The 57961-nt window shown below is 40.4% G+C and overlaps 1 protein-coding gene across 1 annotated transcript; it reads right to left on the minus strand.

The window, feature by feature from the left end:
- Positions 1 to 16516: 16516 nt before the first annotated feature.
- On the minus strand, positions 16517 to 48992 carry ngfrb (nerve growth factor receptor b). The gene is made up of 6 exons (XM_085360725.1): positions 48674 to 48992; positions 44841 to 44982; positions 37743 to 38099; positions 21484 to 21715; positions 18889 to 19049; positions 16517 to 17019 (listed from the first exon to the last, which is right to left on the minus strand). The coding sequence occupies exons 1-6, from the start codon at positions 48725 to 48727 to the stop codon at positions 16676 to 16678; spliced, it is 1290 nt and encodes a 429-aa protein (XP_085216851.1). The 5' UTR covers positions 48728 to 48992; the 3' UTR covers positions 16517 to 16675.
- Positions 48993 to 57961: the final 8969 nt, after the last annotated feature.

The following is a 57961-nucleotide window of genomic DNA, read 5'->3' on the forward strand; positions in this document are numbered from 1 at the left end:
ATATGGAGGAGAGGATGTCTTAACATTCATTTAAGGCTTTAACAACATTATTTCAATATAATTTTTAATGGACACTGAGAAAGTGTCCATTAAAAAAAAACAAAAAAAAAACATGAATGTAAATGAGAAACGTCTATTCTGTGTTTTCATCTTTCATTCAGAGGTTTAATGCCAAGAACTCTTGAAAGCCAAATCACAATGGAGAATACACCGAGCTACTTTGTGACAAAAGAGACACCACACCGGATTTCTACCATGTCCCAAGACACCAAGCTCATAGAGGTGGTGCGAGACCCCGTCACTCGAGCAATATCGGACTACACTCAGACGTTATCCAAAACGCCGGACCTGCGGAGCTTCCAGGACCTGGCCTTCAGGAATCAGAGCCTGGGAATCGCTGACATGTCCTGGAACGCCATTCGGATTGGCTTGTATGCTTTGCACCTTGAAAACTGGCTCCACTACTTCCTACTTACTACTCAAAAAGTTACATATTATTAAAAGTTAACTACAAGTGAATTCAGATCTATTATTTTGAAGAAAAAAAAGTGTCTATATCTAACGTTAAAATCAAACCAATAAAAGATGAGATAGGGCTGCTTCTTCCCTCACAGTCTTCTCAATGCCTTGTGGCTAACAGATGTGTTTACTATACTATTCTATTTCATCCCATTACCATTTAGATGATGGCTTAAATGTACAAATATACAGCTCTAGAACTTGTAACACAGCATTTGATAAATAGGAGTTCAACACTAGTAACTTTAAACTGGGACTGCTAAAAGGTGTCCAGTGAAAAATGGCCGAAAATTTCCCTGTAGCTCACGTCTGTTGTGCAGTCAAGGGAAAAAGAACATTTTACACAGAACTCTGTGCAGTCTCTTTCCACAGCAGTTAAATGGTAAGGGGCAGCCAGGTGCTGCTAATGAAATGCACTTGATTAAATGATCATCTGCAAGAGTGAGCACCACTGTAAAAGCAGAGGTTGTGGCTGTTTGCTGGTATGGAGGATTCAGGTGTGTGTTAACACAATGCAACAATCTATTCAGAAGTAGACGTGCCAGCAAATTCATCCCAAGGTCAGACTGTGTGTGCTCAGGTACACTGCAAAAATCCCAAACACCAGACACTATAGGCCTTAGTTAGTATGTTAAATGATCAACTTAATAAATTATGTTAAATTAGAAACTTCATAAAGTTAAAGTAGAATTAGAGAAACACGGAACAAGTATGACTTTTCTGGTTGGCAAGAAAAATGAAAAAAGGCCATGTTTGGCCATAATCAACAGTGCCACATTTAACAAAATGGCGTTAACGCCATAACCGCATTAATGCAGCAAATCTACGCGTAGACGCCGTGCAGCCCCACACACGGGGTGATCTGAGTTAACTCGCTAACGGAGATTTGCCGCGTCAATGCAGTTGTGGCGTTAACGTCATTTTAACGAGATTAACGCTGACAGCACTAACCAAAATACAAGCACAGTAGTGGTGGGGGTGATGATTTGGGCTTGTTTTGCAGCCACATGACTTGGACACCTTGTACTCTCTGAGTTGACCATGAACTCCATTGTAGACCATCTGTCAGACAGCTGAAGCATGGCTGACAGCAGTTGTGCAACAGGACAATGATCTTAGACTTTGCATGAATAAATCTCAATGAACTGAGGCAAAATAGTAAAGAAGAGTGGTCCAAAATTCTGCCACAATGATGTGAGAGACTGGCAAGGAGAATAACTTTTCTTTTTAGTTATGGCTGCTCGAGGTGGTTCCACAAACTAATGAATCATGGCGTGGACTTGGTTTTCCACAGGACTCTCTGCAGTCCTGTGAAACTTTCATTTTCATATGACTGTATTTGTTAACTTTGATCCAGTGAACAAAGATTCAAAAACATGTTCTGTTCAAAGACTTTGTTTTGTCATGGACTGAGTTTGTCTATAGTTCTGACAGCTGTGTTTTTCCCAGAGGAATGTTTCAGAATGAATGAGATTTCGGAAACATTCAATGCTAGGTGTCCGCAGGTGTGACAAGATGGGCCCTCAAACATTTTTAGCAACGTTCTGCTATTGTGCAACTGGTTGGAGTTGATGATGTAAGTTAAATCTGAATGAAGAGCTTTCAAACATTGGATACCCCCTAAATCCAGCAGGATTCATTGGGGCGTTCAAAGACCCTTGTTTCCTGTATTTTGGTATTTCAGTCATTCTCATCTTTGTCTCTCTGTGTACATGCTTAACTAAGCTTATAAAATGTCACTCAGGTGTTTACACTTTGACTTCAGGCTTCACCCACAATTCAAAGTTTCTCAGTGTAGACTGCAAACATCACACACAGACAAGCTGCAACATATTCTGCCCCAGGTCAGCACTAAACTGTTGTTGGCCGAATGGGCTCCTGCCTGTCATCTCAGATCATGAACATACCTAAAGAATCTACTGGAAAGAAAACTATATTTGTGAGATTCCTCAATATTTAAGGTTATACTAAGTACTATCTTTGTTTTTTAGACACTGTGTTGTTTCAAAGGATGCATTCAAAACTCATTAGTTACAAATCATTTAGTACAAATGACTGATTTGACATAATTTGAATATTGTGGAATCAACGTCTCTTTTGCTTTTGTTCATATTTTAACTTTTGTTGGTTTTTGTACAGTAGTTTTCTCGATTTGCTAGTTTCTATTAAGGTTAGTATCAATATCTTCATGCGATATAAGCACAGGGATGAAGTACCAAAACCCACAGGCTATTTCTCTTTCTGGGATGTCTAGATAAATGTGAGAAAGGTCTATGTTATACTAGAGATCTGTATTATCTTTTGGAGTACAATAATCTGTTCCTGTGCCTTTTTCCCCCACATCCACAGTGCAATGTTACATCACTCCTTTATTTAGAAACCATATCAATGTGACATCATGACCATCACTCTATACCTGCATTCACCGCAGACACGGCTGGCTTGGAATGAAACTGAAGCTTGTGTATTATATGAAGTGTAGGACATCACTGCTTGTCATTGGCTATTCTGAGGACGAATCAGATTTCACAGAGCTGAATCCAGTTTCCTGTAGTTTCATACCACTTGGTTAGCAGGTTTTGGCCAAAAAGATATAATGTGTGCTAATTTTGTTGCATTCATTTTCTTTCTTACAGATGCAAGAATCACATAGTAATTACCTATCGTTACCTTATAATGACCAACGGGGGGCGATACATGCCGGTACTTCCCATTCTATAGAAGTCTATGGAAAACCTTGGACCTCATGTAATTTCTCCAATTCAATAATTTGCTTTAATGGCCCTGCAGACTGTAATATTTCAGCACGTATGTATGCATGTATGTAACCTTACCTGAAATGTGGGTTATGTTGTTCTGTTGTAATACCTATCTGTGCTCCTTGGTGCTACAATGAAATTAGCTGAAAAAGTTATCATACAAACACAGCCGACTTAAAAAAAAAATAAAAAAATAAAACTTTTTTTCTACTTTTTCTTTTTCTTCTTCCATGTATTTCTGCACATTATCCCTTTTTTATTTTGTCTGGGCTTTTTAGGGTTTTTTTTCCCATCATTTCGTGCAGCATTCTCATTGTGTACTTACATTTAGGTCTCACATTATAAGATGATCGTCCTAATATTGTGATAGTGTCCCAAATGTGTCCCAAGCTATCTTTGGTGGCTGCAAGGCTAACTGTGAACCTCTCTCAAACTGTGCCAACTGAAGCCATGACCAGTTGTTTTATGTTTGTTGTGTTTCTGCATTACAAAACTGTAACAGCCTGAATAAAATCCTGATCAAGTCTTCTTCTTTGTTTGACAGAACAAGAATTTAAGGACCAACAAAAAAGGAAAATCTGGAGTTTTTACAGCTGGAATCAGGACGTTCTCTTTATGCCATAAATACTGCTGAAATATCAACCTTTAAATGTGCTTAAACCCTCACAAGTGTATGACACACAGTTGATACAAGACGTCTTATAGAGAGCTATGCTATCTTTCCTTCTCAAGTTATCTCCTCTAGTGACAGCTATTCAATTCAATTCAATTTTATTTATATAGCGCCAAATCACAACAAAAGTCGCCTCAAGGCGCTTCATAGGTACAGAGAAAAACCCAACAATCATATGACCCCCTATGAGCAAGCACTTTGGCGACAGTGGGAAGGAAAAACTCCCTTTTAACAGGAAGAAACCTCCGGCAGAACCAGGCTCAGGGAGGGGCGGCCATCTGCTGCGACCGGTTGGGGTGAGAGAAAGCTAAACAGCAAAAACTTGAAAACTACTGAAATCTTTACTGGTCAGATCTGCCCTTATGCAAAAAACGTCCATTGTGTGTAACCTGTGACACACGTGCATGTAAGGAATGATGGCACAAAGCTGCAGTAAAATCCCTAAAATGGTTGATGTACTCAGAATCCTTAAGAGCAATAATGGCAGGTAACAATTTCAGCAATATTGTTCAACATAAAGAAAACACTGTGCGTTATCAAACAAAATCTATCTAAACAATCTATAAAAAGGCACTTGAAAAATATTTGGAAAGCTTCCACATGTTCAGACTGGTTTCTGTTCTACAGCACTCACGGTATCTTCATAATATGATTACTTTTAAACAGTGTTAAAAATCTGTGGAATTTTACATTTAGTAGTTGAAAGTATTAAAGTCATTCATCATTGAAATGTGCAGATAGTGTACAGTATTGCCATCAATAAACCAGGGCACCTGCACCTGTAGGTCCAGAGCTCAGGTGCCACGTTGCAATTGTTACTGCGCTGCAGATCGTTTTTCCGTTGTGACATGAAGGCTCTGTTGGTTCAGTGACTCACTTGTCAGAAAGCATTAACAAATGAACCAAAGGGAGGAAACGTACAAAATATTCACATGAATGTCTGATTAGGCTAGTCAGCTCTCTGAACAATGCGCTCTGCCTGTGGCTGATGGTTTTTTGTTACAGCGACCAATAGACAGATTTCCTCTTTCAAACCAGTTTCTAATGGCACAGCTCAGTGTGGCACAAATAAAAACGTTGAGCATATGTGGCCTTACACAAAACGGGATTAAACCCGTAATGTTTTAACTATGTTTTCCACGAATTTACGTGACAAACAAATAAACCCCTTTCAATTCGCCACAAAGCCGCTTCAAGGAATACCTCCCCAGTTAAGAGTTTCTGAAAGACTTTGGATTGTGTTAGTGCTCGTTATTTTGTCACTTTCAGCTGGGCTTTATGATTAAATGAACGTGGAATGACTGTGGACAATTAAAGTTAACGCGTGTTCCCGCTTTTAAGATTTATCACCTGCTTCAAGGCCGCAGACATTTTACAGCCTCTCAGTCAACAAAGTTCTGTTTGACCTCAGAAAAAGTTAACAGGAGCTGATTGTACTTGATGCCTTTTTAATGGATTTCCAAACACAACAAATATTAATATTCAGAGATGGACTTTTCAGTGAGATTGATGAGCAAACTGACAGGAGTAGAGTTCAGAGAAAAGAGAAGGGGTTTCCAGGGAACTCTAAAGAAAGGAGATGCTGTATTGTTTATAGAGAGGAAAGACAGAAAGGAAAGGACTGGAGGAGGAATTGTATAATAGACTGATGTGGAAGGAGGTGAAAAATGGCTCTATTATGGGCCTAATAGAATTTCCCTTGTTCCCAGAGGAAAACAGAATGGACTCTCCCTCCTTCCCACTTTGCCTCTCCATCCCCTCATCCTTCCATTTGCTTGCAACTGAGGCATAATTTCATCACTCCTCACTTAATTGTGTGCGTTGCTGGCAGGGCCTGACTCTCTGTTCCAGCAAACACAGGGCAGATGGGAGAGGAGGAAGAAGAGCAGAATAATAGAACAGAGTGGGAAACCACAGCACTTCATTTTTATAGATAGACAGCTTGTAAAAGCAGTGGGTTACATGGTCCCCTCTGAACAGTCAAGTGTAAACACAGTAGAAGACTGAGTGAGATCCCTAAGAAATGCTGTCTCACACAGGACGGACTTACAGTTAGATTAGATTTAAGTAGTTAAGTAAAACATTAGGTAGAGTTAAAGGGGATGTGAAATGCTACACACATAAAGGCTAATTTGCATCATTTAGCCCTGCTCTCAAAAACAGACATAGCTGTAACTGTCTGTGAAGCTGGACTTAAGAAATAAGTGCTTAAAGTTTAAGCTTGAAAAACATGTTTAGCACCGTCTTCTGTCAGTATGGAACGTGACGTCATGTGGTTGGATGTTTGGTTGCCGCTAACAGACTTACATTAGTTTATGTTAGCTAGCTAGTGACAGAATCAATAACTCAGAGGGAAATAACAACACTAAAACTGAAAAATTTGTTTAAGGGGACCACTTTTGTGCTGCCCCCGGCTTCAAAATTGAGTTTTAGTTAAGACATCGAGAATATACTTTCCACTTTCACTCTCTGTCTCTTTAGCAGTAATTCGCTGTTTGGCTAGCTGCACTCAAACAGGAAAATCCAACTTTTAGCACTTAATGAGGACCGTGAAGGAGAGCCTGCTTGAGTCACCAGGCCAACAAGCTGGATTGCACCAAACCAGCGTTTCCTCACCAGGCTGGGTGTATGGGATGGCAATCACTTGCAAAGCAGATGTTTGCTTAATGCAATCAGAGCTATTTTATGTAATAAAATATTTTCTCTTTTCCCAACAAGCAAACAGCTTACAAGATCACAGGTTACACCACACCAAAAATATAAATATATATATATAAGATATATAATATATATATCTTACTGAACACGATTGGAAATCATAACATCCATCAGCATGTCCACAGGGACCCCCCGCCAAAAGAAAAAAAAAACCTCCCCATGTTACACTCTAATTCACTTATATTTGGTCTTCACTTGTCCTCGCTTCTAATATCAAGTAATCCAGTCAGTGAGATGATGTGAGGAAAAAAAGGTCTCCAAAACATGTCATCCCTTCCTCGGAGCCGCTGTCTTGTCAAATCATCATAAATTGCCAGATCTGCATATATGTATCACAAAGTGACGGCTATATTGTGATTGTGGCTCAAAGAGTTCGCAGTTCGTCTTATAATCGGAAGGTTGCCGGTTCGAGCCCCGGCTCGGACAGTCTCGGTCATTGTGTCCTTGGGCAAGACACTTTACCCTACTGGTGTTGGCCAGAGGGGCCGATGGCGCGATATGGCAGCCTCGCCTCTGTCAGTCTGCCCCAGGGCAGCTGTGGCTACAACTGTAGCTTGCCTCCATCAGTGTGTGAATGTGAGAGTGAATGAATAGTGGCATTGTAAAGCGCTTTGGGTGCCTTGAAAAGCGCTATTTAAATCCAATCCATTATTAATTGTAAAGCGCTTTGAGGTTTCTTGAATAAGTGCTATATACATGCAATCCATTATTATAACCAACCAACCAATCACATGACGTCACGTTCTGACAAAAGATGCCACTAAAGATGCTTTTATAACTTAAACTTTAAGGACTTATTTCTTAAATCCAGCTTCACAGACACATCTGTTTCAGTTTTTGAGAGCAGGGCTCTGTGATGTAATTTAGCCTTTATATGTGTAGCGTTTCATTTCCCCTTTAACCTGCCAGTTTAATAATAAATTTTGTTGCGGTGCACTTTGGTTTATCTTCCTCGTAAAAAACTAAATGTTTTGGTAAGATCAGAGGAAATAAAACGATTCAAAATCATTTGAGCTGTTACGAGTATTGCATCTGAAACCCATCTTGTCCATCCTTTCATGTAATATTTACAAAACACTACACGAGCTCAAACAGACCCAAGTTTACGCCTATTCGTATCTAAAAAAAGAAAGACAAAACCCCACTCCACTTCGATTTCCATGTCAAGACATTAACCTTTGACCTCAGAGTAGATCAGTCACCTCCCTTCTGCTGTTCCACCCAGTACAAGCGTTTTGTTACTTTCAAAGCTGCACCTTGTGTTTGATCTCCTGTTACAGTCGACTGTGACCAAAGAGAACACGTGTGCACTCATCTGGAGAAATCTGCGGAGCCGCTACAGTCAGCCGTTTATCATCACTCGTGTCTTCAGAGTTCCTCAGTGAGATGCTCTTCACTCTGTCATAAAGATGAAAATGCTTTTGACCCTTGGCCTCACCTCAGTAGCTGCTTTTTTTGGGGGGTTTTTCCAGAGAGCACTGCACGAAGATGTAAGAGGCACACGAAGCATAGAGGTTACAAGATTGGGGTCAAGTATTTTCGGCAGTCCAGTATATCTGTGTAAAACCAATGAAACTGATTGTGAATTTTCCAGGCCTTATGGTGTAGTTACTGTATTAACACTCAGACATAATACAAACTGAGAGGCAGCACAGTGAACAGCCATATTCATGCTGAGCAAGTCCCAGAAGCAGCTGGTAGTTAAATATTGCTCACAGTGTTTTATGAAAAGGTTAAGCATTCACTGTGTAAATATGTCTTTTTATTTTACCAACCATATTTTTTAATGAGTGAAACTGTTTCAACAGAAAGTATTAATCGTCGACTTCTATAAACTTTTTTTAATAGCAAGTCATAGTTTTAGTTTATGGTATTAATCATTAACATTTTATTTCAAGTGTATACTTCCCAGCCTATTTCTTGTGTGGATTTTTCTTTTCCTGTTTCTTCCTCTTTCGCTCAATTTGTACTCCTTTCCTTATTTTAAACATTGCATTCTTGGGCATAATTGATTTTATTCCTGTTTTTGTCTGTTTTGCCACCTTTTTTATTTCCTACTGAGGTCGTTTCACCCATAGACAGGATAAAAGATGGATGTCGCCATTGGGTTGGGAAAGTGAAGCTGGGGGTCAGTACCTGTGGTTGCAAAAAGACTTCTGGTCTAATAGAGGCATCGCATGCGCATATTGCTCAAGAGTTGTTTGCCATATGTTTGTATATGTGATGCAAGAACTGGTCTGGAGGAAAAATATGTACTCCCCGACTGGTTGGTGGGTGGTTCCTGGAGGTTGCATGTAGTTTGTATTTTTACTGTTGCTTGGAGAGTAATTGCCAAGTGTTTGTAGACAATAAGTGTCTTTCATCCAAATTATGCACAACCACTGGTGATTTTCTTGCAACCAGACCAATCAGAAGGTTTCCATCAAGTGGTTGGAAAACACATATTTTTCCCGAGTGACCAATGGTAAGGTTTTCTTTCTACTTAAAAGAAGAAATTAATAATGGATTGCATTTATAAAGTGCTTTTCAGGGCCCTCAAAGCGCTTTACAATTCCACTATTCATTCACTCACTGGTGGAGACAAGCTACAGTTGTAGCCACAGCTGCCCGGGGGCAGACTGACAGAAGCGAGGCTGCCATATCGCGCCATCGGCCCTTCTGCCCATCAGCAGTAGGCGGCAGGTGAAGTGTCTTGCCCAAGGTCACAACGACCGAGACTGTCCGAGCCGGGGCTCGAACCGGCAACCTTCCGATTATAAGACGAACTGCCAACTCTTTGAGCCACGTCATCTGAAACTCGATGAAAAGAAAATAAAGTTTTAAAGTAAATTAAATGACTATAATTTATCTTTTTTTCTCTTCTCTATTTTCCATCTTACTGCCACTGAGATGTGGCATATGGTTCTTCAGCTATTACTATTTGTCATGCTTTTATTTATTTTCATTGCAAAGGTTTCAGAGGCTCACATTTCCGGCCTATCCTAAGGGAGTCCTGTTTCCACATTCTCAATTTTTTCCAGAAGTGATTTGGAGAGTAAATAAGCATGTTATTCTGAGAGCAGCCATATAGCTGTCATTAACATGCTATAAATTAGCCCAGTTACCAGTACAGCAAGGAGATATATAGCGTGGAAATCATTACTTTCTTACTGTTCCCTTATAATTGAATTATTAGTACTCTGTGTTTGCTAATTCTTGTAAGTCAGTTATAAGCATGTATTTTTGATTAATCTTTTTAACATATCCCCGAAGAAGGTATAGAAAACAGCTTTGTCATTTAGATTTTTTTTACCCAGGCATAATATAGATTTTTGTTTATTAAATGCTCAGAAACATATGACACAGACATTACTAAATATCACTGATCAACCTTAGTTTGGGAAGGCATTTCTCTTCTTGATCTTTTTCCTTCTATTTTTTTCTCAGCATCTGATTGTGTACTTGATGATATTAAACACAACATGCTTATCCCCTTTCACCACCACATGTCACATTTGTACACATGGTTCTCTTCACACATGGAGCATTCCTTGCTAACGACTCACTGGAGGTTAGCAGCAGTTAGACGGCAATGTGTTTTCCATTTGAACCACGGTTCACTTAGAAACTGATACTGGGTGATGTCTCAGAACCTGCCCATGCCCCTTGTGATCTGAATAAGAAGAAACAGATTAAACTTGAAGGAACAAATACAAAGATTAAAGACTATTACATTCAATGTTGATTGGATAGGAAATATCAGGGAGCAGGTTTGTCTTTTCTGATGTATGTAATATACATAGAATATAAGTAGTGCAGTTTTTTTTACATTTAAATTCTTTGTTATTTATTATATGTCATATTAGATACATCACTGCTGCTTTTCTATGACTCTCTCTGCATTCATGTTTGTAATGATTTCACAACACGCTTTGGTCTAAGAAGTGCCGCCTGATCAGTTTTGTATCATTTTGCTAAATTAACACAAGATTCTTTCCACTGAAGAAATAATCATTTAACATCAATAATCAATCAACATTCAATCAATGGCCTGGCTCCTAATGCCCATAGCATAACATTGGTCTCAGCATGTTTGACAGATGATGTGATATTCGTCAGATCACAAGGTGTTTATTTACTTTTCCATACTTTTCCCTTTCAAATATTCTGATATAAGTTAATCTTGGCTTCATCTGTCCTCCAGACCAATTAGTCCAGCTGAGTTGGTCAGGGCAATCATTCTTTTTAAGAATGTACCACGGTGTTGATTTGTCCATTCGTAAAGTTGACCTAACTCTGATTAAAGTTTTAATCTCTATCATAGGTTTATTTGGGGCTTTCAGCATACTGATGGCCTCCTTCAATTTCACTGATATTTCTTCAGACCCTATAGTGAGAGTTCTAGTGGAAAGCAGTCAAGTTCAACACTTGCAATCGAGTCCAGATCTTTTATCAGATTAATTTGTCATGAAACAACAATGGCCTCATCTCATGAAACTGCTTATCAGTCTATTGTTCACTTACTTTTGTGTGTCTGAAAATGAGTTAAAGCTGAAAGTCTGTGCCTCAATTGCATATTGATTGTTTGATTTGAAATCCACTGTGATGGTGTATAGAGGCAAAACTATCAACTGTATCGTTGTCCAAATACTTTCAGAACTGATTTAATTCGTCACATATACTATGTATAGGATTATTCTTAACAACTCACAATTCTACCTCAAAAAATCCTGTGGCGTTGCAACATCTGTGCATCTCTACACATAACCAGGTGTTCAAACAGCTTTTCATACAGTGCAGAAATGATGCATATGCCCATGTATCATTGTGTATATAGTAACATGTCACTGTAGATTTAGCTGCATTTTTCATTTTGTTCTATTTATTATATCAGATAGCTATCACGCCTGTTCTGTTCTGTTCTGTTATAGTCTATAGAAATCTAATAGATGTTTTCCAACACATACAGTGCATGAATTCCAACAAAAACAATTCATTTTAACCATAAGCTACACTAATCTATCACAATATTTTCACACTTGTAACACTACCACTGAGTTAAGTCCATAGTGGCATAAAGTCAGTGAGAACCAGTGTGCTAGCATGTGTCGTTTAATGCACCATTATTCTGTTGTATCACTCACCAGTAAGTCCAGTTGTGTTGACAGGCTGACGGTTTCTATTATGATAGTACCACGTTACCATTTCTGCACTGACCACACACAACCCTCATAATTCATGCTGTCAGTTTGATGAAGGAACTAGTGTAGACTTTGTTTGCCCCCTTTTTAGTCCCCTCTGAGCACTTATTGCTCACTGTGCTGAAACTGTTAAAGCCTCCAGCAATCAGTCTGTCTCATTTGGCTTGAGTTACATATCAGAAGGACGTGGCACTGGAGAAAAAATGCACAGGCCTTCTCCTTCGGACAAAATGCAAAACAATACATTGCTTTTCCAAGATCTAACCATTCTAAAATCGTTAAGATACATAAATATGAGCACTAAAGTCTAAAAAGTATTACCAAAAGCTTAAAGTACTATACTGTTTGCTCGTGCAAATTTAAAGACAGAGAAAAATAGAAAGTAGACTATGCCACTTAAAAGCATATTTATGAAATTATCAACCCATATGATTAAATAAATACAAAAAATAATAATTGTCCTATATATTCAGATAATTATTTATTTAATTGAGTACATCTAATTTCTAATGTGCATATTTGTGTTTGTGTGTTGTTGGATCAATACAGAAGATGAGTGCCTTTAAAAGCTTTATTATTGGTTTTACTGCTTGTCTGCAGTAGGTTTTTAGCAAATTCACATTAAGTACAGAGCAGTATATGTATTTGTATACAAGGAACAGTGATTTTCAGATGTGTACAGCTCAGTCCTGGTTCTGCTATGAGTCACTATGAGCTACATTACCAGGGATTTACCCTCAAAAGAAAGCCTTTTACGCTCAACCCTCATTTCATGGTTACTTTTAGCCCTCAGAATCAACAAATATTATTCAGGGAAAAGCATCCATATTCAATTGTAGCTTCTGATAGAAGGACACACATACATTTTATTGTGTTTACCATCTTTTGGTACAATGAAGAAAGAGCTTTCAAGGAAGGTCATTCTATTGTGGTGGATATCATTGAGCAAAACTATTAAACTAAAATAATCCCCTTAAGCATCATAAAACCAAAGCAGAGAAGAGGCCCTACAGTTATTCAAGTGCTCTGGTTCCTGCAGTTTCCAAGAAGAAAAAGACTTAATTTACCAGATTAAAGTTTATATTGACAGTTTCGTGTGAAACATTTTGTTATTGGTCAGGAAAGCTTGTAAGGTTTTAGGCAAAGAGCTTTAACTCTCACATTAGCAAATGAGCTGGTGCAAATTTTTAAGACATTCAAGACAAATGAGGCTTAAATCACTCTATCAGCCTAGTTCCCCCCTTGAAAGATGTGCCTTTATGATATATAACCTATGCAGTGCAATAGTATATCACATATACACATGTAATAGTATTTATGAATATTGGTACAACTATCGGTTAGTGGTTAATATAACAGATTATTAACCGATTATATATAACTGATAATTACATATAATCGATTAATGACTTATTTAGGAAGAATGGTTTTTAATTAAATAATCCGTTAAATGTTTTAGGAAGGCAAAATACTCTCATCTTATTACAGCTAGCAGACAGCTGATTTAGCTTAGCAGGCAGCTAGCTTAGCTCACAAGTTTAATCAATAACAAAGAAAAGTACCGTAGATTACCATTAGCCATGTTTATTTTTCTAGACAGTATTTCAACTACATTTTGTTCAATTTGCAGAAAGGCCTAAAGTTAAACAAACAAACATGCAGCTTATGTAAAATTTAAAACCATCAATAGGAATGTGTAGACGCAGACGTGGACGTTTTCCCGCCACTGATGTTTTTTTTCCTTTTGTAGGTATGTGTACAACTATATTGTATATCATGTGACATTGTTTGACTTTGTATTTGTTGCATTTTAATGTGTTCACTGTATGTGGTGGATACTTTGGCTGCCAGTCTAAGAACCAGTGGCTTAGCATGAACTGGAACCGCTAGCTTGTTTTGCATTTCTCTCTTTCTATTTCCATTGAATTGAAAACATGAAAAGTTTGTTTTTAAATGTGTGATAGAAATTGAAGGAGCTTGGCTTGACTGGTCTAGTTCTGTCTAAAGATAATAGCTGAAGCGGTATGGTGCACAACCTCCTGCAACAATGAATCTAGTTATTTTTAGGTTTTCCCAGAGGCAATACTTGTTCCTGTCTTTGTAGCTTCATTTATTACATTCCATATAGTAACACCCATTGTATCGCTCATGGCATCTAATTCTTAGCAAGAAAGGGGATAAAAATGTTATATCATTGTTTCGTTTTAGTATTGTTTCTTTAGTGTCCCTAAAATCTAATCTTTTGAATGATATTGCAGCTTATTATTTTAATTATGCTTTAACCTAAGGGTTACTTGGCTGGGTGTCTAACTGGAGCATTAGAATCTGTTTAATCCTGAACTATATGAAATGTAGATTGAATTTAGTCTTTTTCTTTATGTTAGTAGAACTGAATAATTTGTTAACTGCCTTAATGAGGCGTGGCTGTTCTTTTGTTCCTTTTGTCAACAGCCCTAGAATTGTAATATAGTCCTGTTCACATACAAGTATTATACAGTGGCCACTTCCAGGCTTTAACTAAGATAAAATGTAGAAAAAGACAAATTATTTACAATTGAAATCAATAAAAAATAATATTTACAAGTTACAAAAAAATACAGTATAGCTAAAAGCAAAAATCACATTAGCCGCCTGGAAAGGCATTTGTGATGCAAAATGTAAATACATGATTACACATTTAAGTGCTACAATCTATAGGACAAAAACAGAAATATAATACCATGTACAGTTGTTATTTGAGAATTAAATACAACAACCCTTACAGAGTAATGAGAATACCTTCATTTAAAGTAACACTACAGCATGAAGCTCAGTATGCTAGCGATTAGTGACAATCTGTACTCAGTAGCAACTGAGGTTGGTGAGGACGAGGATTTTATGTAGCAAGCTAATTAATCCTTCAAAAATTCTCCAATGAAAAAAAAATCCAAAGAGTTGAAGCTTTAAATATCAACATAAACACAAAATTGAATATGTTTTGATAAATCCTAACCAAGCTGGCAGAACAAAACACAATGCAGAGAGCGCATAATGCACTGAAGAGATGAATGCATACAATTAAACAGTCTAATTAATGCAACTGCCGATTCCTGGGTTTCCCCTTTACATTTAAGTAATCCAAAACTTTTCCACTTGCCCTTGTCTGAATTCATCCCACATCCTTCAACTTGTGTCTCCACTGACTTGCCTTTTATCCGGAGGTCATTGTTCCCAAACAAAGAAGAAACTAGACACCCTCTTCTTTTTTTCTTTCTCTGTCTTATTAGTCTGTTTGAAGGATTGTCAGTTGCGAGAATCATTGCCCTGGATAAACACAGTCTCCTTTGTGTTTTTGTTAGTTGTAGGGTGCTATAACAAATCAAATAAATGTAATATCACAGTTAAATGAGACACCCTGAGAAATTAAGAGAAAAAATTGAAAATCCTGTCATTTTTCTTTTGCTTCCTAATCATTTACAGCAGTTTATTTACCGGATAACTGGCTGACAATGAGTTGCTACTTTGTGCATGCTGTTTACTGTTAATGCAGTATTTCATTATCTACAGCGCAAATTACAAATCATATAATTGTTAACATAATTAGGCACACAGATATCTAATATTGGCTACTATTAATGACAACAAACAGTATATGGTCCCTTTGTCACAATGTTCCATACCATATATGGCAGGATCTGATCATTTCTGTGTCCTGTACTATGAACAAGACTGTAAATGCATACATGAGCTAACTGTGTATGCGTTTGTGTGTGTATATGTACACTACATGCATGCAAACCTAGATACTGTATTTGGGTATCTATTTCAAGTATGTCTATATCTGGCGTGTGCATTTGCCTGCATATCTACATATTGTATACATGGTTGTTACTTATGTTTTGAATTCTAGGTCTTTCCCTTTTCTGGGTCAGCATGGAGTCTCTCTCTGAGTTTCTGTTAGGTAGACAGGTCTGAGCACACAGGCTGGAGTCACGTTGCCTCCATCGGTGACCTGGCCCCACAGTCAGCCCCAAAGTCCAGGCAGTTAGCACTTGCTGGGGGAAAAAAGGAGTCCAGAAGCCGATTAAGAGGAAGCTGACACTGAGATAAACGCTACTGCTCCATCTCTTAGATCTAATACAAATATTTAAAAGGACGGTAAAAGTTTTCTTTTCCTTCCTTTTTTTTTTGGAAAGAGAACAAGTTCATTGAAATGTATCCAAACATCACTTCCTCAGGTTGTCACATTTGCAAAGATCCAGACATTCAGTGGTATGCAGGCCTCGTCCAGTAGGAGTAACAGGTTCAAGCCATTTGTCAACTTAAATTTAAACAGTGTACTTAAACATGGCATTAAAACAATATAACTTGTGAGTTAGTGTCTGAGGAAAATCTTTGGTAGCAGAGATGGGAAAGTACAACACAGACTTATGAAAGGGTAGCAATGGCTGGATGAAGATAATATTAAAGATGCAGAGGACCAAACTGGAGAAAGAATAAGAGTCAAGATTTAAAAAAAACCTTAACTTCAGGCAGGTAGATATCCAGTGGAGTAATTACAGACATTTGTTTTTTAAGCTTCTTTCTTTGCAAATTTGCTGTATATTTTGTGGATAAATGCAGATTTGGTTTCACATAGCGATATCTATCTGTCAGTGTTTGTCTGATTCCCTGTATTATCCCTTAATTTGACATGATTTTTCTGGATTCACAGCACTGGATCATCACTGTGATTGGTAGCTTCATAAGTGAATATAGCGTAGAGGAATAGGAGGCCACAGAGGAATATTTTAAGGTTCAGGTGTTAACATGTGAAATCACTGTTGAGCTTTAAAAATAAACAAAAATCACACTACAGAAGTGGCTGTTGTTTTAGCGGCACTTGGGCTGAGCACCAGGCTCTGAGCGACGTCTTCACGATTGATTTTGCGCAGCGCCGTGCACAGAGCTTCGATGCTGGCACAGTCCTTTCCCGCCCAGTCAGACAGGAGGGCACAGACCGGATGCTCTTCCTGCTGGAAGGTCGCGATCCGCTCCTCCTCGTATCCGAGAAGAGCCGCCAAGCTGCTCCAGTCGCTGTCGTGCATGTGGTCGCAGTCTTCTCCGTCCACAGCCCTAAACAGCAGCTTCTCCACTTTCTCTCTGGTGTGGAGGGGAAGAAGCAAACAAGGCTCTTCATCGATGTTGACGACTGCAAAAGGAAAAAAACAAACACAATTATGCATTTTTATTTAAGTTTAAGCACACAGATAACAGCATAATATCTTATTGAACAAAGAAAATATTTTATTCACTTGATGTGATCCACAGAGCGATGGCAGCTGTGCACAAATAACTACAGGACTGTGAGTCATCATTACTAATCGGATTACTTTCTAAATATAGTTTTTATGCAGACAGTACATTCTTTGTCAATATCAGTGTCAAACAACAAGCTCTGATTCACTTTTAATGGCTATTAAATGAAGAAAATGCTTCTTGTTCCCAACTTATTCACCTTGCTCTGACAGATCATGGTTTTAGGACTCATCACTTTGTCCTGTGCAATAATAACTCGGGCAGCAAGGGACTTCACTCTTTAATATTTATAAAAGCGGTCTGTATATTTCAGATGGCTTTTGCGGTTTAAGTAAATTCATTGCCCTACAATATCTCAGGAGTGCCTCATTAATAAAATTCCCAGAGCTTGCCAAACTAAAATTACTTATTTATGGTTTCATGCCTTTACTGGCAGCCAAACTGCAGTTTGTACAGCCAGACTGACATAGTGTATGGTGTTGAATAGGACAGAAAACATTATGATGACACTCTGACATCACTTCATTTTTTTACTATGAGCTTTTTGTGTAAAATTTCTTATGATTTTGAAAGTTTTGTGAGGCTTTGATGATTTTGATCTTTGAACTCCATATGATAATTAGTTCATCCTCATCCGTCAAATCCCTGATTGAAATAATTATTACTGCACAGGTCCAAGTGATGAGTCCCAAAACCGTGACATATAAGAGCAAGGTGAATAAGTTCAGAACAAGAAGCATTTTCTTCATTTAATCCCCATTAAAGAAGAATCTGACAAATCTGCACAGTCTGCATACAAACTATAGAAAGCAAAGGTTTGTTTCGAATTTAACCTTGTAATGCGACACGTATCATATTTGATACATTAGTTCTTGTGAGGTTCTGAGACCTCTACATCATCAATGTAGAAAAAAAATGCACAAAAAATGCAAGATTTAGTAATTATAATACATTTTTATTGTCGGAAGGTTCAATAAACAATCCAGTGTAAAAAAAAAAAAGAATTTTCTGTCAATTGTCTAATGGTTGTTTACAGGGTCAAAGAAATGTACTCAGAGATATTCCACTTATGAGAATGGGACTAACAGAGTTGATGCCTTCAGCTGTTCACCTCTATGTGATTTAAAAATAGATCACATGGTTTCCTTGGCTGATTTTTAATTAAGCTCTATTTATTTTTTATTTTCATTTAACCTTTATTTGTTCAGGTAATCTCACTGAGACTCAATGTCTCATTTACAAGAGAGACCTGCTTCTAAACTGAATAAGCCTGTGCAGGCTATGGGTGCGCCTTACAAGAAGTGAACATTAACATTTTAAGTAACTGCTTTGCATGAACTACAAGAAAAGAATCCAGCATTGGTCCCAATACTACAGATTACACTTTAAGATATCAAATCTACTTCTAATTGTGTTTTTCCAAATATAAACAGGCTTTTCAGGACCTGATCTGCTAAAACAACACTGAAGGTCTGAAGGCTTCATCGCTGTTGTAATCCTCTCCTGCTGATTTGCTACAGTAAGTAAGTTTTCCTGAGAGAGGGGAGGGTGGGCCTCTTTTCGTAAGACACTGACACTGTTTAGGGTGCAGCCTACGGTTTATATACTTGCACTGAAACCCAAATTTCTGGTTTGCTGTCCATCAGACTTATCATATGTTTACACCCAGTTTAAGCACATTAGTTTGATAAATGAGGGCTATCGTGTTTCTCAGCGCTATGACAGCGGCCCCTGTGTCGTTATACTGTGGATGAGTTTTAACCTGTTTGTGCCTGATTCTGGCCCTGCTGCTCCTGCAGACTCTGGCTGTCCACAGAAATGCCACTGTCACTGTGTAGCTTCTCCCCCTCGGGTGACGGGGTCTGGTTCGGGTTGGGGGTGCAGTTGTTGGCTCCTTGCTTATTCTGCTTGCAGCTGTTCCACCTGTATGTGAACGAATCAGCACAGAGACTCATCATACCAGAACTGTTAACACACAAACAAGTTTCCTCTTTTTAAATTATGTTACGTACACAGCATATAATCAGTGAGCTGCAGCTGGATTATAACTGTATGGGTTCAGTATGAGTATCTTTCACGTACACTGTTAGAGCAGGCCTACTGTGTTGTTGTGTGTCTCCATAAGGCTGCAATATGGGTGTTTTTCTCATTTACCGGAATTTAGCTCCTTTATTTCTATTGTTATTCGTGTCTTCGCTGGACATAGTGTTTACCAGTCTCATTACCCTTTTAATAAAATCTTATTAATATTATTTTTTTAACCCAAACATTTTCAGCCATTTCTTGGAATGATACCATTTTCATGTAGCCATTTATTCTACAGTAAATATGAAAGTAAAACATAACAGATCTCATCATAGCACAGATGACTTCTGCACTAACCTCTCACAAGATTTTGAGGAAACTTGACCTTGAGGTCAAGGTCACTGAGATTCAAATTCATCTGAGATTTTCAGTAGATTCTGTAGGCTGAGGGGCAAAAAACTACAAACCCATATCAAATTCGATTCCACTTCATCTAACTGTGCACCTTTCAACTGCTTCTAGCATTAACGCTCCCGCTACTTTTAGATCTCTTCCTGGAAGTTGTGTCAAAACACTGACCGTTCAACATAAATTTTATGGTTGATGTCCAACAAAAGCAAAACAAAAATGCTGTTAGTGTGTTTGAGGCTCACCCTGAAATAGAAGATAATCTAATCCAAGTGGCCATAGCTTCCAAGCACTAGGGATGGGTATCGTTTAGGTTTTATCCGATACCAGTACCAAACCGGAACTTTTGAAATGGTGCCGGTGCTCAAACCGGTGCTTAAAGAATGAAGAACACAAACCTTGTCCAAAAACCTCTCATGTTTAGCTGTTTCCCACTTTCTTTTGCTGTGAAGTACAGCCAGACTTTTGACCGCTTCGCCTTGGGCGTTTTTAATCTGTAGCTCTGCTCTAAAAGAACGTACGTACCTGGGCCCGCCTGCTACGCTTGCAAAGGTAAAATGATTGGCTGGAATCCAAAGTGTATGACATTTCAGGAAAATAAAGCACCGAAATGTGCGCTGCTTTTCGGTCTGGTTACTACCGTTTATGTCAGAACCGGTGCTATAATGGCACCGGATACCGGTACCCATCCCTACCAAGCATTTTTTTAAAGTAGATGAGGGCAAATTTAATCAGATATGATTTTTCCAAATATTTCTGTAGCTCATACCTAACTGCACACTCAGACTAATGCGTTTATTTTTCCTATCAGCTTTTATTCCCAGGTACAGTAAGGTTAGGTTGTCACCGTAGCACACATATGTAGCGAACCAAAAAAAGGACCTGAATAGGTGCGTTCTACATTTCTGCACATATCAGATGATGACAATGCATATAAGTCCTCATTCGCCCCAAACCCAGTAGTGTAACTGAGGTGAATTGAGTGATGCTTTTCTCCTCAAGACTGAGAAGCTGTCTTTTATAACTCAGACTTATATTCCAAAAGGTAAAATTGTGAATGCTTTAAAGCATTTGAGAAAGAAACATGACTTACAAATGCTGCTATCTTCTCTGCGCTAGTTTAAAATAGACTGAAGGAAAGTGAAAAACTGTTCTGTAATTCTTTAATTCTTTAATTCTTTTTGGAAAACATGGATGCCTCATCCTCCAGACTAAAGAGGAGAGGGACCATCAGTAGAAAAGTCTGATGGTAAGAGGGCGGCATTCATGCCTGTGGAACTGGCGACGTACATTCTGGAAAGGCACCATCTGTGCTGGAAGGCATATAAATACTTTAGAGCAGCGTATGCCCCCATCCAGATGGCGTCTTTTTCAGGGAAGGTCTTCCATATTTAAGAAACACAATGCTAAACAGCACACTGCATCTATTAAAACAGCATGACTTCATAGTAGAAGAGTCTGAGTGCTGAGCTGGCCTGCCTGCAGTCCAAGCCTTTCACCAACTGAAAACTTAGAGTCTCATGAAGGGAATAAAAATAATACAACAAAGATAACCCAGGACTGAGCAGATGGAATCTGTATCATACACGAATGGGACAAAATTCCTCTCTCATTTACGCATTTACAGACTGATTATAAAAGAAGAGGTGACACCTCTAATTTGAGATCAGAGTTGTAAATCATTGTATTCTGGGTTTGTTTGTTTTTATATTTTACCCAGTGTGCCATATTTTTGGGAATGAGGATCATAAATGAGCATCAGGTTTTAGTTATGATTTAGGCTTTATGACATTGACAGATGCCAAAATTTGAAGTTTCTGAAACTCTGCTTTTTTCTTGTAGTTGCAGTGGGTCATCAGGTACCTTGAGATGGCATTTTGCTCAATATGTCTACTTTTCAGTGTGTTTCCTGCTTAGTCCTCACCTCTTGAAGATGATGAAGGCCACTAATCCAACAACAACAGCTGCCAGGATGGAGCAGTAGATGGGGATGAGTTTATCATTCAGACCCTTGTAGAACTGCTGCTGGGAATCACCACTAGTGGTGGTGGTGGTGGTGCTGCTGCTGTCTGTGGGGACCTCTGGTACGGGTTCATATGTTAAGTCATCAATGGTAGTGGGGGGGAAAGTAAATAGAGACCCTGTGGTGGACTGACCTGTAAAGGACAAATATGCACAGAGAGAAATTCTTGAGTTTTGTGAAGATAGAACAGCAACAGGAAATTAAAACATTCACAGTTTTGTTAAACATTTATTTTTGACCACTTGGATCATTTACCATTAAAAAGAGAAAGCTGGCAGTTTTAATACTCAGAAGGCCATCCCTGTGTTGAACGTCAGTCCAGTATTTCCTTTCCCTTATCTTTGTGATTGTGCTGTGGCTAGAGCTAATTACTTAAGAAATATCAAAAAATATATTTTATTTATGATTGAAATTCATCTAAACTTTTATTGCATGTCTTGCCATTACGGGAACAAAAATCTACTTCATAATATTATATACATATTATATTATATAATTAATATCATAATCTACACATAATCTACACATTATCATGTGCAGTACTGACACAATATCAATGCTTCATTTCAAAAATTATAATGAAAAAATGCAGTTTTTCCCTCTTCTGTCCTTCTTTCAGTGTCATGGAATATTTTCATCACTTCCTCATGTCTTAGGTTTCTATTTCATATTTGTCACATTTGTCAGATCATCATACAAATGTTATATTGGATTTAATATTTGATTTTATATCTGACAAAGATAACCCAAGTAAATATAAAATGTATTTTTTTTAAATAATGATTTTATCTGTGATGACCAGAGCTTTTGGAAAGCTGGGTTAAGCCACAAACAGCACTGATTACTACCAGACCTGTTGATTCAACAAATCTAAACTCAAGATTAGTTAAGAAACAAAGTCATTGACACCTATCAGTCTGGAAAGAGTTACGAAGACATTTCTAAGGCTTTGGGACTCCAGTGAACAACAGTGAGAGCCGTTATACACAAATGTAGAAAAGTTAAAAAACTGGTGAACCTTCCCAGGAGAGACCGGCCTACCAAGACGCATTCAGGAGGTCACAAATAAACCCTGAACAACAGAACTGCAGGCCTCACTTGCCTCAGTTAAGGTCAGAGTTCATGATTCAACAATAAGGGCAGGGATAGCTCAGTAGGTAGACTGGTGACCCCATGATTGGAAGGTCAGGGGTTCAAATCCACTGAACGGCTACCCTGAGGTACCCTTGAGCAAGGTATCGTCCCTACACGCCTGCTTAGTGGCTGCCGACTGCTTCACTGAATGAATGGGTCAAATGCAGAGAGAGTAATTTCCCCACGGGGATCATTAAAGTATGCATTATTATTAAGAAAGAGGCAAAAATGGCATCCATGGGAGAGCTCCAAAGAGGAAACTACTGCTGACCAAAAAGGACACAAAAGCTTGTCTCACATTTGCCTAAAAACAATTTCAATGATCCCCAAACCTTTGGAAAAATATTCTGTGAATGAAAGAAAAGTTGAACATTTTAGAAGACTTGATCCCTGTTACATCTGGTATAAAACTAACATAGCATTTAATAAAAAGAACATCAGAGCAACAGTCAAACATGGTGGTGGTAGTCTGATGGTCTGAGGCTACTTTTTTGCTTCAGGACCTGCATGACTTGCTGTAACGATGAATTCTGCTCTCTACCAAAACATCCTGGATGAGAATGTCCAGCCATCAGTTTATTCCCTGAAACTCAAGCTCACTCGGGTTATGCAGCAGCACAATGATCCAAGAAACATCAGCAGGTTTACCTCAGAGTAGCTCAAAAACAAAATGAAGGTTTTGGAATGACGTGGTCAAAGTCTGGGCTTAAATCCCGTTGAGATGATCTGGCATGACATTAAACAGCCCATTAATGCAGGAAAACCCTCCGATTAAAACAATTCTCCAAAGTAGAGTGGGCCAAAAATCCTCCACAGTGATGTGAAAAACTCATGGTCAGTCATCACAAATGCTCGATTGAACTTCTCACTGCCAAGGTGTGCACAACCAGTTATTAGGTTTACGGGGCAATTACTTATTTAAATGTGTACTAATATGAAACTACCCCATTTATAGACTGAGAGCTGTTACACAAGGTCTTCTGAGCATTGTGTAACAGTAATTGTAAATTATATCTCAGTAGAAGGACTGGTAAACACATCTGCGGTCTGCTAACACAAGATAGGGCACTTCTTATTTCCAAAAATAGAAATACAACTTTCTGCTTCCTCTATAAAAACTGAGAGGAAATGCAGAGTGAGATTTAAACTCTGAGTTTGTCAAGCAGCAACGCATGACACAAACTCACCTATTCATTCTTGAAATTAAATTATTGATTTAAACAGATTTAACTGTGCTGCAGCTCGGGTCAGTGCACTTTTGCTCAAATCGGAAACGCTAAAAGTGACCTCACAACATAAATGAATTTCAAGAATTAACTTCATTTCTAATGAAATCAAATCAAAGGATTTTATTTGGAAAAGAAAAACAGCAGCAAACACATCCAGACCAAGGTTGTTTTTTCATAAATAGTAGCAGTTTGTTTGATACTCCACGGACTAGGACATTCCCAGCACAGCAATATGACCGGAAAATGGTTTGCAAAGTTTAAATATAGCTACAGATACAAGTGGTAACTTGGCAGATCACATATTTCCGTGTTACTTTTACTGTTTTGCCTCTTTTCACCACAGCAAGTGTAACAATAAATACTTATTATGCTGACAAACACAACAAGCACTCCCACAACACTTGGTCATACCCCATCCTCCACCCTCCCCTCTCCCCAGGGAGCCATTAACGATGGTAAGAGCAAGTTGGTCCATCCAGTCCTGCCCACATTCCTCCAACCATTAGCAGACACATTCGCTCCTCGCCGCGGATGCGGAAACCTATCCTCGCCTGTCACTTACTTACAGTTACTCACAGCATGGACAGGAAATCAGGCTGTTGGTTTCAGAGGGCTCTAAATACCTCAGGAGAGCCGCTGAGTGCAAGGCATCCATTTTTTACTAATGAGGCGAAAACATTTTTAATGAGAGCTAACTTAGATCGATGTGCTGAGCTGCTGCGGGGATTTTAGCTGAAGGAAATTTGAGGAAGCACTTTATGGTAACAACAATTAACTGAACATCAAATCTACGTCGATGATTCTTAATCATTAACCTTTAAGGCCACAGCTTTTTCTCACTAACTTGTCTTAGGATGACACTTGTGCCCCATTAACCTGAAGCCTATGAGCTGTAAATGTAATTCTCAGTGCCGTACTCATTTGACACTTGACACACAGCGAAAACATTTGTTTTGTGTGCAGTTTTTTTTTTAACCATGTTAGGTATTTACAAGCAGCCCAGATGCCTGTTTGTCTTCGTGTTACCTTGTTATTGTTGGTTCTTTGCCAGTTTTGCCTCCTGCTTAGCTCAGTAAGCCACATGCTTCTGTTTCCGGTGCTTTAACTCACTTAACACGACTTACTTGAAACCATTTTCGAGTATTATTGCCAAAGCCACAACATCCCTGGTCTTCACGCTTCCATATACTAACTCATCTTGCTTGTTGCATTTAAAGCCAAACTGTAAAGATCTTGGAAACTTTGCATATATAGTGCTTTTTTGTGGCTTTATGGGGAGTTGCACAATACCAGAGATAGCACCTCAGGTAGCATCAGAGACAGCTGAAACCTAGATTTACAGATGAGGCTCTAAAAACTTGAGGCTCATCATCCATCCAGTTCAATAACTTTTGGAAAGTCTGTATCATCATTTTTTTTTTTTATCCCATTCATATGTACTGATAGCTAACAAGACTTTGTAAATCTGGCATCCTGCTCTCATTGATATGTAAAGGAAAAAGTATGGATGACAGAAACAAAACAAAACAAGAGCCAGTTATATTATACGTGTGTGGGTTGCTGCTAAACTGGTGGATATATTATACCTTTATGAGTGGATGAAGTGCCTAAGAAATAGTATACATATAAACAGGCTTCTGGTGAATCACTACAAGATATCATGTTGCTTCCTGCCCTCTTCAATACTAGGTACCACACCATAGAGAATACACACACACACACACACACACACACACACACACACACCACCATCACCGCCACCGTTACCACCATAGCGTGTTTGTTTCTACTTTCTTTACTTTCCAACACACACGTGCGCACGCTCACACAAAATCAGACACCGTCCCATGACAGAGAGCTGCTTTGTCCGGCTAAAAATATGTCCTCTCTCCATCGTTCCTCTTTATCCTTCAGTCTTTTCCCCACATTACATCTGGCTACACTTTTACTCATTCCTACTGGGCAATTCCTTTTCTGTCAGTCACTCCTATGATCATTTAGACCAGGGGTGTCCAACTCCAGGCCTCAAGGGCCGGTGTCCTGCAGGTTTTAGATGTGTCCTTGATCCAACACAGCTGATTCAAATGGCTAAATTACCTCCTCAACATGTCTTGAAGTTCTCCAGAGGCTGGTAATGAACTAATGATTTGATTCAGGTGTGTTGACCCAGGGTGATATCTAAAACCTGCAGGACACCGGCCCTCGAGGCCTGGAGCTGGACACCCCTGATTTAGAAGTTTTTTAATGTTGTTTTAATCATTCTTATTATTTTCAGTTTTCATGTGGATGATGAGCACTCTTGTGTAAGCAGGCAGCACTCTTAATCTGCACAAAGCTTTAAATAATAAGCTGTTTTCAATATAAGGCAATGGTGGCAAAGGGAAGCTGCTTCACTGGCATTATTTGTCTTCCCTCCCATCTTTTATCAGTGTATTTTTAATCTTTATTGTAAATGCTAGGTATATATATCGCATACAGGATATTATTTGTCTCACAGTTTAAACCAGGGGGGTTCCTCCGGTAAGAGCACGGCACGCCTGTCATTAAAACTATAAAAGTTGAAAGCTGCGGAGACGTCAAAATGACAGGCTCAGTCGGTTTTGAATTATCAAAACAATTATTATATTTATTGTTAAGCATTATCTGGCTGTTAGTGAAATTACCAGAGTTGTCTCGCTTGCTTTGTCTGATAGTGATTCACTTGTGACAGGAAATCCAGGCTCTTGTGCACATTAAGCGTGTAATAAGAACCTGTTGGTCTGTGCCCTTTACATAAGTACTATATAAGAGCAGCAGGACTGTGCATGCAGCTTGTGTTCACAGCAGCTGTGTGCTTGTTTGTGTGTGTGCAGCCACACCTGAGCTGAACTCGTCATTCCAACCGCTTGCGGACTCGTGGAAACAGGTGTTGCTGCAGTTTCAACACCGTATACTTTAAAGCCTGACTTATGATTTAGTCACAAAAGACAGGAGGGGCTCAGTTTGCCTTTCTGTAACTGCATTCCACCTGACTGCAGCCATAACAACCACAAATCCCTGCACATCAAAACCTGAAAAGACATTTGTATATTATTCATTATTCATTAAATGAACCACAACTATTTTTATAATAGTTGTTACAAATACAAACAAAGCAATGCCCTTCAAATACTGCAGAATGCTGTTACTCTTGTTTTGTCAATCTGTCTTTTGGCCTCTGGCTCACTTCCTACTGTATGCAACCCATCTACTCCTTCTGCACACATGCCTTAGACACACCCATGAATGTAGAGAGTGCCTGCGTGTGGGCACGTCTTTCTGCGTGTGTGTGTGTGTGTGTGTGAGTGACTGTTCTGCTGCAGAAAGTGATCAGCACTCGTAGAGGTCAACCAGAGAAACCCGAGAGTGCAGAGGAGTAACTCCATCGCTTTTATCGACCAGGCCGCATTCTCAGCATCTGCTCCTGTGCTCCACTCTCGCCAGCTTTCTCCATCTCGTTCTCTCCTGCAGCTCTTTATTTGTTTTCCAGTGTACTAATCTCATGCTGATGCATTTTCTCTTGTGCAGCTGCTTTCAACTGGTTGATCACTACCCTTAATGTAGAAACAAGTCTGTTTTTTTCCTACAATTTCAAATGACACATGCAAAAATTCTTAAAATGGCAAAAAGGTTGCGGTGGAAGGAGAATCCAGATATAGAGACAGGTGCAGTGGAGGTAACACACTCCCAGCTTTTGATTTGAAGATTGGAGTTTGAGTCCCATCGCAACTTCCTTTAATAGCTAATAGTTATACATTTAAAAGCTATTATGTTCAAGTTTTACTTTACAGTAAGGTCAAGCACTCAAAAGACTTAGGAAGAGTTAGGGAAATTCACAATCAGGTAAAATCTGGGTCAAAGTAAAACCTTTAATGTGTTAAACACACCGTCAAAAGGTGAAACTTTAACTGAAGTGCTTATGCAAAATCAGTTGCTCGTCACAGCCTGCATGACTTTATCACCTGTAAAGAATTTCAAAATGATAAATTGTAGAAAAGTGACAAAACTGCCTTTTTTTTCTCACACTGACAATAATAAAGTACACTTTCTTTCTTTCTTTCTTTCTTTCTTTCTAATGTAACAAATGACCCAATGCCGCAAAATTACATTAATGTCTCTCTTTATTCAATAATTCAGCCCTAGGCAGCTTTAAAGATAATATCAGTGAGAGAGAGGCTCAGTTTGGCAGAGACACATGCAATAAATCCCGATGAGGACAAAAGCCCGAGTCTCTGAGCAGAACTTTTGGCAACGAAACGACGACACGAGCGAAAGCGCAAGTGTTGTGGTCACCCTTGCCACCAGAACTGCTCACTCATGCCAAATCACCTCTGAAGGTTTTTCCTGGAATCTCCGGGGCAAATTCCGGAATGATGACAGGAAAGTGAGTCAATCCCACACTGACAGCGAAGAAAAAGACGCAGTCAACTTTAAGATCTCCTTCATTGTTACAATGCTCATACTGTGTGGAGAAGGGTGCAAAGGGGTTAAAGAGAGGAGGTCAGCTGCAGCCATACAGAGATACAGAGATACAGGCCTGTGGATGTGAAGGGGACCAAGCTTTGGCAACACAATGAGTGACTGTGCAATACAAAGACAGTGAATTGTTTAGTCACTGGGGCTGGGGATTCTTCACAGCCACTGATGTGGTGATGCCTTGGACGCAGGAAATCGGGAATGTTGATGGCATTTTGTCATCCGTGGTTTCCCCAATTCATAGCCTGCTCTTTATCCTTATGGGGCCAACCAAACACTAAACTTCTCCCATACAGGAGTGCCATCCCATCCAATCATAGCTTAGCAAATCATAACGAAACAAGGGCCTGTCAACCGTTTCAATATCGTTACCCATTAAAGTGGTGCACGTGTTCCTCCAGACTTGATATTTTAAAAGTCTGGGGGATTTTCGTTATTGAAAAGCAAAAATACACGGGATGTTAGTGTGTCAGCGCTGACGCTTCAGCCACTGTGTGGAACCAAGATAAGAAAATAAACAGTTATAACAAAAGACCCCAGAAAAGATCATAGTTTGATCAATTATAAGCTCAAAAGACTTTTCATTTGTATTGAGAAATACAAAAGATAAAATATTGCTGCAAAAATGTTGATATTAAATTCTAAATTAACGTTATAGACTGTGCTTTTGACCGTTATAGGCCGTGGCACCGCATGAGAATTCATTCAAATTTAAGAACCCCCTCTGCAGATTCAGAAACGTCCCTTCTTTTGCTTCTTTTCCTTCGTCCTTCGAATTGAACTGCCGTGGCCCTGAGAGCTCTGCATGGTCCTTGTTAGTAGATTATGCTTTCTGATTTCTGGAGGGCAGCCTGTCGATTGTTAAGGTCAACCAAACTCCGGAAGGAAACTGCTCCCCTCCCCTCCTGCTAACCTATCAATAACCGAATGAACTTGGACCAATCACTCTCCCCTCCTCCCCCCTTTTTTTGTGTCTCTCTACTGAAACCATTGTCATATGTATACGTGTCTATAACTTATTAGTTAATTCTGGTGTCTTCGTAAAAATATCTCCTGTTTAAAAGAGGGTTTAAAAAAAAGCAAACAAACCTCTACATTTCCATCTACTAGCTCACATGAGTAATGTTCTGACTGACAGTTCACAGACTCCTCTGCCAATGTGAGAGGGGAGGCAGGGGAATCAGGGTTACGTGTGTGGTAGGGGATCTTTTCTGTTCGTTTGCCACAAAGATTACAGGAAAGCTAACAAGTTATTACTGAAGAACCTCGATTAACAGGTGGAGCATGGGTAACACGCCAAAAAAAAGAAAAAAAGACGCAGCTCTAGATAGGGCATTGACCTTGAGAAGGGTGATTGATGTGCCTGTTGGATTATTGCCAGATCTGTGCGTGTGTGTGTGTGTGTGTGTGCCAAAACTTTTTGCCCTCGCTGCCACAGAGCAAGAATTCGAGGCTCTGGTTGATAGATACAGCATGTCCCGTCAGCCCTGAGTACGATCTCAAGGAAGAACAGGGTCATGGAGCAAAACCTCTGTCTCCCACCACTTTGAGGGCTTTTAGCCAAAACCTCAAGATGATAAGAACAGGCAGTGAGTACTTTATCCTGCTCAATCATTGCTCAATCATACAGCTTTAACCAAGGTCGAAAGAGGCCTTGCAAAGTTGTGTTAACGTGGCTGCATTATCCTACTCATAATGCATTTTGAAATCATCTTTCTCTGAGCTTGATGGGCCTCACAAGAACCAGCCCTGCATCTCCATTCCCAAACCAAACCAGTGCTCAGCAAAGCAAACCACTGCATCTCAGGTAACCGAAGCCAACCATACAAGCCCTGTCTCCTTGTAGAGCACTAACTTGCCGTGACGAAGATAAGCTGCTCGGATTAGTGTATTAAGTGCTACAATAAAGGGATGTTGGCTGTACAAAGTTCAGGACTCTGACGCTTCAGAAAGAGATTTTATCCTTGGTCCCATGGAGGGATTTAGGCAACAAATGTATGTATGTATGGTTACCACTGCCTAAGGACAGGACCACGGATTCTTAAGTGAAAACCTTTAGCGAGCCCTTATGTGTCGTAAAGAGACCAATTTTCTGAAAACACATGCTACACCAAGGATCGGGTCCCCCAACACAAACACAGTAATATACTGTATGCGGTTAAGTGGCAGGAGGATTGCTGTGAATTATACATCAAGGAAACCAAACAACCTCTGGCTAAGCAGCTGCCACGACACAAAAGAGCTTCCTCATTAGGCCTGGACTCCACAGTCTATTTAAACCTGCAGGCCACAGTCTTTAAGTGATGAGTACATATCCTGGATAGGGAGGAACGCTGGTCTGAGCATGGAGTCAAGGGAAGCATTTGTGTGAAAAGGGAAAGACCACCTCTGAACTGCAGAGGGAACCTTAAGTTTGATTTAGACTGAAATATACACTGGCTTGCAAAAGTATTCGGCCCCCTTGAACTTTTCCACCTTTTGTCACATAACAGCCATAAACATGAATCAATTTTATTGGAATTCCACATGAAAGACCAATACAAAGTGGTGTACACGTGGGAAGTGGAACGAAAATCATACATGATTCCAAACATTTTTTACAAATAAATAACTGCAAAGTGGGGTGTGTGTAATTATTCAGCCCCCTGAGTCAATACTTTGTAGAACCACCTTTTGCTGCAGTTACAGCTGCCAGTCTTTTAGGCTATGTCTCTACCAGCTTTGCACATCTAGAGACTGAAATCCTTGCCCATTCTTCTTTGTAAAACAGCTCCACAACTGCCCTGTGACGGCCTCAGAGGTTGTCTAAGAGAATATTGGGAGCAACAACACCATGAAGTCCAAAGAACACACCAGACAGGGCAGGGTATAAAGTTATTGAGAAATTTAAAGCAGGTTTAGGCTACAAAAAGATTTCCCAAGCCTTGAACATCCCACGGAGCACTGTTCAAGTGATCATTCAGAAATGGAAGGAGTACGGAACAACTGTAAACCTACCAAGACAAGGCCGTCCACCTAAACTCACAGGCCGAACAAGGAGAGCACTCATCAGAAATGCAGCCAAGAGGCCCATGGTGACTCTGGACGAGCTGCAGAGATCTACAGCTCAGGTGGGGGAATCTGTCCACAAGACAACTATTAGTCGTGCACTGCACAAAGTTGGCCTTTATGGAAGAGTGTCAAGAAGAAAGCCATTGTTAACAGAAAACCATAAGAAGTCCCGTTTGCAGTTTGCCACAAGCCATGTGGGGGACACAGCAAACATGTGGAAGAAGGTGCTCTGGTCAGATGAGACCAAAATGGAACTTTTTGGCCAAAATGCAAAACGCTGTGGCGGAAAAATAACACTGCACATCAGTCTGAACACACCATCCCCACTGTCAAATATGGTGGTGGCAGCATCATGCTCTGGGGGTGCTTCTCTTCAGCAGGGACAGGGAAGCTGGTCAGAGTTGATGGGAAGATGGATGGAACCAAATACAGGGCAATCTTGGAAGAAAACCTCTTGGAGTCTGCAAAAGACTCGAGACTGTGGCGGAGGTTCACAACGACCCTAAACATAAAGCCAGGGCAACAATGGAATGGTTTAAAACAAAACACATCCATGTGTTAGAATGGCCCAGTCAAAGCCCAGATCTAAATCCAATCGAGAATCTGTGGCAAGATCTGAAAACTGCTGTTCACAAACGCTGTCCATCTAATCTGACTGAGCTGGAGCTGTTTTGCAAAGAAGAATGGGCAAGGATTTCAGTCTCTAGATGTGCAAAGCTGGTAGAGACATACCCTAAAAGACTGGCAGCTGTAATTGCAGCAAAAGGTGGTTCTACAAAGTATTGACTCAGGGGGCTGAATAATTACACACACCCCACTTTGCAGTTATTTATTTGTAAAAAATGTTTGGAATCATGTATGATTTTCGTTCCACTTCCCACGTGTACACCACTTTGTGTTGGTCTTTCATGTGGAATTCCAATTAAATTGATTCATGTTTGTGGCTGTTATGTGACAAAAGGTGGAAAAGTTCAACGGGGCCGAATACTTTTGCAAGCCACTGTACATCGTAACCTACACTGTAACCTTCCATGCCATTCAATCAGCGTGCTGCCTGGACCAGACGTGCGGTTACATTTCAGGTGCACATCAGGTTACATGGAAAATGACAGCGTAGGATTAAAAGGGGGGTTTTGGTTATGTTGTAAGTTACGATAAATCTAAATCAGGCAGAATCAGCTTTCTGTGGTTTTCTTAACTGGATGAATGATGCACGCATCGACTGCACACTTTCTTTGAGTAACTAAACTGAAAAATGCTGTAGAGGCTATGAGTAAAATGAGAGAAGCAAATATATCTAGTACTAACATCATTTTCTCATTATATTAATATGAAATTGGGGATTAGAAGGCCAGCATTTGGTATTCCTACAGCAATAATGCACATCAGTAGATGTCACCTTGTCAGGATTGTTATCAACATCGGTTTTAATTAACTTTACTTGTCCCAATGTTGTTGTGACCCCTGAAAGGATTGTGAGGAATTATATCATGTTGTTCCCTACACATCCCCCAGGGGGGAACTTATACTGCCTGATCACTCCACAACCCCCACCCCTCTCCACATACAAGGCTCTCATGCCCTTTAACCTTTGACATCGCTCGCTGGCCTGCAAAAGAGTGGAAGTCGTATCACACTTCTTTAGATAAGGATCTTGCCTTTAAATCTCCAACTCTGTGGGTCTACCCTGACATAAGTCTGGTCACTATTACCATGTTTAGCCATCAGAGATAGAAGAAGAGAGTGAGTTATTCCCCCTAAGACACAAAACATAGCATTAATCCCTGTGGAGCTAGACCTGGAGGAAATTGGATTTCACCCCACATGTCAGCTGAGTATTTATCCTGCTATATTAAACACAAGAGAAGGAAAATATAATCCAAAGAGTAAAGCAGAAGATCCAGTTTTATCTATAAAGGAAAATAACCCCCAGTATAGTCAAGCTGATGTTCTGGTCCTTCTACCTTGATTTAAATTACGTCTCCACCGTCTCAAGTTACGACTTGTCTTTAGTGGTCTGTGTGTTCCACTCATTCCCTCCACCTCCCTGACTTTACCCTTCAGGCCTGTGTCGCACAAATCCGCAGCATTAATGGATGTGGACGTCTGGCATTGCTACAGATTTGTATGCGCTGATAACGCTTCTGCTTTGGTAAAAAGATTACGTTCGAAATAAAAGGCACATGATTGGGTTAGAGTGAGGAACAACATATGACAATAAAGCCCATACACAGTGAGCTGTAAGTCATTCTGCCGGAATCACATTCATCATGATGTATGCTTTGTTCGTTATCTAAAGGATGTTTTTCGTATTGGGGCTCTGGCTTCTTATATCTTGATGTCGGATGAATCATCTCTCCAAACACCACCCTTTGCTTTCAGACCACAAGCTGATTCAAGCTGCCTTAAAGCGTCATCCTCAGTGGGAGATAATAGCAGCGCAGCACTTGGTAGAGAACAGCGATATATGTCGTGTCTGCTTTTGCTTATTAAATAAACTTCTCTCTCTGTATTTTCTCTGGTTCTTTTAAAGCCTGGCAGACACAAATGACTGATTAGTCTTCTGTGTTGCTTCTGTTTTCACACATTCTAGTTTCATGACTCCTCACAGTATCGGGTAGGTTATTTGAAATTTAAAAAAAGTCCAAACTAAATGCTTCTTATTTATTGGTTTATTTCATATCCACACACCTGCATCCATATCATCATGGTTTTGAGTTTCTATTGTATGTTTGGTAATTCTTCTACTGCTTTGCCATGCTTTAGGAATTAATGGAATTTACCACTGATTTGCTGAAATATGCAAGGTCTTCCCTGAAAAAAGCGTTGTCTGTATGGGAGCATATATTGCTTTAAATCTGGTGTATATCTATCTGCATCAATTGTACCTTTCCAAAGCAAAAGCTGCCAGTTCCATAGAGACTAATGCACCTTCATACCATCAGCGATACTGTCAGAGGCTTTTTAGTTAAACTAAACTTTTTATTCATCTGGTCACAGAACAGTTTTCCACTTTACTTCAGTCTATTTCAAATGAGCTTTGGTCGAGAAAAAGAAGATGGCAGCATTTCTGGCTGATGTTCACAAATGGCTTCTTCTTTGTATGAAAGAGCTTTAACCTGCATTTATGGTTGACATGGTGAACTGTGGTCACAGACGATCATTTCTGGCAGTGTTTTTGAGCAAATGCATTAATTTTCATGATAGAGTCCTTCCTGTTTTCAACACAGTGCTCACCTAGGGCTTAACGTTAATCAGCATTCAATATTGTCCCTTGCGCACAGAGATTTCTTCAGATTTTCCTAATCATTTTATGATATTATGCACTGTAGATGATTAAATATTGAAATTCTTTGCTAAATACTCTAGGAAAATCAGTCTGTCCTATTCTGCATGTTTACTCCTGAGAGCTTCTCCCCTCTGCTCTTTTTATACCCAGTCATATCACTGACCTGTTGCTAATTAACCCAATTAGTAGCAAAATGTTCCTCCAGCTTTTCAGAACTACTTACTTTTCCAGCCTTCTGTTGTCCCTTTCCCAACTTTTTTGAGACGTGTTGCTGTCATTAAATGGCCTGTATTTGTATAGTGCTTTACTAGGCCCTAAGGACCCCAAAGCGCTTTACACATTCAGTCATCCACCCATTCACACAATGGTGATGGCAAGCTACATTGTAGCCACAGCCACTGGGGCGCACTGACAGAGGCTGCTGGACACTGGCTGCCACCCTCTGACCACCACCAGTAGGCAACAGGTGAAGTGTCTTGCCCAAGGACACAAGACTGACCGAGACTGTCCAAGACGGGGCTCAAACCGGCAAAATTCCGATTACAAGGCGAACTCCCAACTCTTGAGCCACGATCGCCCCACACAACAGCCTTATTTCTTCTTTACCCCCTGGAGTGAACAGACACACCAACATATCACATGACCGGTTTAAGATGACCTAGCAGCTAGACACAGCCCGAGTTTCAACTTTTGTTGAAAGTGCAGACTTTAAACTACATACCGGTTTTCATTATAACAGTGGAGTTATTTGGATTTCTTGGCAGTTTGATGTATATAAGTCCTACACCAAAAAAATAGATAAGAATTCAAAAGCAAAAATATTCTGAATCACATTTAGTGTTATATTTTAGATAGTTTCAGTGGATATTTGGGATTCAGGTATTTGTTTTAGTTTGATATTGCAAGGCACTATTTGCTAGCAATGGTTGGTGCAGCTCTCCCAAAAGTAGGATTAGATTTAGGTTTAGCATATATAGCAACTTCAACCTCAGAGTGTTGAATGGTACATTTACTCATTTCAAACATATGTTTTCTGAGTAATTTATGAGTTTTGGCATCATTGCATTCTTGTTATATTTACATTAAAATATCATTCCAGCTTCTTTGGGATTGGGGTTGAATTTAAGAATGGGTATTCTACTGATATACTCTTTGTGTCTCCTTACACACATTTTAATTTTAATTTACAGAACTAGTAATCCAAATCTAAAATTAGTTGTCTAACTCAGTGTTGGTCCAGCCTAAACAAATTAGTGCAGCAACAATTTCTGATTAATGCTAAAATCGCCCAAATACTGCAGTGGGACACAGGAACACTCAAGAGAAACTGTGCCTTCTTTGAATAAACAGGAAAAATTATGTCCTGTTATAATTATACCAAGCACATTCGACATTAGTTTCTCACTCATTATTGGCTCTTCTTTTATTTGGCCCCATGGGCTAAACCAAAAGCTCTCCTAGGCCAAAGAGTGCCATGGGAGGACGTACAAAAGGGTCCCTTTAGCCTCAGACTGGCTCTGTGTTCGCCACTGTGATAACAACATCCTTCAAACCACTTTCCCAACAGACTGCTTGGCTGATCAACAGACTCCTTTTATTGTCACCTCACAAAAGCGTTGATTTAATCTTTGAGGCATCAGATCATTGGAATGAGCAGTGACTCCAGTCATACAGAATTCCTGATTTGGAGTGTGATACCCACAGGGTGCAATGGTATAAAAGAAATTCAGAGCCCTGTTTAGAGAAATGACCTTCTTCTAAACCCTCAACATAGAGTGTGGTCTTTGTTTCTCTCTTGGGATGAGTCGCTGAAGACAATGAGACAAGCTTCAGTGTGGCATTTAGGTCGATGGGCCAACAATGTGTATAGTGTCAAACTTAGATGATCTGATTATGAGGCTGACAGAGTGGATGTCAAGTGTGTTGTACATTTCTTTCAGTGTCGGACAGCGAATTTGTGCTCATGTAGTTTCATTCAGATCGTTGTGACCCTGAGCGACACACTTCATCACTCATCCTTACTCGGCACAGAAGCTGAAACTTGGTTGGTATTTAGATCAGGTCACCTCACAAAGCCATTTATTAGATAGCTGACAAATAACTATATGAATGGTCTTATCACATCACAAGAATACAAAATCAGCAAAGTGCTGTAAACACTCTTCTGAGAGTTTGGTCCATATTGACATGATAGCATCACAAGCTTTGGTGAGTCTGTGTGAATTGTAGCCTCAGTTTCCTGTTCTTCACTGACAACAGTTACATCCGGTGCAGTCTTCTGCTGCTGTAACACATCTGCTTCAAATTTTAAACGTTGTGGGTCCAGAGATGCTCTTCTGTATACCTTGGTTTTTTTCAAGTGGCTGTTTGAATTACTGTTGATTTCTATCAGCTCCAAGCAGTCTGACCATTCTCCATTCTCTGACCTTTGATATCAACAAGACATTTTACCCAGATAACTGATGTTCGCTGGATATTTTCTCAGACCATTTTCTGTAAACTCCAGATATTTATAATTGTGTAGGAAAATCCCAATAGACCCCAGTTTCTGAAATACTCTGACCAACAACCACAAAGTCACTTTCTTCCCCATTCTGATGCTCAGTTTGCGTGCCTAATGCATTGAGTTTACACTATTTGATTGCTGAATAGATATTTGATGAATGGAAAAGCTAAGAGGTACTGGGTTTAGACTTATATTGTCTAAACATAATGAGAGTGTGGTGCTCAGGTGTCTGACTTTACATGGAACGTGAATTCCACACTTACAGCTTGTTGAGAAAGTAACACTTAAATAAAGAACTAGTCCGAGTACACAATCAGGGCGTTATGCCAAGAAGCTTGTTTGGTTTAGATTGTTTGCTTTAAAATACATCATGAAACTTTTTTTTAACTGTATATACATGTGCCATTTGACCCATTAGACTTCATGTTGACAATATGAGCTACTTAATATGTCCTACCTTGGCAAACCGTATCGCCGAAAGGGGTGCACGACTCTAACTCCTCCACCTCATCACAGGTACTGCAAGGAATACAAGGCTCCCAAAAGCTTTCCTGGTCCGAGTAGGTGTCCCCAGTGCAATTCTCACACTTTGTGTCACGGTCATCTTCACAGCTGTACAGCATTCCCTGACCTTCAGGACACTTAGTGCAGGGTAGACATTTCTGCGAGGTTTCATCCAGGTAGAAACCATAGTTGCACGTGCAAATGGCGTCGGCGGAGTCAGTGCAGGGAGTATGCATGCGCAATAGACCTGAGCACTGCGTGCAGGGCTGACATTCCTCTGTGTGGCTTGTGCTTTCTGAGAAGGTTTCACCTGAAGAAAGAGAGAAGAAAACTGACATGAAAGCTGTTCATTTAACAGAAAGATAAATACAGATAACATTCTGACAAAGCCTTTGCTATAAGAAACTACACACTCTTTTTGAACATTTCCACAGCCCATTCAGTTGGCCTCTGCAAATAGCTGAATGGCAGTCAGGCTCATTAACCAGTACCTAAAGCCATTAGGGACCTACAGTATGACTTTAGGTCATTACCTAAAGTTTATTGAGGCAACTGCTGTTGTGATTAATTTTATTGTATTTACCCATTGTTAGTGATACCACTTAGCCAAATAAGTCAAGAGTGTGTACATCTTATTTTCCAGCATCTGCAACCGCTCCAGTGATGTTATTGCACCCTTATTAAGCTGTCAACATTAGCTACACACTTTAGTTTAAATGAATTAATATTCGGCATTATTCAAATAACTGTACTGTGATTTGTTTTTAATGAGCAGGTTTCAAGTCTTTATTTTTATATTTAATATTTAAAATATAATATTTCATTTAGCTTTCTAAATATATTTAATTTTTTTTATTAATTTTAATGAGTGAGATTGTCATCTTGGGGAGAGTGATTACAAAGCACACAAAACACAGTGGATGCAGAAAAAAAAACAAGTTGAATAAAACAACCCAGACGTAGAAAAATGTTTTTTCCTTCACAACAAGCACATCTTAGTGAAATCCTTCGCACATTTTGGTTTTTGTCACTTCCACTGCTGTTCTGTCACGTTAACGTCTCCCCCGAATCACTTTTGTTGTCTTGTGTCAGCTTCTGTTTATTTGTTGTTGTTTTTGTTGTGTGTTTTAGCGTTTTGTTTTTTTTCCTTTTTCTTAGATTTCAGTACGTTTGACCTCTTGGGGCCACCGTAGGATTCAGTCTTCCAAAAATCAAGTTGGGACAAGGGAATTAAGCTATAAGGTTATTTTTCCTGGTGGGCATATAAATGCAAAGAGGTCACTAGGAACAAGAAAGGACTTTAACAGTATTTCATAAAAGGATGTTTCTAGAAAATTATCATTGTTACTTGAAATGTTTTGTAAATGATATGTAGTGCAGTATATGTGCAAAACTTCCAGGACAGATATAGATGCAAAGGACACAATCAATATTGCATGTTTTATGGAATTGTATTTCGGCTAGATAGAGAACTGGGAAACCCACTAAATTATGCAACAGACCCATTTGTAAGAGCAGCTCGTGTGTGTATGTGTGTATTAGAGACTGGTGAATTTATCTTGGCAGAATCTAACTTCATAAATTCTGCCAAAAATGTGTTGTTGTTGTTGTTTTTTTTATTTCCAGTTTCTGACTCTTGCAGAGTTGCAGTTTGTCCTTGGCTAATGCAAAAATATCAAATAAGTTCAACAAAATAAATACTTTTTGTGGAAACTGTGGAAAAGCATTGTACCATTTTTTTTATAAACTGCATAAAGCAAATATAAAGATCAGGTTGCTAATCTGTAGACTAACAGCACCAATGAGTATCTATGATAATGGTAAATAAGATGGAAGTGAACTGCTTCGATAAAGACATATTTTAAGATAAAGCAAAAGAAAACAAGTGCTTTAACTCTGAGGGTTATGTCCTCAACTACCTGCTTTGTGAGCAAGGTGGTGAAATGTGTGCAGTTTACTGTAGATTTTTTTCTTGTTTTCCCATCTTTAAAGCAAACTGAAATAAACTAGTCTCTTGTAGGAGACAGAAGGCTTTTGGTATGCAGTCTGCCATGACCCTCTGCTGTTCAGTGTCTGATAGCGTATCAAGTTTTTTTGGTCTGCGTCACTGGCCCACCAACCTCGGCGAATGCTCTGATGATGCAGAGATTACAGCAGAGATAGGGAGAGACAGACAGACACGGACGGATGGATGGAGAGAAGAAAAGAAGGTCGTGTCATTTGAGAACCCGATGAATCTGTGTGTGCAGTTGTGCCTTAAATTGATGGTGTCAAATGTGGGTCCTTCACATTTTTTGTTTAATTCTGTCTTCAGAGGTGGACTATTGTCCTCCCTCTTTATGTGGGCCTGTTGCAGTCGTGTACTGAAACCCTACCGCCACCATCACACTCCCCCCTTGCCCCTATTATGTCCCACTACACCCTCCCCACTCTTGGACTACCCTCACTCCCCCTTCCCCATGAGTGCTCTCAGAGCCATTATCATAATGCCATGCATCAATAATGCAAGTCAATACATTAATAACACTAGGCTGTAGCATGGAGAGAAGAGCTGGGGGAGTGGGGGTTGGTTATGGTGCTGGAGGGAGGGGGAGTACTGACGGCCTCTTCGTGGTTCGGCGTATCATAACTTTTACTACTTGTTTAAAACTGAATCCTTCGCTTTGTTTTCAACACCCATAAAAGGAGTCCTGACTTTATTCTCTACGGCTCCGAATGTGTGTTAGTCTGTGTGAGTGTGTGGGAATTTTCCTGGACATGTTTGTACGTGAGTGTGTGTGAACCATTTACTGAGAAGTTTGCCTTGTTTCTATTCCACTTCCACGTACAGCTGTACTTGTTCTGTTTCATCTCCACTTATCTGCTCATTCAGCCAAACTCCTCAAGGGCTTTGGCTAGCTATCTTTTTTAGCACTTCTGCCAGGATCCTGTTAACTATCTGCACTAAATGAAGCCTAGGAAGTCTGTGTCCTATAAACAGATTGGTGTGCAATCTGATTCTATTAAAAGTAGGCGATATGCCTGAACCAGCACATGGAAGGACACATGGTGGGTGGAAGGAAATGCGATGCTTTTGTTTTGAGACTCTCAGAGAAAGCAAAACTGTAACATATTATGGTTCCTCATGTAAGAGTTGAGCGGCACACAGGACATCATACCAATTCAATTAAATTCAATTTAAATTTAAATTCAATTTTACTTATTTGGAACCAAATCACAACAACTGTTGCCTTAAAGTCTTTATTATTATTATTATTGTAGAGATCCTAAAATAATACAGAGAAAATCCCAACAAGCGGTGACAGTGGGAAGGAAAAACTCCCTTTTAACAGGAAGAAATCCCCGGCAGAATCAGGATCAGGCGGTGGGAGCCATCTGCCATGATCAGGTGGTGGGGAGGAGAAGGAGACAGATCAAAAGAGGCTCTAGGAAGAGAGCCATAGATTAATAATAACTAATGACTGGATTCAGAGTGGTGTATACCACCAGTCATGAGTAAAAAATGTGTATTTCTAACTGGATGAAAAGTGGTTCCTGTAGGTTGCTGAGGAAAGCAGTCACACAAAGGGTGTTTCACCAAACACCTCCTTGTGATTGCTTTGGACTTCCACTCCTTGCAGGATTGTGGCGTTGCATTTACAAACACCTGAATGCTCCAAAGCAGAAACTGCCAGAATGTCTGCTTTTTTAGAGGTGATCACAATTGCTGATCATGAGTTAATCAAGGGTCTTTGATTATCAGCATCTGACTGCTACTTCCCCTCTTAATCCGTATGGAAGCAGTTAGCGTGTTATTACTTTTCCCCATGGTGCGTTTGCATTTCGGCTAAGTTTTTATCAAACAAAAGTAAACATGTGGTGTAATATGTCACCTTTTGTCATTCACCTAACATTATACTTACCTTATTTTAAGACACATGTTTTTATTATGTCCCAATATGTAAACCCTTAGAGTTCAACGAGGGCATGCTTTCTTTTTATTATAACTGTAATTCTTTTGTAGTAAGCCTGAATAAAAAACCATTAATTATTAACACTAAACTGGAAACAGCTTCCAGCGTGTGGTTCACATGTTCTGATAAGTAAAATGCCACATATCTCCTTCTTAGTGTCAAGGTTGTTCCTACACCATGACTCAAAAGCACATGAACAAAACCAAAACTGAAACTTGGGACCATCCAACGAGCATGTGAATGCACAAAAACTTCCCCCAGTCTAATAATACAGCACGGCCTGCGCTGTGATCTGACTTGGATGCCATCATGGGGAAACATCACAGCGATGATAAATGACATATTTTTACAATAAGAAACTTGTCTAAAATGTGTCCGGCCCTTGGGAAAGGTCACTAACGCTCATTCATGTTAATCTCACGAAGTAATTAATCAAACAAACTAACAACAGACAGTCTTTTTATTTTGTTTTGTAGCCTTTGCAACTAAATTTGTGGTTCTGAAGCAGGTGAAAGAAAAAGAAAGAAGCCACCAGCCAAGCTTTTATGCATATCACAAGACAATGTTCAGGCTGGCTTGTTAAAGCATCGATTTGATAAGCGCGCTGTAAATGGGCTGAATAAAGAAACTTCAGCTTCATATCTATGCGTGTGTTTTACAACATCATTATAACGTTATCTCATGAACAGATATCTGCTTGGCATTTCTCTGTTTATGAGCTCGAGCAGATCTTGTCACCATCTGTTTGTTCACGCCTGAGCTGAACCAGCGCTATAAGACTGATAATTATTATCCTTTGGGACATTTCAAATAACTATAATTTTAAGCAGACAACAGAAGCTTTTTTTAAAAGAAAAAATAGAAATAGAACAGAAGACAGTTTATGACAAGAAGTCTAGAACTAAACGCTTTTATGCACAAAAGCAACATATCATTAAGTTGTCGACTAACTCTAAACACTGAAAAACACATACATCTTTCAAAGAAGACCCGCAATCCTAAATAAATAAATAATCTACATCCACGTTCTCACGACTTCTCTCATGACCTGAAGTCTGAATCATTTTGTGAGTGTGGGTTTCCTTGGCTCATGGGTTACCATCCTCCGCTGGCTCAGGGAGGTTTGCAGCTACTTCCTGGCCTGGTTGCAGGATGGTTAGGGAATTCATGCAAGAAAAACTGGCTGTAGACCAAATGTGTCCTCTGTAGCTCCGAGATGACCTCAGATTCTAAATTTCCCAAAACATTTCATGCTGTTAAATTTTCCCTGTGCCAAAATGTGTGAGCTGTACCACACTGAGAAGACTTTAAATACCTTTTTGAGCTCTGCAGTCACCATTCATGCTTACCAAATCTACTGTGACATAACAGCTTGTCTAATGCACTACACATCTTCCAACAGAGTTTTTTTTTCTCTGACAGAATTTGGAGCTGTTCCCGCTCTTGAATCCTCTCAACATCACTGTCCTCAGAAAGCCTTTCAGCCCAACAAAGCCTCTCTCCCTACATGGTAAAGGCCGTGAGGAGGGCAGAATACTGGAGAACAATTATGTCTGGCATCCAATTTACTTCCAAACATCCAAAAAAGTTTAATGCTTTAAATTAAATGTAAAAACATTAAGAAGTCTGTTACTGTCTGGCATACAACACCGTGGTTTCATAAGAGTGATAATCTAATTTCATCCACACTAATGTTGAGAGCTGTTTTGCTGGGTAATCTAGCTGGGAGCTGTTTTTAGGTGCACTTACATGATTCAAGGGATGCTATTGTCAAATCAAAGGCTAGCTGGACAGCCCTGAAATTCAAGAACTCAGAGCATGAATCGTAATGACTTTGAAGTCCTGTGACTTCAATAAAAAACATCATGCTTCGGAAACACTGTGTCTTAATAGCTCTGATGATGGCCTGATTATGTGGCGGGTCCATTTTTTCTCATAAAAAAATGGACAAATAAACAAATCAAGAGTGTGATGTGGAAATGTTAGCCTGATTTAAACCTGGATTTTTTTGTATTGACCAGCAGGGGGGCTTACTAGGCTGTAAAAACAAGACAAATCATAGCAGTAATCAACCCAACTCCTTACTTCTTACGACATCTGTAAACACTTTGCTAATGAGTTTATGGTCTCAATCCTTAGTTTAAAGTCAATGGGAATGTAGCATGATGTTCATTTAGTAACTTATGGTCCCATTTAGTTTAAAATAGACAAAAAAAATCAACCTTCATATGTGCCTACTGGTTTCAAAAAGCTGAGATGTCAACGACACAAATACTCAAGCCAAGGCTTCTTTAACAAAGTCCACAAACCAGTGGGCAGAGTCATAGCTCCGTACATCTTTTGTATACAGTCTATGGGTAAACATAGCAGTAGAGACTGTCATGTATATGTCCTGTAGAATCATATTTATTATGTTTAAGGATGAACTGATTTAAACATAAATGTAATGTAAAAAACAACAATGCTGGAGAGCTTTTGCTATCATAAAACACAAAAAAATATAATTAAATTTACATTTTAAAACAGGAAAAAATAAATAAGCTTTAAAAACGGGCTAAAACTAAAATATGACACATGCTATACTACTATGAAACAACAAAGATTAACTCACTATAGCTGCTGATATCCTAATAACAAAATCTAGCTTTGCAAAAACTACAGAAGGCTGTTGTTGAGCCCAAAATTATTCACTGTCTTACAGTTTGGCGGAAGGATTTTGGATTTTAAATCAAACTTTGAAGGAAATTTGCATTTGATTTACAATCCTCCATAAACTGCTGTTGGAAGCATGTGTTTTCTCCAGGGACACACTCACAGCGGAAAGCTCGAACAAGTAGGAAGAAGACAGAGGGTGAATTTCAGGGCATCAGTTTATCATCTTCTTCTATCAGATGAAACACTGATGATCAGAACCAGAGACTACACGGCGTGCTCGTGGAGCTCTGCTCTGAGGCATGTAACCAGCACAGCTAGCTCATTCATTAATGTTTGAGTGCATGCGTCCGGGTTTTTTTTCTGTGTATTTGCATCAGAAACCCCTGAATCTACGAGTGTCCGTGTTCTCGTGACATTTAGACAGCTGTTTGTGTGATACTCACTATCGAGGCACGGCTCACAGACGGTCTGTTGGGCCCCACAGGGTTGGACGACACCCTCGCCGGGCTGACACTGCTTGCAGCATTCGCCACTGTGTGTATACTGGTTTGATGGACATGCTCCCTTATTGGCCAGGGTCCCAACCTGCAGAATGACAGCAACTCCATTAACAGCAGCAAATTGAAGATTGTCAGTAAAACACACACAAAAATAATTTTACAGATAAAGTTTAATGTTTTGTCTCAAGCGAAGCAATGTTTCATATTGTGCAACAAGCACACTTCATATAAACTCAGTCCCACACCGCTGGCTGAAAAGGCCATCATGCTGGAAAGAAGCCCCAGTATTTCACAAGAAAGAGCATTAGAAAGAAAGGAAAAATAAACAACGCTCTAGAAAACGGAAATCTTTCTTACTGTCTGGCATCTGCTTAGGTTTATTTTGGAAGGACTAAACTAGTTTAGTCACGGGGCCAGTGAGGACCCCGAAGGAAAGTGGGAAGAAAAATCAGAACAGTTGTGAGATGATTAATGGCAAAGCCTCACAAAACCGTCCACTTTCCACAGTCCCTTTTTCTGTTTTCTCTGCTTTTGTGCAATACTACGTTTTCTTTTCCTTGTCTGGCTTCAAATAAAAATAAATTGTAGAAACAAATAATTCTCTGGTTAAACTGCTTACATTTTTTGACACACGGGATCTGTAACTCGAGGTCACAATGAGGTCCTGCTTTGTTTTTTTTTTAAATGGTCACATGGAAGTTTAAGAAGCGAAGGCATTTATAAAGTGCGAGCACACAAAATAACTCATCCTCACAAAGATAAAGCTGGTCTTATCTACATTCTGCAAACAATAACCTGTTGAGTGCGTTATCAAAGCTGCTGACAGGTGAAGACATCTGTGTGTGTCTCTGCTCAGGCATAAATAAATGCATGACACTCAGGCTTGAGCCGGGACGTGTCTCTACATCTTACTACAACTCTTAAGACCTATGAGTGTGCATGGCCTTTGACATTATATCTAATAGCTAAATCTTTGCTTTCTTCTGCACACCTTAATCTCTAAAGCAAACAAGACAAAGTTACATACTAACAAAGCTTTATGTTTTCCTTTTCCGCATATACATGATGATTTTTAAGCTGATATATATGAAATCAGGACCATCTGCTGTAAGCCAGTGTATGTCTAATGAGTTATCCCATTATTCATAGATGAAGGGTGTAAAGAAAATTGTGTCTCAGCCTTGTTAGACCACATTAAAACAATTTTTAAGGCACTTTTTTGTTTTTATTACTAAATGTAAGTCAGATACAGCAAATATACTTAGAGAGGACGGATGAGGGTATGTTGATGGGGGCATTTTGCGAAGGAGGTACAATCGCCTGACAGGCGTCAGGGTTCAGGTGTGTGTGGAATGTTACTGACGAGAGAAAGGAGCTCCAAGAAACATCAAATGTCCCCTCGAGCACCTCCACTGAGTCAGCTGGCAGATAATGTCCATGAGTGTGTGGATGGGTGTGAGCATGTACGCTTTCCTTTGGACCTACACAAACACATACTCGCTGTTGCTCTCAACGGTGTCACGGTTCATCGAACTTCAAGTCTTTGGTATTTAATTTTTCATCCTCTAAATGTTCAAGAATGTTTTCAGCCTCATGCAGGAACTTTTTATTTGAAATGTTCCATTAAAAAAATGCCTGGTTAGTTTGATTCATCTATTATTTTCATGAAAGTGCACAAACTCTGGGAAACAAAGACAGTTTATGTTCATCGAGTGAAGCTCCTAATTCTCCTCTGACTGTTGTAACACCAAATTCTCTCTGTGTGACCTGCAACACTTTCTCCATGCGGTGATTTAAGCCTCCAAAATGTTTCACTTTGTAGCTTCCTCACAACTTCAAAGCCCTTGCTCTCTTCCTCACCGCAGCTCACGCTCTACCTCACGCTCACCTTTCCCATCTGCACACGCTCATCACTCTACAGTAGCTGCTTCCCCTGAGCTGCCCGCTTCGTGTACTGCACACACACCCAACCAAACATTCACATTCGTGCAAACACATTTACAAACCTTACATGTGAACAAACCTGTTCCAAAAGTCAAACTGACACCTTTGAAATGACTCCAAGTTCCAGCATTTTGACAACTGCGTCTTTTTTTGTTGTTGTACTTTTATTTTACCCTATTCTAGCTCCAGGTGAGGGTGTGCAGCACCAAGACGCCTCAAAGATGAATAACCGAGGTTAAAGTGCATCAGTAATGTCTGCTGGGCTGTGCAAACAGAAGAATTAGAGGGCAATGCGATGTTCAGCATACGGCTTGAGCAATAGAAAAAAGAAAAAGGATGCAGAGCACTGAGCAAGTTGCAGCTCGACTTGCACGTTTCCTGCTTTTTAGATGGAAATTTGTGGGCTGCATGCTTCAACTTTTGTCAGCCAATTTCCCTGAAGCAAAATCAAGAAGTAAGAAGAACACACGCGCGCACGCACACAAATGAATGCACAGAAGCATCTGGACACACCACTTTCAATGCTCCAACCAATCTTACTAATGCAACAGTCAATTTTAAGTTGGAGGCACTTAACCTCTGGACCTCTGCTGTCAGCGCTTGTTAAGCCATTAGAGTTCCACTAAACCAGCCTTCCAATAAACTGGGCTTAATTTTAATCCAGACGTGGACCCTAAACTGCTGTTGGCCCACTGGGTGCCAGTTACACGACAACCCCGTGCCTTCGCAAACAAAGCTGAATCATCACTTCATGGAGCGAGAGGCAAAGGGAGAGAAACAGACAAGAAGCGAGCCAAGTGAGCATGTAAGGGGGAAAGGAGGAGAGGAAAAGTGAGGGGGCTGGGAGTCGGTAGGAGGGTGGTTCAGACTCTATCAATATTACATGTGCTGAGCCAGCAGAGGATGTATACCCATCAGTGGGAGCAGCTGTCACGTATCAGTGATGCAGCCGGCTCCAAAAACCAAGACATTGACGTGTCCATGTAACAGACAGTTTGGCATAGTTTTCATGAATCCTCATAAGGTGGTGGATTTTCCTTCCCTCTCCCACATGGTCATGTTTCCCCCCTGTCTCCCTCCCTCTATGTTTACTTCCATCTCCTGCATCTGCTTGTTTTTGCCTCTGTGTAGCTTCATCTTCCAGGCCTTCGCAGTGGTGAGAATCTGTGCATCGCCTAGAAATCGCCCTACAGATCATGCTTAATGTTTAACTTCCTGTATGCCCATTATCACAAGTTTGCCTCACAAACTCAGTAAATCGAGGAATTCACCAAAGTTAAACCAAACCCGGGCTTTACTGGTGATCTCCTCCACAGAGCCCACTGTTACATTGTTATTGTCCTCCTGTCTGTGGAGCCACATGTAACTGAGAAGGGTGGAACTACAGATCCACAACTGAGGCTATAGAGTATCAACCTGAATGGCTCCTGCATACATCCATTCTTGCTTCACAATGTCAAGCCAGGGCTGCGGGTGGGACAGGTGCAGAGACACGAAGGTGGGCACCACAAATACCAGTATCATCTAACACGACTGGGACTTTAAATCACAGAGAGAAAAGTAAAGATTTTCAGGAAAGTTTTCTCTCAAAAGGTGAAGGGCGTGACAGGCTGGACGGGAAGAAAAAATATTAATAAAAAGAAAATAAAACACGTGAAAGAGACAAAACTTCCCCCACACACTCGCACCAGCTTTTAACCACCTTCTAATGGGACCATGTTGGTGCGCAACTGGCATGCTTTTTGCGCACGATGTGACAGGGAAAAATGTAACCAAGTGAAGTTGACGGCAAATATTTAACACCCACGATGATTATGTCAGAGAGTACTCACCGCTCCAAGCAACACTGCTACGAACACGCAATACATTCTGTGTCTTGTTTGCATCTTTCCAGGGAGGTCAGCCGTCGGATGCAGGGCAGAGTGATGCAGTCTTTAGTCTGCACTGAACTCAGTTGTCATTATTGTGTGTCTTTGCAAATCTTTTGGATTTTGCTGTTAGAGTAGGAGGAAATAAATAAGAAACTGTCCGAGTAAGTGAGCTGTGTCAGGTGTGAAACCCGCAGCGGGAAGTCACTAAGTCCGTGAGCCCTAGTTGCAGATGCGATCCACTCGCTGAGATTGACCCATCGGACTCACGCCTGCGTGCGCTTCTTTCCTCCTACAGCGTTTCATCTGGCAGAAGCGCTCAGCGGCTTCAGGGAAGGGCCCGTCTCCCTCTCCACGCCCACAATGTGCGCGCGCGCGCGCACTCACACACACACACACACACACACACACACACACACACACGAAATAGCTCTTTCTTTCTCTTTTTTAAATGGTTAAATTACGTGGTAGTTGCTGTTGAGTCGAACAAACCAAGTGTTTAAAAAAAACAGACTGCCTCCCGTCTAAATGAGCCTCCTTTGAAAAACTTCTGAAAGGAAGACATCCGTCAGACTGAAAACAGAAGTCCCTTCAGTCACACGGATGTACACCTACGGATGTCTGCAGCAACATCCACGCTGATGATACACAACCAAAAACAACCAACCAACAAACATACAAATAAAAAGTTAACTTTAATGAGAGTCGTCTGTCCCAGAGGTGTCGAACGGGCGGGCGGGGGGGGGGGGGGGCAAATGAGCCCAGCAAAAAGTCCAATCCGGCCCAGTGCACAGCCTTGGATCAAGAGAAGGTGGGCATAAGTTTTTGGACTTTTTAACTCGTGTTTTACAGCTGCCGATATATATATATATATATATATATATATATATATATATATATATATATATATATATATATATATATATATATATAGGGCCCGACATGGTTCACGCCTACTGGCTGAAGAAGCTGACTGCACTCCACGAGCGTCTGGCAGCACAAATGAACCAGCTGCTAGTTAACGAGAGACACCCGGAATGGCTAACCGAAGGTCGGACGGTCCTGATCCCCAAGGACCCCAAGAAGGGACCGGTCCCCTCCAACTACCGACCAATAACCTGCCTCAGTACTACATGGAAGCTCCTGTCAGGCATCATATCGGCTAAGATGAACAGGCACATGGGTCAATACATGAGCGGGACACAGAAAGGAATTGGCAAGAATACCAGAGGCGCAAAACACCAGCTACTGGTAGACAGAACAGTCAGCCGAGACTGCAAGACCAGACTGACCAACCTGTGCACTGCCTGGATTGATTACAAGAAGGCCTATGACTCAATGCCCCACAGCTGGATACTGGAATGCCTAGAATTGTACAAGATCAATGGGACCCTAAGAGCCTTCATCAGGAACTCAATGGGGATGTGGCGTACAACACTAGAGGCCAACTCCAAGCCCATAACACAAGTCACCATCAAGTGCGGGATCTACCAAGGAGATGCTCTGTCCCCACTGCTGTTCTGCATAGGCCTGAACCCCCTCAGTGAGATCATTAACAAGACTGGCTACGGATACCGACTACGGAACGGAGCAGTTGTCAGCCACCTCCTGTACATGGATGACATCAAGCTGTATGCCAAGAGTGAACGAGACATCGATTCACTGATCCACACTACCAGGCTATACAGCAATGACATTGGAATGTCGTTCGGACTGGAGAAGTGTAGTCGGATGGTATCAAAGAGAGGGAAGGTAGTCAGAACTGAGGGGATTGAACTACCAGAAGGCAACATTGCAGACATAGAGGACAGTTACAAGTACCTGGGGATCCCGCAGGCAAATGGGAACCATGAAGAGGCCGCTAGAAAGGCTGCAACCACCAAGTACCTGCAGAGGGTCAGGCAAGTCCTGAGGAGTCAGCTGAATGGTAAGAACAAGATCCGGGCCATCAACACGTACGCCCTGCCCGTGATCAGGTACCCTGCTGGGGTAATAGGCTGGCCAAAGGAGGAGATAGAAGCCACTGACATAAAGACAAGAAAGCTCCTTACCATGCATGGAGGGTTTCACCCCAAGTCCAGCACCCTGAGGCTGTACGCTAAGCGGAAGGAAGGGGGCCGGGGACTGGTGAGTGTCAGCACCACAGTCCAGGATGAGACAAGGAACATCCAAGAATACATTGGGAAGATGGCCCCAACTGACCGAGTGCTCAGTGAATACCTCAGGCAGCAGAAACCCAAGAAAGAGGAGGGAGACGAGGAACCATCATGGAAGGACAGGCCCCTGCACGGTATGTACCACCGGCAGATAGAGGAGGTGGCTGATATCCAGAAATCCTACCAGTGGCTGGACAAAGCTGGACTGAAAGACAGCACAGAGGCACTAATCATGGCGGCACAAGAACAAGCTCTGAGTACAAGATCCATAGAGGCTGGGGTCTATCACACCAGGCAAGACCCCAGGTGCAGGCTGTGTAAAGATGCCCCAGAGACAATCCAGCACATAACAGCAGGGTGCAAGATGCTAGCAGGCAAGGCATACATGGAACGCCATAACCAAGTGGCCGGCATAGTGTACAGGAACATCTGTGCCGAGTATAACCTGGAAGTCCCGAGGTCAAAATGGGAGATGCCCCCAAGGGTGGTGGAGAATGACCGAGCTAAGATCCTGTGGGACTTCCAGATACAGACGGACAAAATGGTGGTGGCTAACCAACCGGACATAGTGGTGGTAGACAAACAGAAGAAGACGGCCGTAGTGATCGATGTAGCGGTTCCGAATGACAGCAATATCAGGAAGAAGGAACACGAGAAGCTGGAGAAATACCAAGGGCTCAGAGAAGAGCTCGAGAGGATGTGGAGGGTGAAGGTAACGGTGGTCCCCGTGGTAATCGGAGCACTAGGTGCGGTGACTCCCAAGCTAGGCGAGTGGCTCCAGCAGATCCCGGGAACAACATCGGAGATCTCTGTCCAGAAGAGCGCAGTCCTGGGAACAGCTAAGATACTGCGCAGGACCCTCAAGCTCCCAGGCCTCTGGTAGAGGACCCGAGCTTGAAGGATAAACCGCCCGCAGGGGCGTGCTGGGTGTTTTTTATATATATATATATATATATATATATATATTACAACAGAGTAATACATCAGCAATTAACAGAAACCTTTTTTCACTACTGTAGAAATTTCTGTTGTTTTTTTGTTTTGTTTTGTTTATTTATTTTTTATTTTTGTTTACAGTCCGTGCACGGTGTATTTTTTAAATGAGGCATTGTCTGTAAACTAACAAGAACTTTCTGTTTTCTAATTACAGGACAGTCTAGGCAATGAGCTACCAGAACCGTTTCTGCAATGTAACACATTTGTTTCTTACAATTTATGCCAAAAGAGTCACAATGGCACATTACGGGTCCAGCCCAATTATGATCAACGTGGGCTGAATGTGGCGCACGATGCACAGTGAGTCTGACTCTATCACATCACATGAAAATCACTTCTTTTTTTTTATGTGACCTATTTAAAACTCATATTAAATTATTTATCATCTGGAGAAAAGTGGAATGAGAGGATTGCTCTTCTCAGAAACACTGCTGCCTTTATGCGTAAGAGGTGATGTACTGCTGGAGACACCTGAGGCAAAAAAAAAAAAAAATGATGGATTCAAATCGTGACAATACTTGTTTAAAGCGCTGTAGCAGCAGAACAGGCTTCAGTAATGGCAGAGATGTTTATGAGTTCTGTAAGTAGATGTTTGTGCAATATCCTCACTTACTTCAAATCCCCGAAGCAAAATAAATTGTATTGTAGCTTTCTTTTTTAATCGGGTTCACTTGACTCAACATTTGACAAGTTAAAAGGCATTGAAGTATACTTGTGACTCATCCAGTATGGTTCCCAGAATTGTAATAAAGCTCATTAGGGAGCATAATTGAGATTATTCATTTAAGAGTAAGTAGTTTAGCTCTCACACTCCTTTTGGCGAAACTCTTTTTTAAAATTTTGTAATGCAAACAGCTCATTAATAAATAATAAAAGTTGAAGTACTGGTCTCACTAATCTCCCAGTGTAGGTATTGATCACGGCAAAGGCCATATTCATCAACATGAACTCTTTGACTTCACAGTTGGAAAATATTATGTAATGATGTTGCAATGTGTGCAGATCTGTTCTTGTACTGACTTTAATATCCATGTTAAAAGTTATTATGAAAATATAAAAGTCTAATCCGCCAATCACATGGCAGCAGCCCAAAGCATCTAAGCACGAAGACATGGTCAGACACGACCTGCTAAAGTTAAAGCTGAGCACCAGAATGAGGAAGAAAGGGGATTTAAGTGACTTTGGTTGTTGGTGCCAGTCAGAGCGGCCTGAATATTTCTGTTGATTTACTGAGATTTTCCCACAAAACGATCTCTAAGTTTTACAGAGGGTGGTCTGAAAAAGAAAAAATATCTAGCAAGCAATGGTTCTCCAGGTGAAAATGCCTTTTTGATGCCAGAAGTCAGAGAATAACGGCCAGACTGCATTGAGGTCATAAAACGGCAAAAACAACTCAAACAACTACTCGTTACAACCAAGGTATGCAGACAAGCATCTCTGAATGCACAATACATTGAAGTAGATGGACTACAACAGCAGAAGACCACACTGGGTGTCTCTCCTATCAGCTGCGTCAGCATTCAGTCGGTAGGCATGGATCCATCCTGTCCCGAACAGTTCAGGCTGCTCGTGGTGATTTAAGTGTCTGGGGATTTTTTCTTGGCACTCTTTGGACCCCTTTAGCACCAGCTGAGTGTTGTTTGATCAGCACAGCCGACCTAAATATTGTTGCTGATCATGTCCATCACTTAATGACCACAGTGTATGGATCATCTAATGGCTCCTTCCAGCAGGTCACCAGATCTCAGTCCAATAGAGCACCTCTGGGATGTACCGGAATGAGAGTCACAGCTGACAAATCTGCAGCAACTGATGCTGACATGTTAGTATGGACAAAAATCTCGGAGGAATATTTCCAGCACCTTGTTGAATCTATGCCATGATGAACATAAAAGGCAAACCAGAAAGTACGCCTGAGAAACTTAAACTCCTAGTTTTGAATATGTTTAAGAAATGGGAGTGATGGTTTCATCTTACATATCAATTGAAAGTGACTGTGATTTATATAGAACAGGAGGGCAGTGGGGACATGAGGGGCTGGGGGGGTGGGGGAGGAAGCTGGTTTGCTCTGAGAGATAAATAATGCATGAATCAAAGACAGGGAGAAAAGAGGGTGAGAGAAACAGTGAAACACACAAAGAGAAAGAAAGAAAATCCATGATGAAGGCCAAAGTAGCTAGATCAAATTTACAGCATGCTCTCTGTAGTTTGTGAATACAATCAGAACTTGTTCCACCCAAAAAAATCAAACACAGAAATAGTTTCTTTGTGCTAACATGAAGACCACTTATATCAGCTGCACTCAGAGGAAGAATGCCTCAACCACCCACTTTAATAGGAGATTAAACCTTCTGTTGGCTATTTAAAGGGGGCTTAACCCACCGGTACCACATTTAATAAGGGGATTTATGAGTGATATAAATTATTAAACAGAAAAGGAACAAAAATATTGAAAGACATGTTAAAAAAAGATGTTGTAAAATGCTTGATGATTTCAAAGACAGTCAACGTGGAAAAAAGATGAAAAAATAGAAGCTGTGCTGAGTTCATTTATGATCATTTTAATTGTGTTGCTGTTACATTTTTGATTATTCTTTATATCGCCTGTTTTGTTCCGAAAGGTTCACTTTCATTGTGGGTCCGTGTTTGTTTTCTATGCAGTTTTTCATTGATTTCTTTACTTCTCAGCTTAGTTTTACACGTGTTCGGTTAGTTCACAGTTCCCTCCTTACCTCCTCCTTTCTTTGCTTTAGTTTCTTTCTTTTTTTTCATCTCATTTTTTGGGTGTTCTGGTTCTTTTTCTGGTTTTGGACCACCAGCTGCCAGTTCTTGTACATTTGGGCCTCGTTTTGCATCCAACGAGTAATCATCCATGTTTTTTTAATACTTCTTGCCCAGTACACGTCTTTTTCATTTTTGCAGAAATGTACATCATAATGAGTTAGAGGGAACTGTAACCAGTCAAGTTAAAATTTGGTTGTCTGTGTTATTTTTGGTGTAAAAAAAATAGAGGATTATGAAATGTGCTTGTGTGGAAAAAAAAAAGAAAAAGAAAAGAAAATGCTTTCAGTTTGTGACATGAACAGAGACAAAGATCTAGATTCAGATACACAACGATGCACAGTTTTTCTGCAGGGCCAGGAACAGAATGCTCTTTTTGGAACCTGAGACGGGACAGCAAATGTCTCCTGGACCACCCGTCCAGGACACCCGTGCGTCTTCCTCCAGCTCCCAAACACACGCTAACTAACTACACATTCGCTGTTTTTCTCCACCAGCACCACCTGAGAAGAGGAGAGCACCTGTCATTCCTACATTAGCAGCAGCACAGAAGTACAAACATCCTGGAGATGAGCTCCACAGTCTGGTTGCAAGCTTTCCTTCTAATGTACTGTAATAGCTGGAGAGGCATCATATGATGAGCCAAGCAAGCCCTCGAATTACTCTGAGAGCACTCACACCAATATGGGAGTGATATCAAGTTGTGTTTTGTGAGGAGACCTTCAGAGCACTGCAGTACTTCCCTGTTACATCATGCTTTTCAGTCTAAATCAACAAAACACCATCATCATGTGAAGCATGAATTGAGCCTGTGCAGATACTCTTAATTTCATTGTGTGCCTTCTGTGGGGATCAAATGATTAAACTTGTGTTAAAGTGGATCTTTTTAGGGAGCCCAGATGGCAACAAACCCAGCTTCTTCCCACGAGACTCCCTCATCTGCACAGTATTGATCTGATCTGGGTACTCTGCTCTGTCTTGATTGTACACCCTCAATCAACCCCTGTTCACTAGCTGCCACATCTCATAGAAAAAAAGTCAATAAACATCTCCACACCACACTCCTCGTGTAAAAAATAACCAAAACACGCATGATTTTTTTCTTTTTAACATTTCCAGCCTGCTTACTTCCTTCATTAGACATTCATCTGAAAACTATTATGACTAAATATGTCTTATCACGAGGTTTACCCACATTGCTACAACATCCACAGTGAATGAAGTTCATTCATTGTGAATTTTTGAACCAAAACAAGTATTCAAGCAGGAATTCCACCTTGTCAGTGACACATTAAAGGTATACATACATCTATGTCAAAATTTTGTCCATACGTGTGCTCTGATGGCCACAGTTCAGTCTGGCACAATGTCTGTGCATTTACATTTTTGTAAAACGTGTTTGCTCATCCCCATTAATAAGAGCATTATTCGCTTCCCTGCTGATGCACTGAAGAGAGCAGGCGATGTGGGGACTTTTGGGGGGTTGAATTGGCCTTTGTATTGATCGGGTTTGCACAGAGCTGAGCCTCGGGCTGATGACTGTCAGTGCAGTCCATTATGCATTCAGATATGAATTGAATGATGTTCTCATAGACGCAAAAGTAAACCTGCTCTCTACAGACATCAAAGTTTAAAAAACAAAACAAAACAAAAAACCTGCTTTCAGAGCCTTTTTGGATAAGGATCACAAAGTATTTCACAACAACAGTCAGAAGTAATAAACATAAAATTAAAACATAGTAATATCTACTGGTTAAAAGCAATCCATAAGAATAAGTCTTGAGCTGCCGTACATACTATAAGCAAAGGTATTAGACAACAGGGGCAGTTACAGTGTCACGTTATTCCTGAAAGTGGTTGCAACACGTTCTCACTCCCAACTCGTCAAACGTGTGACGAGAACGTGTTGGAAAGTGATGCAACAGCACAAGTACGACTTGAATTTAACCTGAAACATAAAAACAGCCTTTTTATGCAGCCGGTAAAGGGTTCTGCAACCACATGCATGTTCTGCATTCCCGTACCAGACCTCACACTATTCACAGCTCTGTATGTCGGCTGTTCCTCCTTTTCTGGCTCGTCACGAGTGGCTTACACAGATGGCAAACACCAAAAATAGAGGTGGTTTTAGGTTAAATCAGATTATGGCTGGATTATAACAACGCTAGTTAAAGTTTAGAGTTAGTATTTCTGCATGATTGAAGAACAGACGTGCTATAAATTATAATCACATACCTTCAGTTCAGATTAGAGACTAACTGCCTTTTTATTTTAACTTTTAAGGGAAGCCATCCTGAACTCGTCTGTGAGCTTGTAAAGCAAAGACTAAAATCAGCAAGCAAGAGCTCTCTGAGCTCTTTGACTGTGTGAATGTTGCTTTGTGAGAGTGTTCCTACTTCAAGAGGTTTTCAGGTTTCTGGTTGCGACTAACATTATTGGTAAATTCAAATTTCAATTGCTAAGATTTAAATGCTTATGAACAGCCATCCAGTACAGTTTAACACTCATAAAAAGATTATTATTAGCTACAAAACAGTGTTTGTTAGAGCAGAGCTGGAAGGCATTACACTAGAGTACAAAATAACGTAACGCTGTAAAAACGAATCACTTGTGTGTATAGAACTTTTATGTTATTAGTAACTGAGTTATGAATTATGAATGCCTTGTGTATTTATGCTCTCCTTATGTCTAGGACCACTACCTGAGCCTGATATGATGGCATCTGGAGCCAGATTAAGCCAGGTTCAGCCCTGGCGTCTCATCGTGGTTGTGTTAGATGGGTTGTCTGAGATGGAATCGGCCTGTCCAAAGTAGCTCACCCACCCATAAGTCCTGTGACCTCCTCCTCCACCACTTCCTTCAATGCAACACAGTTTTTCTAAGCTCCACTTTGGCCCAAATTTCCATCAGCTTAAGAATCTCCAGAGCCTGCAATTATCGCCACAAATGTTCTGAGAGGTTGAGAATGGAATGAGGCAGCAGTCTGCAGTTATGTCCAGTGTGGGCATAACTACACTAACCAATTTTGATTGCTCCACAAAGCAAACTGCAGCCATGAAGCGCGGTGGGCTTGTGGTGTCTGACATAAAGACTGTGACAAACTGATGTGGGTTAATGTGCTGCTCGTACGATTCATAGATTCTTGGGGCCACTCTAGATGTACGGGTCAACTAAATTTGGACTTGTTGAGGTAAAGAGCAGCATCAAAATATGTTGTTTCCAAGGGGGTTCACCTCAAGGTGACAGGTTCAGATACAGGACTGCATACTGATATACAGATTTAACTGTGGAAAGTGTGGCATGAGGACACATTCATTGC

The sequence above is a fragment of the Diplotaxodon limnothrissa genome, linkage group LG8 (assembly GCF_057381915.1).
Source record: "Diplotaxodon limnothrissa isolate DT_005_m linkage group LG8, D_limnothrissa_male_GT1.1, whole genome shotgun sequence".
Taxonomy (NCBI): domain Eukaryota; kingdom Metazoa; phylum Chordata; class Actinopteri; order Cichliformes; family Cichlidae; genus Diplotaxodon; species Diplotaxodon limnothrissa.

Coding starts and splice junctions, on each gene's coding strand:
- ngfrb (XM_085360725.1), bottom strand. CDS start 48,727: ATGCAAACAAGACACAGAATGTATTGCGTGTTCGTAGCAGTGTTGCTT. Junction 44,983..48,673: donor TAGCAGTGTTGCTTGGAGCG/GTGAGTACTCTC, acceptor GTCATTCTGCAG/GTTGGGACCCTGGCCAATAA. Junction 17,020..18,888: donor CCAGAATCAGGCACAAACAG/GTTAAAACTCAT, acceptor TTCCTTTTGCAG/TCGTCAACATCGATGAAGAG.